Source organism: Carya illinoinensis, chromosome 12, assembly GCF_018687715.1.
Source record: "Carya illinoinensis cultivar Pawnee chromosome 12, C.illinoinensisPawnee_v1, whole genome shotgun sequence".
Taxonomy (NCBI): Eukaryota; Viridiplantae; Streptophyta; class Magnoliopsida; order Fagales; family Juglandaceae; genus Carya; species Carya illinoinensis.
In genome coordinates this window covers 13,134,935-13,204,934 of record NC_056763.1, presented here as the reverse complement: position 1 = coordinate 13,204,934, position 70,000 = coordinate 13,134,935, and the positions used below count along the sequence as shown (strand labels likewise).

The following is a 70,000-nucleotide window of genomic DNA, read 5'->3' as shown; positions in this document are numbered from 1 at the left end:
GTGATTGTGCCTGATTGGAGTCAACCTTTTAAAGTTATGTGCGATGCAAGTGACTTTGCAATTGGAGCAGTGTTGGGGCAAAGGCAAGACAAGCTGTTTAGAGCTATCTATTATTCAAGCCGGACATTGAATGAAGCTCAGTTGAATTATATGACAACTGAGAAGGAGATGCTTGCTGTGGTATTTGCTTGTGACAAATTTCGATCTTACCTCATTGGGACAAAGGTGATAGTGTTCACTGATCATGCAGCACTTCGCTATTTGTTTGGCAAGAAGGATGCTAAGCCAAGGCTAATTCGTTGGATCCTCCTTCTTCAAGAATTTGACTTGGAGATTCGAGACAAGAAGGGAAGTGAAAATTTAGTGGCTGACCATCTCTCTCGGTTAGAGCAAGAGGAAGAAAGACCAGATTCAGTGGTCCAAGAGGCATTCTCTGATGAGCAGTTGTTTGCATGTGAGATCAAGCTTCCGTGGTATGCTGATATTGTTAATTATCTAGCTTGTAAAGTTTTACCACCTGATCTTACTTACCATCAACGTAAGAAATTTTTGCATGATGTGAATCATTATCTTTGGGATGAGCCTTTGTTGTTCAAAAGATGCCCTGATCAAATCATTAGAAGATGTGTGCCAGAAGAAGAGATGCAAGACATCCTCCATCATTGCCATTCATCATCATATGGAGGACACTTTGGAGCCACCCGTACAGCAGCTAAGGTACTTCAAAGTGGGTTCTATTGGCCTTCTATTTTTCGTGATACTTACACTTTGGTGAAAACTTATGACCGGTGCCAACGTATGGGAAATATTTCAAGGTGTCATGAGTTACCATTGAAAGGTATCTTAGAAGTTGAGTTGTTTGATGTTTGGGGAATAGATTTTATGGGACCTTTTCCTCCTTCTTTTGGTTTTGCTTATATCTTATTAGCAGTTGACTATGTGTCAAAATGGGTGGAAGCAATTGCTACAATAACAAATGATGCAAAGGTAGTGCTCAAATTTCTGCACAAGAACATATTCACAAGATTTGGCACTCCACGAGCTATTATTAGTGATGAAGGGACTCACTTTTGCAACAAGTTGTTTGAGAATCTTCTGTCTAAATATGGTGTGAAGCACAAGATAGCACTTGCTTACCATCCTCAAACTAATGGTCAAGCTGAAATTTCAAATAGAGAGATTAAGAACATCCTTAAGAAGACGGTCAAAATCAATAGAAAGGATTGGGCGAAGAAGCTTGATGATGCTTTGTGGGCATACCGTACAGCCTTTAAAACACCTATCGGGATGTCTCCATACCGATTAGTGTTTGGAAAGGCATGTCATCTTCCTGTAGAGTTGGAGCATAAAGCTTATTGGGCTGTAAAAAAGTTTAATTTTGATTTGAAGGCAGCAGGTGAAAAGCGACTTCTTCAATTAAATGAGATGGAAGAGTTCCGGAATGATGCATATGAGAATGCAAAGATCTATAAAGAAAGGACGAAGAAGTGGCATGACAAACAGATTCTTAGGCGAGAGTTTGCTCCAGGGCAACAAGTTTTACTCTTCAATTCACGACTCAAACTCTTCCCGGGAAAGTTAAAATCAAGATGGACTGGTCCTTATACAATTCATGAGGTTTTCTCTTTTGGAGCAGTAGATTTGAAGGACAAGACAGGGAATATTTTCAGAGTTAATGGTCAAAGATTGAAGCACTACTATGGAGAGCAAATGGAGAGGAACTATGCATTTATTCCTCTTGGAGATCCTAATTGATGATCATTGAAAAGTCTGACTGTAGACTTTAAAACAAGCGCTTATGGGAGGCAACCCATAGATCTATCTTTCTTTCTTTCATTTATTTTATTATCTTTATTTATTTAAGTTTTAATAAATTGGTTTTTGATGCAGGTTTATTTAGCAATAATAAAGAGCTGAAAAATTCTAATCTACGGAAGATTCATGATGCAAACAGGGAAGTTCCCTTTATTTCTTCAATCCTTTTTACTTTTGCATAACAATGAGGACATTGTTTAGTTTAAGTTTAGGGGTGTAAACTCCTATAATCATTTGATCCTCTTGTTTTCTAAGTCTTGGGTTGTTGATGGGTTGTTTGATTCTCTTACCAAGCATGCATTGGAGTAAGATTGAATTCTCTATGACTCTGAAATTTGTGATTGAAGATGGCTTTGACTAAAATTTTCAAAAATTTCTTTTATGTCAAGTGAAGTTTTGTGGGTACTTTGGTTTAAATCTTTGACCTTGAACACAATTGAGCACATAGTCCTTTTTCTCTTATTCCATTTTGCTTATGAAGAGAAGAAGTTGAATTAATTGAAAGAGGGAGGTTCGATTTTGCTTTGCTCTAGAATCCGTTGATGGGTCCTTGAGGCGAAATCCTAGTTGAGACCAAATATCAGAGAAATGATCTAGGCATTTCTTTGGCATAACCAAAAAGCTTTCCCAGCCGTCCTAAATGTCATGCCATCATTACATGGTGTGTTTCCATAATCAACCCCCTTGAGCCTTCATGAGCCTTTATTTATTCTTTGAACTACATAAACCATACCAGCTCTAAGCCTGAAAAACAATGAATCTACCTTTGATAGTTTGAGAAAATACTTTGGTGGAGAGTTACATTTAAAAGAGAAAAATTGGTTTCATGATGAACCGTATTATCTTTGCTTTGATTGAGAAAAAAAAAAAAGAAGAAGAAGAAAAAGAAGAAGAAAGGAAGTGACTGAAAAAAAAAAAAAAAAGAAGAAGAAGAAGTAGAAGAAGAAGAAGAAAAGAGAAAGAAAAAGAAAAAGAAGTCGCTAAGCGGAGTGTGAATTACCTCAGATTTTGTTAAGGGAAGTGTTGGTATTACATCAGTGATTACAGCAATAATAATGCCACAAGTATGAGCATATTGCCAAGAAAGAGCTATGATTTGAATCATGTGAGTTTCTCTTTTAATGTTCTTTTCACTAAGTATTTTCCCAGTTTGATTTAATTTCCCATATCCAGTTCTTTCTTAACCCTCACCCTGTGACCTATCATTACAACCTTATTAAAGACCTTTTGATCTCTGATTTTGGTGTTGACTACATTAGTGGAGAGGATTTCTGAAAATTGGACTTATGGGATTAAGTTTTAAGAGAATTCTTTTGATTTTGGTTGTTCTACTTTTATCTGAGTTTGCAGGTGGTTTGAGGTTAAATTGACTATATCACACACACACTCAAGGTCTTAACTTTAGGTTGAAGTAAACGCTTAACTCTTGCTTGACAAATTGCAAAATTTTTGATTGATTTTCCTGCCATCTTTGATGTTAAAAGAGTAAGATACTAGAGATGAAATCTAAATTCATAAAAGCTTGGTGAGTGATGATACTTCTCTTTCGGGTCGAGTCAATATTGCCTAAACTATCATTTGTTTTTCTTTTTGTTTGAGGACAAACAAAGTTGTAAGTTTGGGGGTATTTGATGACTTGCAAAAATTTCATATTGAAGATTTTACAAGTTCGCTCGAGCGGAGGTTTTTGGCCGCTCGAGCAAATTCAAGCAGATTCAAACGCTCAACTGCCGCTCGACAGGGAGCTCGAGCGGGTTGCTGAAAAACAAAGATCGCTCGAGCGGAGACATTGGCCGCTCGAGATAAATCAGGCAGAGTCGAACGCTCGATGCGCGCTCGACACCCCGCTCGAGCGAACATCGTATTTTGACAGATTTTAGGTTTTCCACCGTGAGACCATATAAAAGCAATTTTTCACTCTAGAGCCGGGACTTTTGACTGGAGAACACTTCTTGGGAGAGAAAAACATATCTAGAGGGATTCAAATCACCTGTTTTTGGAGAGGAAATTCCAATTATTGCACGTACGTTGGATCATACACGAGCACAGATGGGAGAAAAGCGTTGAATCGTTCCCTTGAGCTTTTGACGACGAGTTGCGGCTGCGAGGAGGATTTTTCAGTGTTTATTTTCTTCCCATCTTCTCAGAACAATTATGGTGAATTCGTTTATGTTGAATTCCATTTCTAGCATGAGCTAAATTTTCTTCATTCTAGGAAAACGATGTAACCTATTTCCGAACTATGCTTAATTGTCTATGCTAATTTAATGCAATTCTCTCTTTGTTTATCTGATTTATTCTGAATTTATTGCTTCTAATTAACTGGCCATTGATTAGATAATAAGTAATCTTGTTATTTGCTATCGAAAGAGGGAATCATAGGGTAGATCTTGGATATTTCAGCATAGGTAAGTATAGAGATCGAAAGACTTGTATGAACCTATGTAGTAATTAAATCATTGGTCTTATTGCGTTCTTGATTATTGAATTTGCATATTTTTGTGTGAATTGATAACCAAGAGTCAATTCCAATTGACTATTGAAAGAGGCTTTTAGATGAATTAGAGATTTGCTAATAGACAAAAGATATTTAAATTAAATTAGCTGGATGAGAAAAGCATAGTGAAGAAGTAGGTGAAATCGATTTCCTAGAAGTTTTCTTCCCATTAATTTGATCTTCGAACGTCAGTGTTATTTCCTTTGCATATTTTTTCTTTGAGTTGATCTAGTTTAAATTGCAACTACAAAAATCTTAGTGATTCCCCTAGATAAAATCAAGTTTAGTATAATTTTGGTATTTGGCAAACGTAAGGTACTAATCCCTGAGGACGATACTCTTCTTATTACTTTACTATAAAACTACGATACTGTGCACTTGTAGTTTTGCACCGGTCACTTGCTAAACTTTTTGATCCTACGCTATGAACAACCATCTGCTTCTTATGACACTCCTTATGAGAATTATAATTAAAATAACTAGTTGGTTGACTTTATAAATCTATAATAGAAATGCGCACATTGTTACCATATATTCTGGATCAAACCAAAGAATTTTTTTAATACATCCAATTTGTCATTAGGAACTCTGTGACGCCCCGAAATCCCCATACAAGAACACGGAAAAATTGAGACGTCCAGATGATGACATCACGGGTCATCATCCTATCGACGTGTGCCAAGTGTGTGTATAAGCGACGAATGTGCACGAGAAATACGCGGCGAAAAGCAAGTCAATAACTAAGTACCAGAATTTTTTTTCTTGTTTAATACAAAGCTATTCAAAACATACATAAATAAATATTACAAGACACAAATATAAATTAAAATAAATACAAAGCATAAACTTCAGCATCCCGGCAGAGCCGCATCCTCGGGCTCAGCCTCTTCATCCTCGATCTCTGCACCAAAATCTACGGTACCAAAAATGGTGCCGCAGTTAAGTAAACTCATACTCGCTCCAAAGAGAAGTCTTGAGCTAACGGATCTCCCCATGCCACCTTAACCAAAGGTATCATCTTGGACCTCAACTGTTGCTCCTTCCAATCCATGATCTGCGACGGAACAACCTCATAAGTGAGATCCGGTTGCAACTGAATACTCTCTGGGTTGACGAAGCGTGGCTCTTGTAGTCCAAAGCTCTTCTTCAAGGACGATACGTGGAAGACATCATAAATATCCCCAAAATACTCTGGCAAAGCAACTCTATAGGCGACGGGCCCTACCTTCTCCAGAATCTAAAAATGGCCAACATACCTCGGATCCAGTTTCCTCTTCTTACCAAAACGCTTAACACCTCTCATGGGAGAGACTTTGAGATAAACCCAATCACCTTCTTCAAAAGATAACTCTCTCCTCCTGGTATCAGCGTAGCTTTTCTGGTGACTCTGAGCTGCCGCCATTTTATCCCTGATGATCCGAACTTGGCTTTGCATCTCTTGAATTATTTCGGGTCCAATTATCCTACTCTCCCCGACTTCATCCCAACATAAGGGCGATCTGCACTTCCTCCCGTAAAGAGCTTCATAGGGAGCCATCTGAATGGTCGCATGGAAGCTGTTATTATATGCAAACTCTATGAGCGGCAAATGGTTTTCCCAACTCCCTTGAAATTCCATGACACACGCTCGCAATATGTCTTCAAGGGTCTGATTGGTGCGCTCTGATTGGCCGTCTGTCTGTGGGTGATATGCAGTACTGAACTTCAACTTAGTACCCAAAGCTGCCTACAAACTCTTCTAGAACTGCGATGTGAACCTTGGGTCTCGATCCGACACTATACTCTTTGGTGTGCCGTGCAGCCGCATTATTTCCTTCACATACAAGCGGGTCAACTTACCCAAGGAATCGGTGTTATTAACAGGCAAGAAATGAGCACTTTTCGTTAACCGGTCAACAATCACCCAAACAGAATTCTTCCCACTAGGCGTTCTCGGCAAACCCACTACAAAGTCCACCGTGATGTCATCCCATTTTCACTCAGGAATAGGGAGGGTTGGAGCATACCAGCGGGTCTTTGATGCTCGGCCTTCACTTGACGGCATGTGTGGCATTTCTCAACATATAAGGCAATATCCCTCTTCATTCCATCCCACCAATAATTTTTCTTCAAGTCCCGGTACATCTTCGTACTGCCGGGATGAACTGAGTAAGGGGCCGCATGAGCTTCTGCCATGATCCGCTCCTTGAATTCTAAATCTTTGGGGACCACTCTGCGATCTCAAAACCGAAGTATTCCATCTTTATCCATGCTATAATGCAACGACCCTCGAGATTTTCTGACCCTTTTTCTGATTTTCAGCAGCTTCGGATCCTTCCTTTGAAGAGTCTTCAATTCTTCAAAATCAGTTACTCGAATATCAAGAACTGAAGATAAAATCTCTTCTTGCTGTGAACTTTCAATAAGGAGCCTTCTTATCCCACAAAGCAAAGAATCCAATTCCAACGGCTCGGCTTCATCTTCCAAGTGCGATTTTCGGCTCAAAGCATCAGCAACTATATTAGCCTTCCCTGGATGGTACTTGATCTCACACTGGTAGTCACTGATTAGCTCTAGCCATCGCCTCTGCCTCATGTTCAGATTTTTCTGGGAAAACAAGTGCTTCAGGCTCTTGTGATCGGTGTATACCTCACATGCTTCCCCATACAAAAAGTGCCGCCAGATCTTGAGAGCAAAAACAATCGCAGCCAATTCCAAATCGTGCGTCGGATAATTCTTCTCATGGTCCTTTAGCTGACGAGATACATAGGCAACAACCCGTCCGTCCTGCATAAGGACACAACCCAAACCGAACTTAGACGCATCACTGAAGACTACGAATGGCTTATGCGGTTCTGGAAGCGCTAACACTAGTGCCGTCGTCAACCTGTTCTTCAATTCTTGGAAGCTTCTCTCACACTTATCTGACCAAACAAATTCTGCATTCTTCCGAGTCAAAGCTGTGAGAGGTCTGGATAGGCGAGCAAATCCCTCCACAAATATTCGGTAATATCCGGCAAGCCCTAAGAAACTCTGGATCTCGCGCGCTGTAGTCGGACGCGGCCATGATAAAATGGCTTCCACCTTACTAGGATCAACGGCCACTCCGTCTCGGGAAATCACATGTCCAAGAAATCTGAATTCCTCCAACCAGAATTCACACTTGCTGAGCTTGGCGTACAACTAGTGTTCTCTCAATTTCCCAAGTACCAGACAAAGGTGATACACATGCTCTTCAACATCTCAGGAATAAATCAGAATATCATCAATAAACACTGCCACAAAGGAATCCATATAAGGTCGAAATACTCGATTCATTAAATCCATGAAAGCAGCAGGGGCATTAGCTAACCCAAACGGCATCACCTTAAATTCATAATGCCCATACCTCAACCTGAAAGCAGTTTTAGGCACATCCTTGTCTCTGATCCTCAGCTGGTAGTATCCCGACCTCAAATCAATCTTCGAGAACACGGCTGCTCCTTGAAGCTGATCAAATAAATCGTCGATCCGCGGGAGAGGATATTTATTTTTGATGGTCACCTTATTTAATTCCTGATAATCGATGCACATACGGAGGGTTCCATCTTTCTTTTTAACAAACAAAACTGGCGCACCCCACGGCGACGTACGAGGTTGAATAAATCCCTTATCTACCAGCTCTTGCAACTGAGTCTTCAACTCTTTTAATTCAGCCGGTGCCATGCGATAAGGAGCTTTATGTACAGGAGCCGCTCCAGGTTCCAAGTCTATAACAAACTCCATTTCCCGAACAGGAGGTAGTCCAGGCAAGTCATCCACAAACACATCGGGAAATTCTTCCACAACTGGAATGTCTACCAAAGACTTCTTCTCAGACGGCGTAGACACCATCTGAACTAAGAATGCATCCGCTTCCCATGCAATCTCTCTTCTTGCTTGAATTACCGATATAATTACCGGCTTTTCTTTTAACTTACTCCCTGCAAATTCTAGACAATCACCATCTGGAAGCTGAAAGGTAATTACCCGACTTCTGCAATTAATACTCGCAGAATATCAGTATAGCCAATCCATCCCGAGGATGATATCAAAACCCAACAGCTTAAACACCACCAAATCAGCATCCAAGAACCTTCCATCAAAATTTAACGGGCATCCCAACGCAACCTTGGAGCACCATACCATTTCACCATCGGGTAAAGCCACTACCAATGACTTTGGCAAAGGTTCTGTGACCAAATTACACATCCACGCAAACGTGAAAGATACAAATGACTGTGAAGCACCGGAATCAAACAAAGTGCAAGCATAAAACTCATACAAACGGACTCTTCCTGAACCAAACACATAACCAATAAAATCCAAAATAACAAAGGAGAAACCAAATACACCAAAATTAAGTCCAACATAAAATTAAATTAAATTAATTCATACCTGTAATTACTCCAGCATCATGGGTCGCTGGTGCCTCATCATCCACATCTCCGGGTGTGACAGCATAAACCCGGGCTTGCACTGCTTGCCTTGGATTTGTTCTTCCACCGCGTCTACCTCCACGGCTTCCTTGAGCTGGTCTTGGACATTCTTGGGCAAAGTGACCCTGTTGGCCACAATTATAACATCGAGCTCCACCAGAAGGGCACTCACCCACATGGGCTCTATTACAAACTCCGCAAATAGGCACACGTCCTCCCATGCGAACACCTGAGGATGCTTGCGGTCGAGTTCCGGTCCGCTGAACAAATTTCTGAGGAGAACCCGAGCTGCTTCCTTCACCAGAAAAGCTCCGCCTCTTATGCCCTGGAGGGGAGCCTATACTCAGATTATTCTCTCGCTCCACAAGGGTGGCCACATCCACTAAGTCCTGAAAAGTGGATATCCGGTGGCTGACCACCATACGGCGTATATCAGGGCGTAGTCCCTCCTGAACATGCTCAGCTCGCATCTCCTCTGTGGCGATAAGTTGGGGAGCAAATCGCCCAAGTTCTATAAACTTTCGGGCGTACTGTTCCACTGACATGCCTCCTTGGACCAAATTTGAGAATTCTCTTGCCTTTTGCTTCCTTACCGATGGGGGAAAGAAGCGGTTGTTAAATTCTTTCTTGAAGCGCTGCCAGGTTACAGCGGCGAATGATCCCAACTCTGCTTCTAGCATCACCCTCTTGGTATCCCACCAATCAAAAGCGGTGCCTTGCAACAGATAGCTGGCGTAGATTACTTGTTGCGCCTCGGTGCAACCACACACCTCAAAAGTTCCTTCCAGGTCTTTGATCCACTTTTCAGCTTGAAGCGGATCCTCTTCTCCAGTGAAGTGTGGGGTCTTATGCGCCAGAAAGCGCTCATAGATGCATCCGGCTTGCACCATGCTGCTAGATCCTCCTGGGTAAAGCCAAGGCCCTCCCTGATATGGCCAAGGACCTCCTGATTGCGGCCAAGGTCCTTCTTGTTGAGGCCAAGGCCCTGTCTGCTATGGCCTAAAATTTTGCTGCATAAATTTCGTCATTTGCCGTATTGCTTGGGCTATGGAGTCATCTCTTGATGTATTGTCCCGTGGCTCCTGAGTAGATTTCCTTGGTCTTACCATTTTTCCTGCCACCACAACCTTTGACCCCCTTTAAGAAAACAAAAACAAATAAGACCAACAACAAACAAAAACAAAACCAAAGACCAACACCACATCACAAGAAACAAAAGAAACCAGCTTGCAAAAACATAACTAAATAAATAAACAAACACAAGCAAACTAGCTCAAACAAATAAAACAAATAAAACAAATAAACAAAACAAATAACAACTTTACTTAACATAATACACAACCTTAAAAACATTCTGGTACTACCTATGGGACATGTAGTTTTACCCAGAGCCAAACCGCTCTGATACTACCTGTGACGCCCCCAAATCCACATACAAGAACACGGGAAAATTGAGACGTCCGGATGATGACATCACGGGTCATCATCCTATCGACGTGTGCCAAGTGTGTGTATAAGCGACGAATGTGCACGAGAAATACGCAGCGAAAAGCAAGTCAATAACTAAGTACCAGAATTCTTTTTTCTTGTTTAATACAAAGCTATTCAAAACATACATAAATAAATATTACAAGACACAAACATAAATTAAAATAAATACAAAGCATAAACTTCAGCATCCTGGCGGAGCCGCATCCTCGGGCTCAGCCCCTCCTCCTCATCTTTGATCTCTGCACTAAAATCTACGGTACCAAAAATGGTGCCGCAGGTAAGTAAACTCTAAACACTACTAGACAAAAACATATAAAACTCAAACAATATGCATGAAATAAAAACCAATGCACATGCACCATAAAACATAATTCTTTTCCACGCACGCCAAAAAACCCATTTGGCCCACAAAACATATCCTTAAAACCAAGCCTTACCATTATCCCAGATAATGGTCCAAACCACCATTTTCCCAGAAAATGGATCAAAAGCCTCGAAAACCAAACATCGCCATTTTCTCAGAAAATGGCGCACATCCGAAGACCATAAAAACAATCCAGTTATGCATGCACTGTGATCTCCCCTAGGGATCACCTGCACACCCTGGCTCTGTGCCACACCGCAGGTAACGACTACGCATGTGACACCTAAACGAGCGATGCCCAAACTCGCGCCCCGTGCGTACCTGGCCAGGCCATCCTCTAGTCCCCACCACTCTAGGGACCACAGAGTCGTCACGACAGCGTTACCGTATCGTGCAATCCGGTCGTCGCCCTGCGATAACCCAGGGGATGTCACTCAGTATTATCCATTCCCGAGTGAGCAGAGGAGCTCCACCGAGATAATAACCCATCTCGGCTTGGGCTCGTGAGACACCCACCCAAAAACCATTTACGCCAATAAAACGGGATTTTCTCGATTAAAACAAAATGCACATAAACACAATATGCAACTCACACCTCATGGCTCAAATAGTCAAGTGAACACAAACAAGCAAAACCAAGCACTCCATCCTCGATCCATCCGACCCCCGAACTCCTCGGACTCAGTTCGGAATCAGCCAATCAACAACAATTATTTATTGAAAGAGCAAAATATATTTAAATCTAAAATTAGGGTTTGGAAAATACTTATAGCGCTATATGGTATTTTTAGAAAACACGCGGCGTTGCAAATGGCGGAAGGAAAGCAACGTAACAGTGAAAATTCACTGTGGCCGTGGGTTGTAAAATACGCACTTTTCAACGGGGACAAACCAAGGCTTGGGATTGATAGGGAAGGGTCTAAGGATGTTTATGAAGCTAATGGAAGTGAAGTTTGGCCGTTGGTGGCGGCGAAAACGGCAGAGGAAGGCCGGATTTCCCAAAATGGAAAGCTAGCTTGTGGGAGCTGTTCTGGTGGCTGTTAGAGGCTGAAAATGGGTGGGTTAGGATGACAAGGAGCCGGTGATGAAGTGGTGAAGAGATGGTGGCCGGAGGTGGAGCGACGGCAGCGGATCGAAGCAAAATCTGTGAGGCTTGCTAGGCGTTTTCTGGCCAAACGGCGGCTCCGTTGGCAGTGAAAATTGGTGGGGTGGTTCACCGGAGGGAGGGGAAGATTTTGGTAGGGGTGGTGTGCCACACGGTGGCCGGCGGCGGCGGGTTTGGGCTGAAGAGATTTTCAGCGTGGGAGAGGAGAGAGAGAGAGAGACGAACGGGGGGGGTTACGTGCAGGAAGGGGAGGGGAAAAAGGAAGGGAAAAAGAAAAAAGAAAAAAAGAAAAAAGAAAGAAAAGAGAAAAAGAGAAAAAGGAAAAAGGGAAAAGAAAAGATGTAGAAAAGAAATGAGGTCCAATCCTCACTCCGAAAAGCAAAACAAATCTGCCGAAAACGAGATTAAAAAACCGTAAAATGACTAATTAAATAAAACGCAACATGAAATAAATAAAAATCAATTAAAATACATTAATTTAAAATAAATAAACTAATATATTAATTAAATTAAAAACAACCCTTCAGTGAAAATACACGTAAAAGTAGGTCATCACAAACTCTAAACTTGCCCTACAGTCAAAATAAATTTACATAGGTGAGTAAGTAGCTTTCTAACAAAATTTTCAAAATATACCTATTTAATTAATAATAATGTTTTAATATAAAACATCATACCTTTATAAGACCCCACGTTTCCTCCTTTATGGTTTTAGGCACCGACCTCCAATCTTTGTAAATTATTAGAACCAACTTATTACTTCTCGCTATCAGACCACCAAACCTTACTACCTTTGAGTCTTGCTTTTTGATGGGCTGACCAAGATTATTGAGCTCCATTTCAATTCGCTTCCTGTCTAGAAGATGCCAAATGTCATGAATAGAGTGCAGTAGTCTCTTTACTCAATCTCCATTACTATCTGCAAAAATGGATTTAGTTACATCGTTAGTATTTTGTAAATCTGCATTCATAGTGAAATAAATAATAAGTAAGAAAAACAAAAACATACCGACGACGATGAGAAAGTGATCTCCAATGTCAAAACACGAGTCGACATTTTCTGCTTTCAAACTAGGTGCTATTGGTATAGATGTGCATGGCTCAGTCTCTTTGCTCATCTCCATATGTGTGGATAGTTGGCCTCCCATTCGGCTCGATGTAGAAGGTTGGGTCCCTTGCTGTGAAGATAATGATAGTTGGAAAGGACAATCTATAGAAGGTGATGACTCCACAATCCTATCAACGGAAAGGGGTGGCCCATCGACAGAGGGTAATGAATGGGTTACCCTATCAGATTGTGGCTCACTATGGACAACTTGTAGTCTTGTAGATTGTCTCCGCAACTGTGGTATCGTAGTCTTTGCCTTCTTTTTTGGACCCATTGTACCTATACAAAAACAAATTTACATATATGCAAATCAATAGAAATAATAATATTTGGAGCATGATATGAGATAGATTTATGTGATAAGAGATATCATGTTAAATAATCTAAATATATATTTCTTACTCAACACTATTGAGGAGTTTCGACCGTCACTCCATCTATGTCATTTCGCGTCCACACAACATCGTCAATACCATGTTCAATAGCTTCATGGTTGGAATTGTTAATACAATATTCGTTGACTAAGTATTCATCCTCATCGTCGTCAGTCACTTCCTCTTCACCAGTGTCATACACGTCTCTTGGTTTTGTCTTAACAACCACAATCCAATTTGGGCATCTTTCATCTGTCATAGAAAATACTTGAGATATTTGGGAAGATAAAACAAACGGATCATTAGTTATTCGACTACCAGTGTGTACTAAATGAGAAAAATTTACAAGAGTAAAGCCAAACTCATCCACCTTGAAACCTCTTCCCCGAGCAACGTCTGCCCAATCATATTTGAATAACACATATCAGGATCCATCATAATACATAACATCAATTATACATGTTAATTGGCCATACTAAGCAGGGCCATCTTGATCAATACACACACTAACACCACAATTCTGAGTTTTCTTCCCGTTTTCATGATTCCTAGTGCGAAATTTTGTGCCATTAATGACAATTCGCTTAAATTCTTTGGCAACTTGCATGGGACCTTTAGAATGCATTATGACTTTCTAGCCCAATTCACTTCTTCCATTGTCATCCATTTTCATTACCTAAAAGATTAGATTATTAGCATTTATTAAAATGATGAAAACTAGCTACAGAGGCATAATAAATACTATGATACAATATTGAATGATTCCCATCAACTGTATTCCTCATTATTTCCAAGTGCATCCTATATATGTTCATGACATAAAAAATGTTTGTTATAATTATACAAATATAAATGAAATGTAATTTGATTCGTACGTATTAAGCATTGCAACTCACATGTAGAATGGAGTGAAATTGTCAGAGTTGAAGAGAATATAGCGATGTGCTTGGGTCCACAACATAAAATTGAGGTGAACATCAACAACTTTTCTTTTAGAATCATCCGGGTTTCTAGATGGTCTATTGAAAACCGTTCGAGTGGATTCTAAATAATGAGAACAAAATGTCAATAATTCCTCCAACAAATATCTTTCAGCAATGGAACCTTCTGGTGCAGCTTTGTTATGCACATGAAACTTAAGTCGGTGTAGGTACCTACCACATAAATCATTAGATGACTTTTACTATTTTAAAAAAAATATGTTCTTACTTTAATAGATAACACAAATATAGTTTATTCCACTCCCGAGTGACCAGAGAAGCTCCACTGAGATAATACCCCATCCCGGCTTGGGGTCGTGATACATACGCACCCGAAAATCCACTTACGCCAATAAAACAGGCTTTTCTCAATTAAATAAAAATGCATGTGCATGTACCATGTAAATGCGATATCAATGCACAAAAATAAACAACCATCCATAAATCAATAAAACAAGCAACTCCGTCCTCCATCCATTCGACCCCCGAACTCCTCGGACTCAGTCCGGAATCAGCCAACCAACAGATAAATAATTATTGAATGAGCAAAATATATTTAAATCTGAAAGTAGGGTTTGGAAAATACTTACAGCGCTATATGGTATTTTTTTAAAGCTCGTGGCGTTGCAAACGACGAAGGAAAATCAACGTAACAGTGTAATTTACATTGTGGCCGTGGGTTGTAAAATACCCACTTTTTGAATGGGGACAAACCAAGGCTCGGGATTGATAGGGAATGGCCTTGAGATATTTATGAAGCTAAGGGAAATGAGTTTTGGCCGTGGGTGGTGGTGGAAATGGCGGTCGAAGGCCAAAAAGGGACTGAACGGAGTTGAGCTCGTGGGAGCTACTCCGGCAATGGACCGAGGCCAGAAATGGGTGGTTTAGGTCGGCAAGAGGTAGGGGAAGAAGCTGTGAAGAGATGATGGCCAGAGGTGGTGCGACGGTGCAGGAAACGGTGAAAAATTGTATGGCTTGAAGGAGCTCGTGGCAGCTAACGGTGGCTCGGATAGAGGTGAAACTTGGTGGGGATGTTCACCGGTGAGAGGGGAAGAAAACTGGGTGGGTGGTGTAGGCCACCAGGGGTGAGTTCGGTCCGGTCCGGGGAGGTTTTGTGGACCGGACCGGACCTATTCGGTCCAGGGTTTTCCAACCCTGGACCGGACCGAACTCCATCAGGACCGGTCCGGTCCGGTCCTATTCGGTCCGGTCCGGTCCGGTCGGTCCATTCGGTCCAAGGTTGACTTTTTTTTTTTTTTTTTTTAATCTAATGACATTTTTTTAATATTTATGTAATTATATTGTAATATATTTAATATATATACATATAGTATTATATATATATTAGTAATATGCTAATACTATTAGTCTATTAGTAATAATACTATAACTAATAAATATATGTAATAATAACTATACTATAACTAATAACTATATGTAATAATAGTAATAGTGATAACTATATATTTATATAATATGCTAATATTTAATGACATTTTTTTTAATATTTATGTAATTATATTGTAATATATTTAATATATATACATATAGTATACTATTATATATATTAGTAATATGCTAATACTATTATATAAATAATATATATAAATAATATTTATTTATTTTTATTTCTATTCGGTCCGGTCCGGTCTGGTCCGGGGTGAAAAACTCCCGGACCGGGACTGGACCGAATCTTTTCGGTCCCTTAAAAATGGGACCGGACCGGACCGGACCCAATTCGGTCCGGTCCGGTCCGGTCCGGTCCAAACAGTGCCGGTCCGGACCGGCCGATGCTCACCCCTATAGGCCACGTCGTCGGCGAGCGGCGGTTCTGGGCTGCGAAAGCAACTGGCGACAGGGGCAAAAACAGAGCAGGTGCAGCGACTTCCGGCGGCTCTTGAAGGCTAACGGCTGGTCCGATGGCTCTGAAAATTGGTGGGGATGATCTCTAGTAGAAGGGAAAGAGAATGGTTGTGGCAGTGCACTAAACGGTGGCCGGACGGCGGAGAACTGGGCGGTCAAAGTGGCGGCGACGGGAAGGAGAAAAGAGAGAAGAGCTGCGCATGGGGAGAGGGGGAAAACGGGAAGAAAAAGAAGAAAAAAAAAAGAAGAAAAGAAAGAAAAGAAGAAAAGAAAAGGAAAAAGGGAAAAAATAAAAAGAAAAGAAAAGAAATGAGGTCCAATCCTCACCTCTGGAGTCCAACAACTGATCCAACGAAAATAAGTTTAAAAGCAATAAAACAAAGAAAATATTTTAAACACAACGTAAAGCTAAAATATAATAATTAATTAGTAAAAACAAACTATTTAATTTTAAATCCAAAGACAAGCTAAAATAAATTAAACAACAATTTAAATTCAACAGCAATTAAAATCTAATTAAAATCTGATAATTTAACATAAAAGAACTATTATATTAATTAAATTAAAATATTCATTTAGTGAAAATACACGTAAAAACGGGGTGTCACATCCTCCCTCCTTAAAATAAATTTCGTCCTCGAAATTTGTGAGATCAAATATTAGCACGACTATTTCCTTCAATTGCATACAAAATTAAATCTCAAGATAGGCCATGCTATTCAAACCTCCAATCCATCAAAACTATGGCACTACCCTCCTGACTTCTACTGCTTATTACCTTACGTACCTGTTTAGGCTAATCACCGTTGATTCCCAAACTTCCACTTTCAAGATTTTATCATCCACTACACATGGCGACTCAACAATCTCTCTTCAAGTTAAATAAAATGTATATAATTCTCCCAACTAGACACTCAAACTCCAAAGGAAAGTATAGCCTCAAAATTTAAATTCCTGTGTGACCTCAAGTCACAATTAATTCTTGAAGATAGTCTCAACAATAAATGCCAACCATCACTCCAATTGGTAACCCACTTCAACTGTACACTCCGATCAACTCACTAAGAACTCGAAGTTAAAATCTATTGAATTTAATACTATCACATGTAATCCACTTCAGTACTCACCAAAGCCACTTCTCTCAAGCCAAAAAGAGACTAGGATTTGTACTCTCCGAAATCCATATACCCTCACCACCACTATAAATGGATCTCATGTACCCTTAGCTAAGATCAATAATCATTCTAACGTATAAGTGATCCATCACTTCCATTTCCAACATCCGTACCTTATCCTCAAAATAAACAAAATTTCATTTCCCAAAACCTGCATCATCTATTATCCTCAACTCGGTATGAATCAATCCTAAAACTTGTCACTATAACCTCGAGCTATAACAATTATTGCCAACCCACACTCCATTGAGTAACACGCTTCGACTGAATGCTCCAATCGATTCACCACTATCACGTGTCAATCTCATACGTCCTTAGCCAAAACCAATAGTCATTCCAACGTACAAGTAATCCATTACTACTATTTCCATCATCTGGACTTATATCCGCAAATCAACATGAATCATTCCTATATCTGGTTAACTTATACCCTTAACATCAGCAAATAGTTATCGCTTAAAGCTTTGTACTGAAAATGACCTTAAACCTGCTAATAATCCGTTCCCAAAAGCTCTAGAACATAGGTCTCAACTTCAATCGAATTCAATACCAACAATTAAACTATTGCTTCCAAAACCTCAATGGATCTATTTCTTCCGAACCGACAAAAATCATTTCCTAAAATCGATTACTACAACCTCGAGTTAACAATAGTTATTTTCTGAACTAAGTCAATATCTACAATCCTCAAAGAAGTATATGAGCTAAATCATTACCTTCCATTCTCAAAGAAATGTACCCCAGAAAAATTTCATATTATTAACTAAACTCTGATCAACCCCATTTTAATGGTTGCAAACTAATCACTCTCCAGAGTGGATCAAGCTAGCACCCCAAGTCTGTAAAATTAAGAACTCAACTCTTATTATAAATTGGTCCTTCAACTCTGCAATTCTAAAACCTTAAATCAAATAAGAATAATTTCTAGAATTTCTAAGATCAATGAGCTTACACCCCATAATAGAACAATCGGCTCCCAAAGCTTTTAAAATCTAATACATTAACAGATAATAAATCATTTTCTGAAATCCTCGAGATTAATGGCTTTAATCCAAAACATTCACCTTAAAACTTGTAAATTTTAAAACCCCAATTGCCACCAAATTGTTCATCTGAATCAGCGAAATTTAAAACTTGAAATTTAATTATTTCCCCCAAAGCTTGTCGAACTTAAAACCTTAATTACCAAAATCTTATTTCCTAAAATCTATAAGGCCTCAAACCTTAGACAAAATTATCTTAAACCAGTCCTTAAAGTTCGTTGAACCTACACTCTCCTATTCTATAGCCTCATTACATAAATTCTACAAAACCTAAGACCTCAACCATCTTAAGCGACTTAAAGCTAACTCCCCTCCTTAGTTGCAACTTACATTCCTACTCCCAAGAAATTGCCTAATCCATGTCGTTCCCTTCTAGCCACAATATTATAAAAGTAACCCACCTCTATAAAATTCAACCCTACTTCACTAAGTATTTTTTTCCTATCAATGACATTCTCGATAGTACCGTCCTCCTGCCATAGCACAATCCTCAACACCACTTTTTTTTTTTTTTTTTTTTTTTTTTTTTTTTTTAACTCTGGACAAAACAAAACAAAACAACTTAAAAAAAAATAAATAAAACAAATAAACAACATACTTGCAATTCAAATAAAATAAAATCAAACCAAACCAAATCAAATGGAATAAAATAAAATAAATTCAAATAAAATAAAATCGAATCAAGTTAAAGAAAAACAATTCAACTTAAATAAATTAAAATAATTTTAACACCAACTTTTAAAACTTTCTGGTACTCTACCTATGGGACATATGGTTTTACCCAGAGCCGAACTGCTCTGATACCACCTGTGACGCCCCCAAATCCCCACGCACGGACACGGGAAAATCGAGACGTCCGGATGATGACAACCCGGGTCACCACCCTAAGACGAGTGCCAAGTGTGTGTAAGAGCAACAAATGTGCAAAAGGAAATGCAGCGGATAACGAAAGTCATATAACTAAGTACCAGAATTTTTCTTAATATAATACAAGCTGTTTAAAACATACATAAATAAAATATTACATAACACAAATATAGTTTTAAAAACAGCTACAAAGCACAACTTCAACTCAAAACTCCGGCGGAGCCGCATCCTCGGGCTCAGCCTCCTCCTCCTCCTCAAACCCTGCACCAAAATCTACGGAACCAAGAAATGGCACCGTAAGTAAGTAAAATCCAAACACCACCAGATAAAAACATATAAAACTCAAACAATATGCATGAAGTATGCCCAATGCACATGTCTCATAAACCACATCTCAAAACCCATAAAAACATATTTTTTTCCACACGCCAAAAATCTCATTTGGCCCAAAAACATATCCATTCCAAATATCACGCCAAAAGTCACATTTGGCCCATATCCATCTCAACCCATTATCCAATTAATCTGTATGCACCATGACCTCCCCTAGGGGTCATCCACACACCCTGGCTCCAGTGCCACACCGCAGGTTACGACCACGCATGTGACACCTAACGAGCGATGCCCAGTTCCGCGCCCCGCGCGTTCGTAGTCAAGCATCCTCTAGCCCTCGCCGGCGAAGCGCCACGGAGTCGGTGCGTAGAGCAATATTCGGTTCCGCGCCCGACGCGTTCGTAGCTAAGCATCCCCTAGCCCCCGCTCCCGTCGTCGCCCAGCGACAACTCAGGGGACGTCACTCAGTTTATTCCGCTCCCGAGTGACCAGAGGAGCTCCATTGAGATAATACCCCATCCCTGCTTGGGGTCGTGATACACACGCACTGGAAAATCCACTTATGCCAATAAAACAGGCTTTTCTCAATTAAATAAAAGTGCATGTGCATGCACAATGTAAATGCGATATCAATGCACAAAAATAAACAACCATCCATAAATCAATAAAACAAGCAACTCCGTCCTCCATCCATCCGACCCCCGAACTCCTCGGACTCAGTCCGGAATCAGCCAACCAACAAATAAATAATTATTGAATGAGCAAAATATATTTAAATCTGAAAGTAGGGTTTGGAAAATACTTACAGCGCTATATGGTATTTTTTGAAAGCTTGCAGCGTTGCAAATGGCGGAGGAAAAGTAATGTAACAGTGTAATTTACACTGTGGCCGTGGGTTGTAAAATACCCACTTTTGAACGGGGACAAACCAAGGCTCGGGATTGATAGGGAATGGCCTTGAGATATTTATGAAGCTAAGAGAAATGAGTTTTGGCCGTGGGTGGTGGTGGAAATGGCGGTCGAAGGCCAAAAAGGGGCTGAACGGAGTTGAGCTCGTGGGAGCTGCTCCGGCAATGGATCGAGGCCAGAAATGGGTGGTTTAGGTCGGCAAGAGGTAGTGGAAGAAGCTGTGAAGAGATGGTGGCCAGAGGTGGTGCGACGGCACCGGAAATGGTGAAAAACCGTATGGCTTGGAGGAGCTCGTGGCGGCTAACGGTGGCTCGGATGGAGGTGAAACTTGGTGGGGATGTTCAGCGGTGAGAGGGGAAGAAAACTGGGTGGGTGGTGTAGGCCACGCCGCCGGTGAGCGGCGGTTCTGGGCTGCGAAAGCAACCAGCGACAGGGGCAAAAACAGAGCAGGTGCAGCGACTCTGGCGGCTCTCGAAGGCTAACGGCTGGTCTGATGACTCTGAAAATTGGTGGGAATGATTTTTGGTGGAAGGGGAACAGAATGGTGGTGGCGGTGCACTAAACGGTGTCCGGACGGCGGAGAACTGGGCTGTCAAAGTGGCGGCGACGGGAAGGAGAAAAGAGAGAAGAGTTGCGCACGGGGAGAGGGGGAAAACGGGAAGAAAAAGAAGAAGAAAAAAAGAAGAAAAGAAAGAAAAGAAGAAAAGAAAAGGAAAAAGGGAAAAAATAAAAGGAAAGAAAAGAAATGAGGTCCAATCCTCACCTCTGGAGTCCAACAACTGATCCAACAAAAATAAGTTTGCTCTATTTGATCAAAGAAAAAGAAGAAGAAGAAAGGAAGTGATTGAAAAAAAAAAAAAAAAAAAAGAAAAGAAAAGAAAAAGAAGTCGTCAAGCGGAAAGTGAATTACCTCAAATTTTGTTAAGGGAAGTGTTGGTATTACATCAGTGATTACAGCAATAATAATGCCACAAGTATGAGCATATTGCAAAGAAAGAGCTATGATTTGAATCATGTGAGTTTCTCTTTTAATGTTATTTTCACTAAGTATTTTCCCACTTTGATTTAATTTCCCATATCCAGTTCTTTCTTAACCCTCACCCTGTGGCCTATCATTACAACCTTAATAAAGACCTTTTGATCTTTGATTTTGGTGTTGACTACATTAGTGGAGAGGATTTCTGAAAATTGGACTTATGGGGTTAAGTTTTAAGAGAATTCTTCTGATTTTGGTTGTTCTACTTTTATCTGAGTTTGCAGGTGGTTTGAGGTTAAATTGATTATATCACACACACACTCAAGGTCTTAGCTTTAGGTTGAAGTAAACGCCTAACTCTTGCTTGACAAATTGCAAAATTTTTGATTGATTTTCTTGCTATCTTCGATGTTAAAAGAGTAAGATACTAGAGATGAAATCTAAATTCATAAAAGCTTGGTGAGTGATGATACTTCTATTTGGGGTCGAGTTGATATTGCCTAAACTATCATTTGTTTTTCTTTTTGTTTGAGGACAAACAAAGTTGTAAGTTTGGGGGTATTTGATGGCTTGCAAAATTTCATATTGCAGATTTTACAAGTTCGCTCGAGCGGAGGCTTTTGGCCGCTCGAGCGAATTCAGGCAGATTCAAACGCTCGACTGCCGCTCGACAGGGAGCTCGAGCGGGTTGCTGAAAAACGAAGATCGCTCGAGCAGAGACATTGGCTGCTCGAGCGAAATCAGGCAGAGTCGAACGCTCGATGTGCGCTCGATAGGACGCTCGAGCGAAATCAGGCAGAGTCGAACACTCGACGCGCGCTCGACACCCCGCTCGAGCGAACATCGTATTCTGACAGATTTTAGGTTTTCCACCGTGGGACCATATAAAAGCCATTTTTCACTCTAGAGCCGCGAGTTTTGACTGGAGAACACTTCTTGGGAGAGAAAAACATAGCTAGAGGGATTCAAATCATTTGTTTTGGAGACGGAATTCCAATTTATTGCATGTACGTTGGATTCATACACGAGCACGGACGGGAGAAAAGCGTTGAATCGTTCCCTTGAGCTTTTGACGACGAGTTGAGGCTTCAAGGAGGATTTTTCAGTGTTTATTTTCTTCTTCCCATCTTCTCAGAACAATTATGGTGAATTCGTTTATGTTGAATTCCATTTCTAGCATGAGCTAAATTTTCTTTATTCTAGGAAAACGATATAACCTATTTCCAAACTATGCTTGTTTGTCCATGCTAATTTAATGCAATTCTCTCTTTCTTTATCTGATTTATTCTGAGTTTAATGCTTCTAATTAACTGGCCATTGATTAGATGATTATTAATCTTGTGATTTGCTATCGAAAGAGGGAATCATAGGGTAGATCTTGGATATTTCAGCATAGGTAAGTATAGAGATCGAAAGACTTGTATGAACCTGTGTAGTAATTAAATCATTGGTCTTATTGCGTTCTTGATTATTTAATTTGCATACTCTTGTGTGAATTGATAAACTAGAATCACTTCCAATTGACTATCGAAAGAGGCTTTTCGATGAATTAGAGATTTGCTAATAGACAAAAGAGGTTTAAGTTAAATTAGCTGGATGAGAAAAGCATAGTGAAGAATTATGGTGAAATCGATTTCCTAGAAGTTTTCTTCCCTATTGAATTTGATCTTTGAAAGTCAGTTTTATTTTCTTTGCTTATTTCTCTTTGAGTTGATCTAAGTTTATTTGCAACTACAAAAACCTTAGCGATTCCTCTAGATAAAATTGAGATTAGTATAATTTTGGTATTTGGCAAGAGTAAGGTACCAATCCCTGAGGACGATACTCTACTTATTACTTTACTATAAAACTACGATACTGTGCACTTGCAGTTTTGCACCGGTCAAGTTTTTGGCGCCGTTGCCGGGGATTAGTTTATTCTTATTCTTTTTGTCAATATCGATACAAAGTAATCTTGGTTTTAATTTAGAATTTTGTTTTAATTTGTTCTACAGGTGTGTTTTTGACATTGGATGCGCCGTGCTAGATCTCGTGATATTATTCCTGTTGATCCGGAGATTGAAAGAACTCTTAGATCACTAAGAAGAAATAAGATACTAGCCATGGCTGAAGAAGATCGTGAGGTACTACCACGCACCTTGAAGGACTATGTACGGCCAGTTGTGAATGGAAATTACTCGAGCATAATGCGCCAACCAATAAATGCCAACAACTTTGAGCTCAAACCAGCTTTGATTAGCATGGTGCAGTAGGCTCAATTCAGTGGATCGCCACTTGATGATCCCAATATTCACTTGGCTATGTTCTTGGAGATTTGTGACACTGTGAAGATCAATGGTGTTACTGAAGACACCATTAGACTGAGATTGTTTCCTTTCTCTTTGAGGGACAAGGCTAGAGGTTGGCTACAATCTCTACAACCGGGAAGCATTGTTAGTTGGCAGGACATGGCTGAGAGGTTTCTTGCTAAATTCTTTCCTCCTGCAAAAACAGCCCAACTCAGGAGTGAGATTGGCCAGTTCAAGCAAAATGATTTTGAGTCACTCTATGAAGCTTGGGAAAGGTATAAGGACTTGGTTCGACGTTACCCACAACATGGATTGCCAGATTGGTTGCAAGTTCAGATGTTCTACAATGGGTTAAATGGGCAAACTTGAACTATAGTTGATGCTGCTACTGGTGGAACTTTGATGTCGAAGACAGCTGAAGGTGCTACTGCACTTTTGGAGGAAATGGCCTCAAACAACTATCAATGGCCAACTGAGAGGACTTTGGCTAAGAAGGTTGCTGGAATTCATGACTTGGAGCCGATAGCAGCTCTTTCCGCTCAAGTAGCTACTCTATCTCATCAGATTTCAGCCTTGACAACACAAAGGATACCACAAAGTACAGAATATGTTGCATCCACAAGCATGATAGTTCAAAGCAATGAGGCGAGTCAAGAACAAGTTCAATATGTCAACAATCGGAACTACAATTATCGTGGTAATCCTATGCCAAATTACTATCATCCAGGGCTTAGAAATCATGAGAATCTTTCATATGGAAATACCAAGAATGTGTTGCAACCTCAACATCCTCCCGGATTTGATAGCCAACCAAGCGAGAAGAAGATGTCACTTGAGGATGCCATGGTTTCCTTTATTCAAGAGACTAATGCAAGGTTTAAAAAGACTGATTCAAGCTTGGACAACATTGAGACTCATTGTAGCAATATGGGAGCCACTATGAAGAATCTTGAAGTGCAAATTGGGCAACTAGCCACTACCATCAATGCCCAACAAAGAGGAGCTTTTCCTAGCAACACTGAAGTGAATCCAAAGGAACAATGCAAGGCCATCACACTTAGGAGTGGAAAAGAAATTGAGAGGGCACCATTAAAGGAGAGCAAGTCCACTCCTACCGCTGCGAACAATGGCCAAAGCAAAGATCAAGTGGAAGAAGAGGAGATTGTCAATGATACACTAGAGGAGACCGACTTGCCTCCTACAATTTCATTTCCTGACAATCCTCCTATTCTTGCTCCTCCACTTTCTTACCCTCAGCGTTTTCAAAAGCAAAAACTAGATAAGCAATTTTCTAAGTTTTTGGATATTTTTAAGAAAATTCACATTAATATTCCTTTTGCAGATGCCTTGGAACAAATGCCAAACTATGTCAAATTCCTGAAAGACATCATTTCCAAGAAGAGAAGGTTGGAGGAGTTTGAAACAGTGAAGCTTTCTGAAGAATGCAGTGCCATTCTTCAAAAGAAATTGCCTCAAAAATTGAAAGATCCGGGGAGTTTCACTTTGCCTTGCACTATTGGAGATTCATTTTTTGATAGAGTCTTATGTGATCTTGGTGCTAGCATTAATCTTATGCCATTTTCTGTTTGCAGGAAATTGGGACTTGGAGAGATGAAGCATACAACAATTTCCTTGCAACTAGCGGATCGGTCCATCAAGTATCCACGTGGAATCATAGAAGATGTATTGGTAAAGGTGGATAAGTTCATTTTCCCTGCTGATTTTGTGGTGTTGGACATGGAAGAAGATGAAGATGTCCCACTAATTCTTGGGCGACCATTCTTGGCCACGGGAAGAGCTTTAATTGATGTTCAAAAGGGTGAATTGACATTGCGGGTTAATAAGGAAGAAGTTATGTTCAACATCTACCAAGCCATGAAATTTCCAGAAGATCCAAGTACTTGCTTTCGGGTAGATGTCATTAAGCAATGTGTAGAAGAGGCCTTTCAAGAAGATATGCCATCCGACCACCTAGAGCGCTGTATCACCTCTTCATCTCATGCTCTTGATTTTAAAAATTCTGCTGTTTGTGAATCTGACTTGCCTTTTGTTAGTGAAGAATTTCTCCACTATGTTTTTGCTTTGGGAGCATTGCAGCAGGTTACATCACTTAGTAATGAAGTGGGGAAGCTAGAGCCGGTGGTACCAAAGAGTGAATCTGGAGTTGATAAAGAAAAGATGCAGAAAAATACTCCAGAGTTGAAGCAATTACCTGAGCATCTTCACTACGCATTCTTGGGTGATAGTGATACCTTTCCAGTGATTGTTGCTACATCACTCACACCCGAAGAAGAGGAAAAGTTGTTGCGTGTATTGAGGGAGCATAGAACAGCCTTGGGATGGACTATTTCTGACATAAAAGGAATAAGTCCCTCCATATGCATGCACAAGATTTTAATGGAGGAGCTTTACAAGCCAACAATTGAGCACCAAAGAAGATTAAATCCAGCAATGAAGGAAGTAGTGAGAGCTGAAATTTTGAAACTCCTTAATGCTGGAATTATATATGCTATTTCAGACAGTTCATGGGTAAGTCCAGTGCAAGTTGTACCAAAGAAAGGTGGAATGACGGTAGTGAAAAATGAAAATAATGAGTTCATTCCTACAAGAACGGTCACGGGATGGCGTGTATGCATGGATTACCGCAAGTTGAATAAAGCAACAAGGAATGATCATTTTCCACTTCCATTCATTGATCAGATGTTGGATCGATTGGCTGGGTACTCCTACTATTGTTTTTTGGATGGTTATTCGGGGTATAACCAGATTGCTATAGCTCCTGAAGATCAAGAGAAGACTGCATTCACATGCCCATATGGGACGTTTGCTTTTAGGAGGATGCCCTTTGGATTGTGCAACGCCCCTGCGACATTTCAACGTTGCATGATGGCTATCTTTTTTGACATGGTGGAAGATATAATGGAAGTATTTATGGATGACTTTTCAGTTTTTGGTACATCTTTTGATCATTGTTTGCATAACTTAGCTCTTGTTTTGCAGAGATGTGAAGATAAGAATCTGGTCCTGAACTGGGAGAAATGTCATTTCATGGTTCAAGAAGGGATAGTGCTGGGCCATAGAGTGTCATCCAAAGGAATTGAGGTGGATCGAGCCAAAATTGCAACCATAGAGAAACTACCACCTCCAAAGAATGTGAAGGGAATAAGAAGTTTTCTGGGACATGCGGGATTTTATAGAAGATTTATCAAGGATTTTTCTAAACTCTCTAAACCTCTATGTAATCTTCTTGAGAAAAATTCTGCATTTGACTTTGATGTTGTTTGTTTGCAGGCCTTTAATGCACTCAAGGAGAAGCTAATTTCAGCACCAATTATGATTGTGCCTGATTGGAGTCAACCTTTTGAAGTTATGTGCGATGCAAGTGACTTTGCAATTGGAACAGTGTTGGGGCAAAGGCGAGACAAGCTGTTTAGAGCCATCTATTATGCAAGCCGGACATTGAATGAAGCTCAGTTAAATTATACAACAACTGAGAAGGAGATGCTTGCTGTGGTGTTTGCTTGTGACAAATTTCGGTCCTACCTCATTGGGACAAAGGTGATAGTGTTCACTGATCATGCAGCACTTCGCTATTTGTTTGGCAAGAATGATGCTAAGCCTAGGCTAATTCGTTGGATCCTCCTTCTTCAAGAATTTGATTTGGAGATTCGAGACAAGAAGGGAAGTGAAAATTTAGTGGCTGACCATCTCTCTCGGTTAGAGCAAGAGGAAGAAAGACTAGATTCAGTGGTCCAAGAGGCATTCCCTGATGAGCAGTTGTTTGCATGTGAGATCAAGCTTCCGTGGTATGCTGATATTGTTAATTATCTAGCTTGTAAAGTTTTACCACCTGATCTTGCTTACCATCAACGTAAGAAATTTTTGCATGATGTGAATCACTATCTTTGGGATGAGCCTTTGTTGTTCAAAAGATGCCCTGATCAAATCATTAGAAGATGTGTGCCGGAAGAAGAGATGCAAGACATCCTCCATCATTGCCATTCCTCATCATATGGAGGACACTTTGGAGCCACCCGTACAGCAGCTAAGGTACTTCAAAGTGGGTTCTTTTGGCCTTCCATTTTTCGTGATAGTTACACTTTGGTGAAAACTTGTGACCGGTGCCAACGTATGGGAAATATTTCAAGGCGTCATGAGTTACCATTGAAAGGTATCTTAGAAGTTGAGTTGTTTGATGTTTGGGGAATAGATTTTATGGGGCCTTTTCCTCCTTCTTTTGGTTTTGCTTATATCTTGCTAGCAGTTGACTATGTGTCAAAATGGGTGGAAGCAATTGCTACAACAACAAATGATGCAAAGGTAGTGCTCAAATTTCTGCACAAGAACATATTCACAAGATTTGGCACTCCACGAGCTATTATTAGTGATGAAGGGACTCACTTTGCAACAAGTTATTTGAGAATCTTCTGTCTAAATATGGTGTGAAGCACAAGATAGCACTTGCTTACCATCCTCAAACTAATGGTCAAGCTGAAATTTCAAATAGAGAGATCAAGAACATCCTTGAGAAGACGGTCAAAATCAATAGAAAGGATTGGGCGAAGAAGCTTGATGATGCTTTGTGGGCATACCGTACAGCCTTTAAAACACCTATCGGGATGTCTCCATACCGATTAGTGTTTGGAAAGGCATGTCATCTTCCTGTAGAGTTGGAGCATAGAGCTTATTGGGCTGTGAAAAAGTTTAACTTTGATTTGAAGGCAGCAGGTGAAAAGCGACTTCTTCAATTGAATGAGATGGAAGAGTTCCGGAATGATGCATATGAAAATGCAAAGATCTATAAAGAAAGGACGAAGAAGTGGCATGACAAACAGATTCTTAGGCGAGAGTTTGCTCCAGGACAACAAGTTTTACTCTTCAATTCACGACTCAAACTTTTCCCAGGAAAGTTAAAATCAAGATGGACGGGTCCTTATACAATTCATGAAACTTTCTCTTTTGGAGCAGTAGATTTGAAGGACAAGGCAGGGAATATTTTCAGAGTTAATGGTCAAAGATTGAAGCACTACTATGGAGAGCAAATGGAGAGGAACTATGCATATATTCCTCTTGGAGATCCTAAGTGATGAGGATTGAAAAGTCTGGCTGTAGACTTTAAAACAAGCGCTTATGGGAGGCAGCCCATAGATCTATCTTTCACTCTTTCATTTATTTTATTATCTTTGTTTATTTAAGTATTAATAAATTGGTTTTTGATGCAGGTTTATTTAGCAAGAATAAAGAGCTGGAAAATTTTAAAACCTCGGAAGGTTCACCATGAAACCAGGGAAGTTCCTTTATTTCTTCAATCCTTTTTACTTTTGCATCACAATGAGGACATTGTTTAGTTTAAGTTTGGGGGTGTAAACTCCTATAATTATTTGATCCTCTTGTTTTCTAAGTCTTGGGTTGTTGATGGGTTGTTTGAGTCTCTTACCAAGCATGCATTGGAGTAAGATTGAATTCTCTATGACTCTGAAATTTGTGATTGAAGATGGTTTTGAGAAAAATTTTCAAAAATTTCTTTTATGTCAAGTGAAGTTTTGTGGGTACTTTGGTTTAAATCTTTGACCTTGAACACAATTGAGCACATAGTCGTTTTTCTCTTATTCCATTTTGCTTATGAAGAGAAGAAGTTGAATTAATTGAAAGAGGGAGGTTCGATTTTGCTTTGCTCTAGAATCCGTTGATGGGTCCTTGGGGCGAAATCCTAGTTGAGACCAAATATTAGAGAAATGATCTAGACATTTCTTTGGCATAACCAAAAAGCTTTCCCAGCCGTCCTAAATGTCATGCCATCATTACATGGTGTGTTTCGATAGTCAACCCCCTTGAGCCTTCATGAGCCTTTATTGATTCTTTAAACTACATAAACCATGCCCGCTCTAAGCCTGAAAAATAATGAATCTACCGTTGATAGTTTGAGAAAATACTTTGGTGGAGAGTTACATTTAAAAGAGAAAATTGGTTTCATGATGAAACGTATTATGTTTGCTCTATTTGATCAAAGAAAAAGAAGAAGAAGAAAGGAAGTGATTGAAAAAAAAAAAAAAAAAAAAAAAAAGAAAAGAAAAAGAAGTCGTCAAGCGGAAAGTGAATTACCTCAAATTTTGTTAAGGGAAGTGTTGGTATTACATCAGTGATTACAGCAATAATAATGCCACAAGTATGAGCATATTGCAAAGAAAGAGCTATGATTTGAATCATGTGAGTTTCTCTTTTAATGTTCTTTTCACTAAGTATTTTCCCACTTTGATTTAATTTCCCATATCCAGTTCTTTCTTAACCCTCACCCTGTGGCCTATCATTACAACCTTAATAAAGACCTTTTGATCTTTGATTTTGGTGTTGACTACATTAGTGGAGAGGATTTCTGAAAATTGGACTTATGGGGTTAAGTTTTAAGAGAATTCTTCTGATTTTGGTTGTTCTACTTTTATCTGAGTTTGCAGGTGGTTTGAGGTTAAATTGATTATATCACACACACACTCAAGGTCTTAGCTTTAGGTTGAAGTAAACGCCTAACTCTTGCTTGACAAATTGCAAAATTTTTGATTGATTTTCTTGCTATCTTCGATGTTAAAAGAGTAAGATACTAGAGATGAAATCTAAATTCATAAAAGCTTGGTGAGTGATGATACTTCTATTTGGGGTCGAGTTGATATTGCCTAAACTATCATTTGTTTTTCTTTTTGTTTGAGGACAAACAAAGTTGTAAGTTTGGGGGTATTTGATGGCTTGCAAAATTTCATATTGCAGATTTTACAAGTTCGCTCGAGCGGAGGCTTTTGGCCGCTCGAGCGAATTCAGATAGATTCAAACGCTCGACTGCCGCTCGACAGGGAGCTCGAGCGGGTTGCTGAAAAACGAAGATCGCTCGAGCAGAGACATTGGCCGCTCGAGCGAAATCAGGCAGAGTCGAACGCTCGATGTGCGCTCGATAGGACGCTCGAGCGAAATCAGGCAGAGTCGAACGCTCGACGCGCGCTCGACACCCCGCTCGAGCGAACATCGTATTCTGACAGATTTTATGTTTTCCGTCGTGGGACCATATAAAAGCCATTTTTCACTCTAGAGCCGCGAGTTTTGACTGGAGAACACTTCTTGGGAGAGAAAAACATAGCTAGAGGGATTCAAATCATTTGTTTTGGAGACGGAATTCCAACTTATTGCATGTACGTTGGATTCATACACGAGCACGGACGGGAGAAAAGCGTTGAATCATTCCCTTGAGCTTTTGACGACGAGTTGAGGCTGCAAGGAGGATTTTTCAGTGTTTATTTTCTTCTTCCCATCTTCTCAGAACAATTATGGTGAATTCGTTTATGTTGAATTCCATTTCTAGCATGAGCTAAATTTTCTTTATTCTAGGAAAACGATGTAACCTATTTCCAAACTATGCTTGTTTGTCCATGCTAATTTAATGCAATTCTCTCTTTCTTTATCTGATTTATTCTGAGTTTAATGCTTCTAATTAACTGGCCATTGATTAGATGATTATTAATCTTGTGATTTGCTATCGAAAGAGGGAATCATAGGGTAGATCTTGGATATTTCAGCATAGGTAAGTATAGAGATCGAAAGACTTGTATGAACCTGTGTAGTAATTAAATCATTGGTCTTATTGCGTTCTTGATTATTTAATTTGCATACTCTTGTGTGAATTGATAAACTAGAATCACTTCCAATTGACTATCGAAAGAGGCTTTTCGATGAATTAGAGATTTGCTAATAGACAAAAGAGGTTTAAGTTAAATTAGCTGGATGAGAAAAGCATAGTGAAGAATTATGGTGAAATCGATTTCCTAGAAGTTTTCTTCCCTATTGAATTTGATCTTTGAAAGTCAGTTTTATTTTCTTTGCTTATTTCTCTTTGAGTTGATCTAAGTTTATTTGCAACTACAAAAACCTTAGCGATTCCTCTAGATAAAATTGAGATTAGTATAATTTTGGTATTTGGCAAGAGTAAGGTACCAACCCTGAGGACGATTCTCTACTTATTACTTTACTATAAAACTACGATACTGTGCACTTGCAGTTCTGCACCGGTCAAACAGCAATTAAAATTCAATTAAAAGCCGATAATTTAAAATACAAGAACTATTATATTAATTAAATTAAAATATTCCTTCAGTGAAAATACACGTAAAAACGGGGTGTGACAAATTGTAAGGTACCAACATAACCAACCAGGTACTATAGGGAATGCTCATGTTACCAAAAGGATTAAAGCCGTCTGTAGATAGACCAAGCCTAACATTACGAGGGTCAGAGGCAAAATCATCATGTTGTGAATCATACGTCTTCCAAGTCATGCCATCTACTAGATGCTTTAGTACCCCATCGTTATTGCAATCTATAGCATGTCATTTTATTTGTGAAGAAGTATTTGATGACATAAAAAAACCTTTGCAACCTTGCCTTTAAAGGAAACCACCGTAATATTTTCACTGGACTTCTTTTACCTTTTCTAGACCTATCATCCATAGACTCTTTTTGCTTCCATTTTGACACTCCGCATACCACGCATATTTCTAGATTCTTGTTGTCCTTCCAAAATAATATACAACCATTGGGACATACTAAGATCTTCTCGTATCCAAGACCTAACTCATTCATGTACTTCTTCGCCTTGTACGTATTTTTAGGTAATGATGCTCCTGGTGGGAGCAACTCATTCACAAATTCAAGCAGTTCTATGAATATGCTATTACTCAATCCACCCAAACACTTCATATTCCATAGACATACGATAAGTATGTTTTGTGCACCCTTCATATAATGGCTCATCAGCATCTTTCAACATATTGTAAAACTTATTAACTCTTTCGCTAGAACCTTGTCGATTTTCATTTTGCACTCTAGCTTCTCCAGCATCCACACCTATTTCAGGCCCACCCTCAACTATTTCAGGATCAAACATAAAGAAAATATCATATAACATGGTTGTCATCCCACTAGAGCCTTGATTTATTTGCTCATTATTATTTTGGGCATCAGTAGCATGGGAAGATGCCTCCCCTATTCTCTCCCCATGAGCATGCCAAATGGTGTAACCTTGAGAAATTCCATAGCTAATCAAATGATCATATACTATGTTGGGCATGAACATCTTACGTAATCCACATTTTCTACATGGGCAACCAATTGGCGAATCTGTAGCACAATTCTCACATGCAAACCTCAAAAACTCATTGACACCATCGACATTCTCTTTTGTATGTCGAGTTTTCTTCATCCAAATTTTTTCCATAGCTCAATTATATTTTAAATATGAAAACAAAATAGAATGAGTATGCAAGATCATCAATAACTTAAAACATAGTATAGAAAATAATTTTGAACTTTGAAAAGTGAAGCAAAACAAAGCATAAATTTGCATATAAATACCATAAGCATAAATTTGCAAAATGAACAATAAGTTTGCTTAAATATTGTTGGATTTATGTGTCAACTCCAAATTGAAAATCATGATATCATAACTCTATATTATTTTCATCCCCTCAAAATAATATAGAGTTATTTTATTTTTAGTCATTCCCTTGTAGAGGCCATCATTCTTATTATCTACAGATCGTTTTGTTCTTGTGTTATATGGCAAGGAATTCATCAGTGTGCTAGAGTCCTAGTGGAGTAGACAAAGAAAGAGCCATAAAAGAAAGAGCCAGGAGTTTTTGAACCGCGAGTTTTAGATTTTGAAGAGTTCTTCTATTGTGTTTCCACTTTGGGTCCAAATTGTTGGAGTCTTCCATCTCATATTGAAAGAATGGAATTAAAAAGGAAAGAAGAAAGGCTTAAAATAGAAAGAAAGTTAGAAGAGGAGAGTTAGTTCTTTTGTTATTGTACTATTGATGTATTATAAATAGGACTTAAGTCTGATGTAAAATTCATTCATTACAATTCAGTAGTTTTACCAAGATCCTTTTGCCTTCTCACAATGTACCAATCCATAAATTTACCAATCCAGAAATTTACCATCACACAATGTACACTCCATAAATAACTCCATAAATTTAGTCTTTTTTTTCCTTTAAATTTGAAAAAAAAAATTAGATTATAGTAATGAAGCCTCAAACTTAAAACTGATAAAGATAAATAAAAGAGTACTAATACATCCACAAAGCAATAATACAAAAACAATCATACAAATTGATGTGGTTTTATCAGATCTATTCGAAAACCAAACAATAAAAGAATGCATTACAATTTGATGAACTACATTAAGCTATGTCAGTTTGTATGATTACTTTTGTGTAATTTCTTTATTACTATAATATTTCTCTAAATAAAATGGGACTAAAGTTTAAAATCTGGGAATTGATAAATTTCATTTAATAATTACTGTTATTAATGCAATAGGGAGAAAAAAGAATAATAATGATACACAAGTGCTGTGGGAGAGGAAGGCTATGTGGGAAGAAATGAAAAAAGAATAAAGAATAAAGAAGAAGAACAGAGTTTGGTAAAAGTAACAGTTGGCAGCCTCACACCAACCTATAATGCCACTTTGCTAGGCCTTCCACCTAGGATTCAAAAGTTAGGTTTACATTTTAATAAATTTATACTTAGGAAAAATTTAAGAATCTCTTTATTTTCTATAAGTAGAGCTTAGTGGACTTTATTATAAGGATTTATTTCCTATCACCAGTTAGTGGCTTAATTTAGTTTTGGACAAATAAATGGTTCTGGTAAATTTGAGTGAATTACATTTCATATATTAAGGTTTAGTGATCAAGTTGCTTCAAGGTACTTTGCTTCTGCATTAATCTAACTACATTTTATTATTTAAAACTAGGAGTTAAGAGTTTCTTTAAGGTCTAGTGGTCAAGTTCTATATATTTGTTGTCGAAGATCTTAAGCAATTTCTTGATCATTCGATTTACAAGTGTTAGCCTTGTGCTCTAACACAATTTGATTAGCAATATAGTGCGGTGTTGAAAAGTTTGTGTTGATAGTAAGTTTATATCATTAATAATATAGTATTACTATATCACTATAATTAATAGTATCATAAGTGATATAGTATAAGTATGGTGATTTATATAATAATTTATATATAGACTTAAAATATATTACTAATAGTATTAGAGTACGTATTAGTATAAGACCATAAAGTAGAAATTGTAACTAATATAAATTATATACTAATGTATATTATATTTAAAGTATATGATCAAATAAATATTCATGTTTGAGATGATAATGATTTTATTATATATATTTTTTATATTAACATAAAATTATAATAACATTATCTTTTCTATAGTATATATAATAAAATATTATTATATATAATATAATTATATCTAATATAAAAATATTATATTAACATTTCAATTAGAGGGAGGATTGGAATATTTGGATCAAAGAGTAATAAGCAAGCATAATATTAGTAAACAAATTAGAAAGAAAGAGGCGTACAAACATAATATTAGTCAACAAATTAGAAAGAAAGTGGTGGAACCAACAATTTCTTTGAAGAGGGGCTGATTTCTTTAACCGTATGACACATTTATGTAAAATAAATAGAAATTAATAAGTTTATTATTTTTCTTATTAATTTTAATTTAATTTTGATGAGACCACATCCTTGAAAATATATATTATATAGAAATTATACAAAAATTATATTAATATATTATAATAGAAATTAACATAATTTTAATTATGTTAAAATTATGTTCATTTTAATTTAATCTTGATGAGACCACATCCTTAAAAAGTATATGAGAATCATAAATATTTTGGGAGGGCCATTTTCTACATTTATAAAATTATGTTAAATAAAATCTTAAAATCATAGGACTATTTCTTTTACATAATTTTGGCATGGTGCCCCCCCCCCCCCCCCCCCCCCCCCCCCCCCCCCCCCCTTAACCTCAAAGTGGTTTCGCCACTGCACATATACAATTTCCCTCAAACAATAGCATATAAAAACTAATGAAACTTAAGTTGCCGCCTCTACGCTGCCTCAAATTTTCGTGTAATTTAGATTTCCCTCTCACTGCTTGCAACGCTGCAAATAGAATTTTCATTCCATTTAAATTCCCCTCTCACTGCTTTCACAATATTCACAAATTTTCATCATTCCAACGCCTTTTATTTGCCAAGAATGGTTGGCCAAGAATGGTGCCAATGGTGCCGATTTGGTCTATACTAATAACTCAACATTGCCTCAGGTCCTGAGAGGTTTGATCCATTTGGATTTAGCTAGCTTTCCTTCCTAAAGATGTCGATGAGTTTTTGTTTTTGGTTGTCGTTTTTTGGTTATCATGGTTTTTCATTATGTTTCATAGGCCTGTCTTGGTTGCCACGGTTTTCCTCCGCCGTAAGTGAGGGTGTTACTAATAAACTGGGGAGGGCGTCACTATTGGATATATGATTGCCCACTCTTTCCAAAAAAAAAAAAGGTTTTGGGATTGCATATTTGAAGGATAATTTATAATGAGCTTGGAGTTTTTAGTTTCGCAGGCTTGGTGTACTAGTTTGAATTATCTTGGAGACTAATTAGGCTGTAACCATTAAAATGGGGTTGATTATAGTTGAATGATGGATATAGGAATTTTCAAGGAGAATATTTCTTTGGGAATTGGAGGTATTGATTTAGATTGTGTAATTCTCTGAGGATCAAAGATCTGGATCGAATTCAAGAAAATAATTTTTATAGCTCGAGGTTACAGTGGCAGGTTTTAGGATTGATCGATACTGAGTTTGAGGATAATAGATGTGGTACCCCGTTTTTACGTGTATTTTCAATGAAGGAGTATTTTAATTTAATTAAAATATTACTTCCTTTATTTTAAATTATCGTATTTTAATTGGATTTATTTAGTTGTGATATTTGTTTTGTAGAGCTTTCTTAATATTAATTATCATTTTGAATTTAAATTGCTGTATAATTTATTTTAGTTTGGTTTTGGATTTAAAATTATGTTGTTAGTTTTTACTAGTTATTTATTATATTTTAGCTTGATGTGGCGTTTAAATTATTTTATTTGTTTTATAACTTTTAGGTTATTTTCGTTGGATTAGTTTCTGGACTCCAGAGGTGAGGATTGGACCTCATTTCTTTTTCTCATCTTTTCTTTTTCTCTTTTTCTTTTTCTTTTTTCTTTTTCTTTCTTTTTCTCCACCGGTTTCCCCCATGCACGCGACACTCTCTCTCTCCTTCATTTCCGTCTGTTTTCTTCCACCGCCGCTCTCCTACGACATGGGCAACACCACCCATCCAGAAATATTCCCCTCCGGCCGGCGCAGCTCCCCACCAAATTTCACCTCCATCCGAGCCACTGTTAGCTGCTCGAGCTCCTCCAAGCCACACCGTTTTTGGGCCATTTCGCCGCCGTCATTCCACCTCCAACCACCACCTCTTCACCACATCATCTACCTCTTGCCATCCTAAACCACCTAGACTTTTGGAAATTATATTACTTGTTTTTATATTATGTAATTTGGATTTGAAAAGTACAGGCCTTTGTCCCGTTTTTGGACTTGGAAGAATTGGCTTTGATAGGTGTTGAAGTAGATTATGTACGATAGTATTTAATTCAATAGATTTTGACTTGGAGTTATTGGTGAGTCGATTAAAGTGTTCAGTCGAAGCGTGTTGCTCAACGGAATGTTGGTTGGCAATGATTGTAGTGATTATCTTTAGGAATTAATTGTGACTTGAGGTCACATAGGAATTTAAATTTTGAGACTTTCCTTTGGAGATTGAGTGTCCAGTTGGGAGAATTATAGAAATTATTATTTAACTTGAAGAGAGATTGTTGGGTCGCCACGTGTGGTGGTTAACAAAGTCTTGGAAGTTGAAACTTATGCATCAACGGTGGGTAGCATAATCATATGTATGAGGTAATAAAGCATTAGGATCCATGAGTGTTGTTCAATAGTTTTGATGGATTGAAGATTTAAACAGCATGGCCTGTCTTGAGGTTTATTTGTGATGTGCGATTGAAGGAATTAAAGTTTTAATACTAGAGTTTTTGAGGGTACAAGTAGGTGGGTGAGTTACCAAGAGCGTTTCAATTATGTCTAGGTGAAGTCAATGGTAGTTTATAGTGAGTTTAGTTATTGCAAGATTAGATGTTATTCAAAATATAGGTAATGATCTTGAAGTGTGGGATATCGGATAGAAGTTATAGGCGCTCTCGTTGGTTGGCCGGGAAGGACTTGGGCCTTTGGATATGTTCGAAGAGACAGGAGTATTTTAGGATGATGTTATATGTTTCCAATTTGGGGCCTGGAGGTTGATTAGTATTGATTTCTGTCATCAATCAATGGATGCATTTTTGCAGAATGTTGATTTTGATTAAGGTAGCAAGAACGAAATGAGGAGTGAGTAATAATTCATGGCTTTTGGAGATTTATTATTTTCTATTGAAGTGTGGCAAATGATTTTTCTTGTTTTCAGGTGTTGAGTTAGCTTGTACTGTTAATTTATGAGGACATAGTCTTTTTTATATTTTGGTGAGTTATCAGAGTGCGCACGGAAGCATGATTTTTTTTTAGATAATTAGGTATGCAAATTTTGTGCTGATTGTGAGGAATTAGTAGTGATTCAAAATTTTAATGGAAGATTAATCATTAGTTGTGCAATTTATGCTTATTGATGGTTTACTTCGGAAGTGACTAATAGGTTACCAACTTGCAGAATATAATAGAGGTTTGGAAGTTTTCTTTTAGCATGAGAGTCGATTGAGATTAACACAGTTTATGGCGCAAAGATAATAACCATTGGAGTTTACTGGGTGTTGTATTAAGTTTTGGTGGAATTGGAGCTTTCAGATTACATAGTTGCCTTAGGAGTAGTAGAAGTGATGGTCATTGGGAGACTAGTGTGGGTATGATGGAATTGCCTATAGGAGTAGACAAGAGAGAGAAATATCATTAATTGTTTGGGTGTTAATGATGGTATATTTCTCCCAAATGTGTTATGAGGTTGTTTCTTCACAGATTATGGATTGGTAAGAGCAACAGTTGAGATCCAAGACGATACCTCTGGTAAAGGTGGCATGGGGAGATCCGTTAGTTCAAGATTTCTCTTGGGAGAGAGAAGCAGGCATGAGAGAGTAGTATCCCTATTTGTTTGAGTAAATGATGGTATGTTTCTTAAACTTGGTATCAGTGGAATCTTGTGACTTGCTTTAAAGTTAGTATTTGATCTTGCAAATTTTGAGGACGAAATTTATTTTAAGGGGGGAGGATGTGGTACCCCATTTTTACGTGTATTTTCACTGAAGGAGTATTTTAATTTAATTAAAATATTAGTTCTTTTATTTTAAATTACCGTATTTTAATTAGATTTATTTAGTTGTGATATTTGTTTTGTAGAGCTTTCTTAATATTAATTATCGTTTTGAATTTAAATTGCTGTGTAATTTATTTTAGTTTATTTTTAGATTTAAAATTATGTTGTTAGTTTTTACTTGTTATTTATTATATTTTAGCTTGATGTGGTGTTTAAATTATTTTATTCATTTTATAGCTTTTAAAATTGTTTTCGTCGGATCAGTTTCTGGACTCCAGAGGTGAGGACTGGACCTCATTTCTTTTCCCCATCGTTTTTTATTCTCTTTTTCTTTTTCTCTTTTCTTTTTCTTTTTCTTTCTTTTTCTCCCCCGGTTTCCCCCATGCACGCGTCACTCTCTCTCTCTTCCATTTCCATCCGTTTTCTTCCACAGCCCAGCACCGCCGCTTGTCGGTGACGTGGTCAACACCATCCACCCAGAAATCTTCCCCTCCGGTCGGCGCACCTCCCCACCAAATTTCACCTCCGTCCGAGCCACCGTTAGCTGCCACAAGCTCCTCCAAGCCGCACAGTTTTTGGGCCATTTCGCCGCCGTCGTTCCACCTCTGGCCACCACCTCTTCACCACATCATCACCTACCTTTTGCTATCCTAAACCACCTATTTCCAGCTCCGATCCGTTGCCGGAGCAGCCCCCACAAGCTCATCTTTGTTTTTGTCGTTTTTCACTTCCACAACCATTTTCTCCGCCACCCACTAGCCAACTCTCACTTCCACTAGCTTCATAAATAACTCCAGGCCATTTCCTATCAATCCCAAGTCTTGGTTTGTCCCCATTCAAAAGTGGGTATTTTACAACCCACGGCCACAATGTATTTTACACTGTTACGCTGCTTTTTCTCCGCCGTTTGCAGCCTCTTGATCCTTCAAAAATTATTATATAGCATTATAAGTATTTCTCAAACTCTATTTTAGATTTAAATATATTATTGCTTTTACAATAAATTCATTGATTGGTTGGTTATTCCGGATTGAGTCCGAGGAGTCGGGGGTCGGATGGATTGAGGACGGGGTTGCTTGTTTATTGTTGATGTTGAGTTTTGTTGGATAAATTGTATCTTGAGGTGTGCATTGCATGGTGCATTCATGTGCATGTATTAAATTGAGAAAAACTAGTTTTACCTTTGTAAATAGATTTTCGGGTGCATGTGTATCACGACCCTAAACCGAGATGGGGCATTATCTTGGTGGAGCTCCTCTGGTCACTCGGGAGCGTAATATACTGAGTGATATCCCCTGGGTTGTCCCTGGGTGACAACAGGAGCAGGCGGGATGGTAACGCTCTCGTACCGACTCCGTGGCCCTTTGTTGGCGAGGGCTAGAGGATGCTTGGCTACATATGCGTGGGGTGTGGAACTGGGCATCGCTCGTTACAAAGCCACACGCATGGTCATTACTCGTGGTGTGACGATAGGAGCCAGGGTGTGCGGATGAACCCTAGGGGAGGTCATGGTGCAATTAGATAATTGGATATTGTTTTGAAATTGGATTTGGGCCAAATGAGATTTTTGGCGTGAGTTGGAAAGAAATTGTTTTTGGGCCAAATTAGACTTTTGGCGTGAGTTGAAAAGTAATATGTTTTTGGGGCCAAATGGGATTTTTGGCGGGCGTGGAAAAATGTGGATTTATGGGACGTGTATTTGGCATCTTTTCATGCATATTGTTGAGTTTAATATATTTTATCTTGTGGCCTTTGGATTATTACTTACCTACGGCACCATTTTGGTACCGTAGATTTTGATGCAGATGTTGAGGAGGAGGAGGAGGCTGAGCCTGAGGAGGCGGCTCTGCCAGAGTTTTGATTTGGAGTTGTTTATGTCAAAAAATATCTCTACTAGTTTTTATGCCTTGTATTATGGTGTTGAAACAATATTTAAGACTTGTAATATTTTATTATGTGTGGTTTAAATGGGTTTGTATTAAACAAAAAATTCTGGTACTTAGTTATAAGACTTTTATTATCCGCTGCATGTTTTTATTATATACTTGTTACATGTACACACACTTGGCACTTGGCGATGGGATGTGTGACCCGTGTTGTCATCATCCCGACGTTTCGATTTCCATGTGTCCATACGTGGGAATTGGGGGCGTCACAATAGATGGTGTGGATTTAGGATTTCAAGGATACAGATCTAGATGATGAATTTGATAAGAATGAATCACTTGTAAGTTGGAGAAGTATTGGCTTTGACTATGGACGCGTAATAGTTGTGTGTATGGATTTGGAGAGTACAGGTCCTTGTTTCATTTTGGCTTGGAAGAAGTGGTTTGGTAGGTGTTAATTTATGAGGACATAGTCTTTTTGCATTTTGGTGAGTCATCAGAGTGTGCGCGAAAGCGTGATTTTTAGAGGTAATTAGGAATTGAAATTTTGTGCTGATTTTGAGGATTAGTGGTGATTCGGAGTTTTAGTAAGAAATTAATCATTTGGTTGTACAAATTATGCTTATTGATAGTTTACTTTGGAAGTGACTATTAGGTTACCAAGGTGTAGTATACAATGAAGGTTTTGAGGTTATAGCATAGGAGTCGTTTAAGGTTAGCTCTGTTCCTTGTATAAAGTTATTAATCGTTGGGATTCTTGGGTGTTGTATTAAGGTTCTTGTGGAAGTGAAGATTTTGGGTTACATGACCATCATAGGAGTACTAGACGTGATGTGCCATTGGGAGACTAGTGCGAGTATAATGGGATCGCCTATAGGAGCAAACTTGACAGAAAATACCCATGTCTATTTAGGTGTTGATGGTTGTATGATTTTCCTAAGCGTGCTCAGTGCTGTATCTTGTATCTTGCTGAGTGTTGATGTTTGACCTCACAAATTTCGAGGATGAAATTTATTTTTAAGGGGGAAGGATGTGATATCCCCTTTTTACATGTATTTTTAAAAATTATTATAATTAGTAGTTTTCTTGTTTTAAATTAAATGTGATTTTTGCGGTATTATTTTATGATTTTTAGGTCGTGAAATTATTTTAACGTGCTTTCTTGCTATTTATTATTGTTTTGTATTTAAATTACTTTTTAATTTAAATTAGTTTATTTATGGGTTTTAAAATTATTTTGTTTTATAATTTTATTATTATTATTTTTATTTAATCATTGCGTTTGAATTATTTTATTTAACTTGTTATTTTGAAAATAATTTTCGTACGACCAGTTTAGTGACCCAAGTTGTGAGGGTTGGACCTCATTTCTTTCCTTCCCTTTTTCTTTTTCTCTTATTTTTCTTTTCTCTTTTTCTTGTTTTTTTCTTTTCTTTCTATTCTTTCTTCTTCTTTTCCTCCCCTGTTTTGCCCCCAGCCCCGTGCAACCCTCTCTCTCTCCCTCTCCCTACATCCGTTTTCTTCCCCTCGCCCAGCACTGCCGCTTGAGCCGTCGTGCTTCTCACCACCCCCACCATTCGATCCCCCACCGACCAGCACACCTACCCACCAATTTTCAGGCCCTCTAGCGCCACCGTTGCTTCACCTCTGGCCACCATTTCTTCACCACTTCATCACCGACCTCTTGCCGACCTAACCCACCCATTTCCAGCTCTGATCCATCGCCAGAGCAACTACCACGAGCTAAAATTGGTTTGGGTCATTTTTGTCTTCCACCGCCATTTTTGCCGCCACCCACAGCCAACCACCACTTCCACTAGCTTCACTAACACCTCTAAGCCATTCCCTATCAATTCAAAGCCTTGATCTGTCCCCATTCAAAAGTGGTATTTTGTGACCCACGGCCACAGTGCATTTTGCACTATTACGTTACTTTGCCGCCGCTTTTTGCACCTCCGTAATTCTTCAAAAAATATATTATACCGCTGTAAGTATTTTTCAAACTTCCTCTAAGATTTAAATATATTTTTGCTTTAACAATACATTATGATTTGGTTGGATGTGCCGAACTGAGGCCAAGGAGTCGGGGGTTGGATGGATTTGAGGATTGAGTTATTTATGTTTGGATGATGTTGAGTTTATTGGATGATTTGTCTTGTCACTTGCATTGCATGGTGCATGCATGTACATGTGTTGAAAAAGGAAAACTGGGTTTTCGTGTAATTGCATGCATTTTCATGTGCATATTTGGAAACTAGGTTTTTATAAGAGAAGGATGTTAATTGTGTTTGAAATGACCTGATTGAACGGTTTGTTAGAGAGTCACTGTAGGGATGGTGGTAAGTAGAGACAGTGGTAGCTTGCGATTCCCGCATACAGTGCACGCGTATTGATGGTGGTAAGTAGGGATGGTGGTAGAGCCCCGCCGATGATTCCTACCTATAGACGGAGTTGTAGGGACGGTGGTAAGTAGGGATGGTTGTAGAGTCTCACCTATGATTCCCGCCTACAATGCTCTGATAGTTGGTTATTGTGCCATTTTATGGGGAAATGGCGGTTGTTTTTAATGTGGGCCTTTATCCGGGATAATGGCGAGGTAATGTTTTGAAGGAAATATTATGGGACAAAAATGGGATTTTTGGCATGTGTTGGAAAATGATTATTTTTTGAAAATGTTTATTTTCGGATCTCATGCATATGACATCATGTTCATGCATATTGTTGTTGCTTAATATATTTTTATCTTGTAGGCTATTTGGATTATTACTTACCTGCAGTACCATCTTTGGTATTATAGACTTTGATGCAAATGACGAGGAGGTTGAGCCCGAGTAGGCGGCTCCGCCGAATGACTGGTTGGAGTTTTGCTTTTATTATTTGGAAATTATTTGCTTGCCTTTAAATTATGTATTTTGATTTTATGATGTTTATGAAAATTTGTAATATTTTGATACAATTGTATTTAAGTGAGTTTGTCTTTTAAACAAATTCCGCTGCGTTGTTTTGTTATACACGTGTTGCATGTATACACACTTGGCACTTACCAATGGAATGCATGACTCGTGTTGTCATCATCTCAATGCCTCGATTTCTACGTGTCTGTGCGTGGGAGTTGGGGGCATCACAGGAATAGTATCCAACGTTGGGAAGAATCATTTTCTTCATTAACATAATGCAAAGTGGTAAGATTGTGTTAATGAGTTATGTAGCATTTGTTTTGAAATAGTAATATTAATTTTGTAAAAGTTAAGTTTGGAAACTATTTTTCGAAGATCATAGAAAACAACTAGTAAAGAAAATCTCAAATAAAGATTTACCATTAGAGAAAAAGAAAGAAATCCGTAGAAAATAGAAAGAAAGATATGCTGAAAAGATGCATCTGGAAGCAATTCCATCGAGTTAAAAGATTCAACTTCATTTGGTGGTGATCAAATGACTACATCAATTGCTGAACCTGCAAATGATGATGTCCAACATATAAACATCATTCAGGACTTTACTGTTCTACAAAAAGTGTCAAAGAGACAACGAATTTTCCGCATTGATGTTGACATCATTGAATCGGCTTCGTCTCATGAAGTATGTGTTCCTCCTAGTGTTAATGCCTGTGTGGTTGATTCAGAGGCAACTTCATCATCAAACAATTTGACGGATTGTTCTGATTGTATGAGTGATTTTATGGATTTCCTGACACGTAAATTGGGAAATACATGCATAGATGAAAGAACCGTCTCTAATCAACTTTTGATTTAATAGGTTTTCCTAAAATTATTTTTTCATCTTTCTTATTCAAGCAGCCTTATATTCTTTTTCATTGAAATTTGGGAGGATCCTATTCAAATAGGCTTCATGTGTTGTTCGAGAGGAGTCAAGCTTTGAAACAATTATACCACCTCGTAGGGGTAAGAAACAAGTATAGTTATATTATTCATTCTTCTTATTCCATTGTCAACTCTTCTTACTCTTCCATTAGTGTCCTTAACCAGATCATTCAAAGAATTATATGAGTTTATGCCAATTGTCTTGTGTTCATTTCTGAACTCAATAGGTGATGGGCATCACCGCTCTGTTGGACTTAGACAATTATTGCAAGTCGTACCATTTGAAGCATATTCTTTGCCATATGTGCCTCATTGCATATATTGTAAAGCAAAGCGATTCTATCATGAAACAAATGGATTTTGCTGTGTTGATGGGAGAATTTCTTTGGCCATAAATGATGCTCCTAATCAGCTTTATGATCTTTCTACATTCGACATAGATAAAGCCAAGCATTTTAAGACCTATGTTTGGACTTATAATAACAAGTTCATATTTACATCTTTTGGAGTTAAATTCGATAGAGATCTTTGTAGACGAAATAGAGGAATTTATAACTTCCGAACTCAGGACAAATCTATCACTATATCAATGATTTAGTCCCTTTAAATGGTCGTCCTTCTTATCTTCAATTGTATTTCTATGATACGGAGCATTAATTAGAAGATTACATTTCTGATTTAGATAGAATGAATCCATCAATTATAGCTCAACTCATTGACATTCTTTGCATCAATTCATATTCTGTGTTTTTTCAGTCTCTTGGTGATTTGCAAAATTTGGAAAATCAAGTAATCCATATAAGATTGGATGCTGGCCTAGATTAACATGCATGCAATGCTCTGACATCTTCACAAGTTGCAGCAATATGGATTGAAAATGAAGATGTAGATCAGCTGGGAGGACAAGACATTTTTATCTTTAGTCATTCTGGTGGAAGTCATATAGTTCAGTCTTATTTTGGCTGCTATAATCCATTTTAGTATCTGTTGTTATTTCCTTTTTACAATACTGGTTGGCATCAAGGCATTGAAAGGGTCAATAGAGGAAGCACATTAATATGTAATGAAATAACCCAATCAATAGATCCTCACTAATGAATATTAGCAGAAGAATTACTTATAAGGGAACAGCGAGGTTAGAGTGTAGTCTTAATCTTTCCATTTTGTACTTAGTATGCAGACATCCAATTTTGTAATATTTTATTCCCTTTCAACTTTTCTAGCATTAAACAAAAAAAGGTTTTTCTTTGATGGTCCTTCTCTCTCTCTCTCTCTCTCTCTCTCTCTCTCTCTCTCTCTCTCTCTCTCTCTCTCTCTCTCTCTCTCTCTCTCTCCTGAGTCAGAGTAAGGTATAGTCCTCCTGTCCTTACAGGGTGGTGTCGTCTCCCTCGGCGGGAGTTTGTCCTTTCACAGGTTTATCCTTGGCGAGAGTTCGTCCTCTCACAGAATTTTTTCTGCTTCCCCCCGCTTGATAGCCACAATGGAGGAAGAAGATCTTGCAAAGAGATGGGAAAGACTTAACCTGTCTTCGACAGAAAGTGAAGTTCTAAAAATCTCTACTGTTAGGTCAGACGAAGGCAACTTACGTAGAAAACACTGTATTGTAGGGGGAGTGATGACAGAAAGAGGTTTAAGTAACGAAGCATTCAGAGTTACAATGTCTCAAGTTTGGAGATTGGAGGGTTGGGTAAAATTTAAAGAGCTAGGGGACTTCCAGTTCCTCATCGAATTCCAATTTCTTGGAGACAAAGAAAAAGTCTTAGGAGGTCGCCCCTGGTTTTTTGATCGAAACTTGGTGTCCTTCCTAGAGGTTGATGAAAATGTATCTCTAAGTGCAATCCATTTCCAATTTGAACCATTCTGGGTACAGTTGCACGGTTTGCCATGGGGAGCAATGATAGAGGAGGTAGGCAGAAATGTGGGCTCATCGGTGGGTCATGTTATAAGGGTGGATGCTGATTCGGATGGTGCTGCTTGGGGCAAGAGTATGAGGATAAGAGTGGCAGTAGACCTACACAAACCACTTTTACGTGGCAAATGGGTGGAAGTGAATAACATGAAACACTGGGTTTCCATTAAGTACGAGAGACTTCAGGCCTACTGTTTTCATTGTGGCATCATTGCTCATAAAGGAAAAAACTGCAATCAACAGAGGGTACATTCTTCTGTGGATGGAACTAAAACTTTGCAATTTGGCCCCTGGCTCAGGGCTCAACCGATGAACTCAAAGATTTTTGACAGTCGACCATATGGGGGCAACCCTGGCTCTCAGAACCAACAGAACAGGCAGAAACATGAGACTACTAAGGATAATGAATGTGAACCAAATGCTGATGATAAGGAGGGAGAAGAGGTATCCAGGACCTCATCTGACCCTCAATCTAAAGAGGGAATAGCTAAAACTAAAACTGAGTCTACCCAAAATACTGTATCACTTATAGATCCTATGACTGAGGCTTATACTCCAATCCACCGGCCCATTAAGCTACCAATCTCAGCCGAAAAGGAAGAGATTACCTCTAACCAGATGCATCATTATGACCTCTGCAAATCTCCATCAGACTTGGGAAGGGAGATGTCCCAAGCCAATGTCAACAAAGAATTGGTATTGCCCAGTATTGTGGGGGTGGTGACTAGGCAAAAAGGGACAACATGGAAAAGGAAGGCCAGGGAGGTTACACTACCTAATCCTAGGGACACGGTCTCTAAAGGCAGAGGAAGCAAGAAAAGAGGTATGACCTCTCAACTAGACTTATCAAAACCTGCGAAAAAAGCTAAAGATACTAATGACAAGTATGAAAACAGTTCCAATCATAAGATGGTGGAGGCTGCTGGGTAGCCCCACCCACAGCCATGATAGGCCTTAGCTGGAACTGTAGGGGGCTTGGGAACCCCCGTACAGTTCGAGAGCTAGACCTCCTTGTGAGGACAAAGTGCCCCCATTTTATTTTCCTTATGGAGACCAAGTGTGGTAGGAAAAGGGCTGAGGTAGTAAGGAACATGTTGCATTTTGAGAACAGCTTTGTGGTTGACAATAGAGGGCCTAGTGGCGGGTTAGCTTTTCTGTGAAAGGACACATTAGATCTAACACTAGAAAACTACTCACAAAACCATATCTCTATGGTACTCAGATTAGCAGAGGAATGTCAACAGATCCTTCTCACTGGCTTTTATGGCTTCCTTGAATCAGCTAGAAAGGGGGATAGTTGGAACCTGATGAAACTGATTAAACCTGCAGAGAACATACCGTGGCTGTGCTTTGGAGATTTCAATGAAATCTTGCATAATCATGAAAAGGTTGGAGGAGCTAACAGACCTTACTCTCAGATGGAAGCCTTTAGAATATCCATGGAATGGTGTGGCCTGAGCGAACTAGGCTTTGTAGGACCCAAATTCACTTGGTGCAATAATAGAATGGGAACACATTTCACTAAAGAAAGACTGGATCGAGCATTGGGAAACATGCTATGGACTAGTATGTTTAATGAAAACAGTTTCAATGTTCTTGCTGCCCAACCATCTGACCACTGCCCTTTATTGATATCTGCAAACAAAAGAGGAAGAAGGGAGCTGTATTTAGTTCCTACAAGAGAGAAAATTTTCAGATTTGAGGCAAGATGGAATCTTCATGAAGCATGCAATAGCATTATTAAATCCTGCTGGTCCCATCAGGATTCTCAACAAGTTTATAATATCAACTCAGTCCTGAGGAAGCTCAACAGATGTAAGGCCTCCCTAAAAGACTGGAGCTCAACCTTATGGAAACATAAGAGGGATATCCAAGCTCAATTGAACAGGCTCCTGGAAATGCAAGACTCTAACACTGGTTCAAGAACAACTGAAGTTAAGGCTCTTCAGAAGGAGATTGATAAAGCCCTTGAAGAAGAAAATCTGAAATGGAAGCAAAGAGCTAAACAGATGTGGCTTAAAGACGGGGATAGGAACTCAAATTACTTCCACAAGTGCGCTAATCAGAGGAGGAAAAACAATAGCATTCAGAAGCTTGTAAGAAATGATGGCCTTACCACAACTGACATAGGTGAGATTTCTTCTATGTTTACCACTTATTTCCAGGAGCTCTTTTCTTCAGCATCTCCAAACAGCATTGATGTCTGTTTGAACCAAGTACATCACCGAGTTAATAGTGAGATGAACTCCAACCTGACCAAACAGTTCACAGCTGAGGAGGTAAAGTCTGCCCTCTTCCAAATGAACCCCATGGGTGCCCCTGGCCCAGATGGTTTTCCTGCATTATTTTACCAATCTCACTGGGATGTTGTAGGAGAAGAGGTCACTAAAGCAGTGTTGGATATCCTAAATGGGAATGGGGAAATTTCACACATAAATGAAACCTATATTGTTTTAATCCCGAAAGTTAAAAACCCTCAAACAGTTATGGACTTCAAACCAATATCTCTTTGCAATGTCATTTACAAAGTGGTCTCTAAAACTCTTTCTAATAGACTGAAGTTGATCCTTCCTTCGATCATTGCTCCCACTCAAAGTGCTTTTATTCAGGGGAGGATGATTCAGGATAATGTTATTGTGGCTTTTGAAACTTTGCACTCCATGTCCATCAAAGGCAAAGGGCAACAAGGTTACATGGCCATAAAATTAGACCTGAGCAAGGCCTTCGATAGGGTGGAATGGGAGTTTTTGGCAAAGGTCATGGCTAAAATGGGTTTCAACAGAAGATGGATATTTCTGACAATGCAGTGTGTAACTACAGTCTCCTACTCCACACTTATTAATGGGAAACCTCAAGGCAATTTCTCTCCATCAAGAGGGATTCGACAAGGGGACCCCCTTTCTCCCTACCTTTTCATTCTGGTAGCTGAGGTCCTTAGCAGCCTTCTGAACCATGCTGAAACCACCAAGCTCATCCAGGGCTTTCCTATCTGCAGGGGGAGGCTTAGCATTAACCACCTTTTGTTTGCTGATGATAGCCTTCTATTCTGTCGAGCTAATGCAAGAGAATGAGCTTCAATCCAGGTTATTCTAAATCTCTATGAGGAGGCCTCAGGTCAGAAGCTCAACAAGTCTAAAACCTCGATCTATTTCAGTCCTAATACAAGACCAGCAACTAGGGAGTACATCTTGAGTCTTGCTCAAACAAGAGCCTCCTCTTGTTATGAAAGGTATCTGGGTCTCCCAAATCTCATAGGCAGATCTAAATATGCTGCTTTCAAGGGCATACTAGATAGAGTCAGGGGAAAAGTCAGTAACTGGAAAAACAAATTTCTATCCCAGGCAGGGAAGGATATTCTCCTCAAGGCAGTGGTTCAAGCCCTCCCTACCTACTGCATGGGAGTTTTTAAACTCCCCAAATCCCTTCTAGGTGAGATCAACAAAGTTATGAACCAGTTCTGGTGGGGTCATCTCCAAAATGAAAAAAAGGTGCATTGGGTGTCTTGGGGACAGATGGGTAGATCGAAAACTAGAGGAGGTTTGGGTTATAGAGACCTTGAGAGCTTTAATTTGGCTCTACTGGCCAAGCAGGGGTGGAGACTTCTTCAATATCCTGACTCTATAGCTGCTCAAGTCCTCAAGCTGAAATACTTCCCAGATGTGGATTTCTTTCAAGCCAAGTTGGGCTCTAGACCATCTTTCATATGGAGAAGCATTCAGGCTGCAAGAGGTTTGGTTGAAAAAGGGTCACTATGGCGCATAGGTAATGGTCTAGGAACCAAAATCTGGAAAGATAGATGGTTGCCCCAACCTTCTAGTTACAAAATCCAAAGCCCTGTCCATCTGTTTCCTGAGAATGAAGTGGTGGCAAGACTCATTAATAATGAGACAAAACAATGGGATAGAGGTCTAACCACAGCTCTTTTTGGGCCTGATACAGCTTCTTTAATTCAAAGAATTCCTATCAGTTTTTCTGGTGCCAACGACAGACTCATTTGGTTGGGCACCAAAGATGGATCTTTCTCAGTCAAGTCTGCCTATCATTTGCAGAAAGAGTCCATGGAACAACTTAAGGGTCAATCCTCTAGAGGAATACAGAACAAGGAAGTTTGGACAGGATGCTGGAAGCTGCAGATCCCTAATGCAACTAAGGTTTTCATCTGGAGGGCCTGCCTGGAATCTCTTCCAACCATGCTCAACCTATCTAAGAGGAAGATAGTAGATTCCCCTATATGCCCCATCTGTTGCAGGGAACAGGAATCCACAACTCATGCACTGTGGGAATGTAGTTCTGCTATGGATGTATGGAGTCAAGGCCATATAGTGTTTCAAAAAAGTTCTTTAAGAAAAGCCAATTTCAAAGAGCTTTTCGAGAGCCTATATAGTCAGTGTGATCAAAGCTTAATGGAACAGTTTTCTGTGGTAGCCAGGAGCATTTGGTCTAGAAGAAACAAGATGATCTTCGAGGGGTCCTTTGTGCATCCAAGTCTGTTAGTAAATCAGGCTTCACAATCATTGACTGATTATAGGACTGCCCAAGAGAACTGGAAGACAAAGGCTCAGATCCACTCTCAAGCATCCGTGTGGTCTCCCCCTCCATCAGGTGTCACGAAAATTAACTGGGATGCTGCTGTGGATGGTCCTAACAATAGAATTGGTATTGGTCTGGTGGCTCGAGACCAAGTGGGTAATGTTATGATCAGCAAAAAGCTCTCCATTTCTTGCTTTCCTGAACCTCTGCTGGCTGAAGCTATAGGTGCTTTTCATGCGGTTTCCCTGGCCAAGGAGATGGGTCTCACTTCTGTTATCTTTGAAGGGGATTCCTTACAGGTTGTTAATGGTCTCAATCTCCCTTCAGACAGGGGCGATAGTGTGGGCATGTTTTTATCTGACACTAAGAGTATTCTCTCTAGTTTTAGTCTTTGGTTTGTGGTTTTTGTTGGGAGGAGTGGTAATCACTGTGCTCATGTACTAGCCAAAGAATCTCTAATGTTAGCTGTGAACTCGATTGAACTGGTCTATGGTACACCATGTAATCGTGGCCCCTTTTAATGGGTTTTATATGAAAGTATGACGTTTCTCTCAAAAAAAAAAAAAGCATTAAACAAAAAAAGAAATGATCCAATTGTTTTGTGCCGTGAATATTATTGCTACAAATTGTAAATTAGAGAAAATGTCATATCAATTTTGTTGCTATCAAGTCGTCTATTGCAACAATTTGTTGTTGATATGTATGTTAAGATTGAGACTTCAAGATTAGATTATTTCTGTAGCAAACAACAACATATTCAATCTGAGTTATATCAAGGTATTGTTGATACCATTACGCTTGGGGAAACTAATGCTTCTAATATTGGAAAATGGATTATTCTGCCTCCATCGTTTATTGGGGATCCAAGAGACATGCAAAAATGATGCTTGGACCATGTGGAGTGTTGAATCCAAAAAATGGTTGTTGCAAAAGCCATTATCCAAAAAGTTTTGCATCCGGTACGACTGTTGGAAATGATTGCTTCCCAATATATAGGCATTCTGACAATGGAATAACTGTTAAAGTGAGATGTCATAATTTAGATAACCTTTGGATCATTCCATATAATCCATATTTGCTTGAAACATTTGATTGCCACATTAATGTCGATATTTTTTCTACGATAAAAGCAGTCAAATATCTTTATAAGTACATTAACAATGGCATGATCGTGTTGTTTTCAATTTGGTTTCTGAACAAAACAATCAACAAATTGAAGAAATCCAACAATTTCAATCGGCCCGATAGATTGCTCCACCTGAAGCTATGTGGATAATATATGACTTCATTGTTAATGAAATGTACCTAGCAATATATAGCTTACATTTATATTTGAGGATTAACACCATGTGACTTTTTGAGCAAATGAAGACTTAATCAATGTTCTCAACTCTGATCGGTCTATCAAATTGATATTAACAGAATTCTTTGCATTAAACCGAGTGGATGAGAATGTTAAGACATTGTTGTACAAAGAATTTCCAGAATTCTATGTTTGGAGCTAACAATACAAAGAGTGGACTCGTCGAGAAAAGAAAATTGTTATAGGCCGAATTGTTGCAACAAACCCATTTGAAGGTAAGAGGCATTATCTACAGATATTGCTAAATCATGTAAGAGGACTTTTGTCGTTTGAAGATCTTAGGACAGTTGATGGTGTTGTGGCTCCAACATTTCATGAGACGGCAACTATGCATGGTTTACTATAGAGAAACAGTAGCTTAGAAGATTGTTTACACGAAACATCTCTATATCAAATGATGTCTACTTTGAGACTGTTATTTGCAACTATATTGGTTTATTGTAATCCAACCAATCCGAGAGAGATTTGGGAATATTTTGAGCAAAATATGTCAGTTGATTTTAGGTCAACTGAAGATTCTATATTGAATGTAAGACTGCAAGTTTTGCGCTCAATCTCTTTTACGCTTGAATCAATGGAAAAAGACATAAATTCGTTTCATCTTCTTGATGACTACATTTGTTTTGACAAAGGCCAATTCGAATCTAGGGAAATCGATGATGAATTGGCTGTTGAAATTCCAGAAGAAGCTATTGCTGCATCATAAGCCCTTAATAGTGAACAACGATATGTCTATAATTTAGTTTTGGGAAAGGTTTTTTAAAACAAAACTGCTACATTCTTTAGTGATGGCCCTGGTGGGACAGGGAAGACATTTCTATACAAGGCACTTCTCACAAAAGTAAGATTAAGAAAATTAGTAGCACTTTCAACTGCTTCATCTCATGTTGCTGCATCTATCCTTCCTAGAGGTGGATCGGCACACTCGTGCTTTAATATTCCACTGGATATTGATGAACAGAGCATGTGTTGTGTCAGTAAACAAAGTGCCCTGGCAAAGCTACTACGTGTAGCAAGGTTAATTATATGGGATGAGGCCCTTATGTCAAGAAAACAACACATCAAAGCATTAACATTCGGTGGAAAAATTGTACTTTTTTATGAAGACTTTCACCAGGTTTTACCTGTGGTTTGTAAAGGAATAAGGCAAGAACAGGTTGACACCAGTTTGGTTTCTTCCTATTTGTGGCCTACATTGATCAAGCATCATTTGATTGAAAATATGCGAGCAAGATTGGATTCAGTTTTTTCAGAATATGTGTTAGAATTAGGTAATGGAATGCCACCAATTACACTTGATGAAACTATAAAAATTCCTGATGACATGCTTGTCTTCCATGATATTCATGAATATTCAATAAATATTTCAGCAATGATGAATCGGGTCATATTAACAGATCATTTAATAGATGTTGTCTTTTATGATATTCATGAATATTCAATAAATATTTCAGCAATGATGACTCGGGTCATATTAACACCAAACAACAATTATGATGATGGAATAAATGTATTACTAATTCATAGGTTTCCTTCTGAGCTTAGGCGATATTATAGCTTTGATAAAGCAATAGATGCATCGGAACAATCAGTTATGGAGAATTTTTTAAATACTCTAACCCCAAATGGACTTCCTCCTCATGAATTGTTACTGTAGATAAACTGTCCCATCATGCTACTTAGAAACATTAATTCTTTAGAAGGACTATGCAACAGAGCACATCTAATTTGTCGGGCTTTTGATTTAAATATCATTAATGCAAAAATCATAGTTGGGCATCATGGTGGAAAAAAAATCTTTATTCCAAGATTCCATTCTTACCAAATGTTGATGAAAATAGTGGTGGCTTCTCATTCAAACGAACTCAGTTCCCTATCAGATTAAGCTTTGCAATGACTCTAAATAAGTCAGAAGGGTAAACATTAGATTTTGTTGGGATATATTTACCTCAACTTGTTTTCTCACATGATCAATTATATTTTGCTTTATCAAGGGCTAAGACTGCATCTACAATAAAGATTTTAATACGGCCAATGTCAATTGAACGATCAGAAAAAAACTGCACAAAAAATATTGTGAATACGGAATTTTTAAGATTACCATGTTCAGATTAATGTTATAGGGGTAATGAATCAATTGAATAATTTGAGTTTAACTACTTAAACAAAATTGCGCATTTAATAGAATTCTCTTTTATGTATGTTTAGTATTGTGTTCTTTAATTTATTGTGTTTTTTAATGCTCTTTGCAATATTTTGTAATTTAGTATTGTGTTTACCATACTTACACATTTAATATCTTTATATGTGAACAGCTTTAAAAATGCAGACGGTTTATACATCGATAAAAGATATCACTCCAAGTACAAGGAATTGGAAAATCAAAATAATCGTGGAAGACAAGTCACCCAAACAAACAGGTCAATGCTCACCAGTGAAGTACCAAAGCCTAACATTAATTGATACAGAGGTATAGTATTTATTTCTATTGTTTTTTATTTTTTTAGTATACTAAAAACCGGTAAATGATTTTGTTATTTTTGCATCCTATCTATTAAGCTTTGTTTTTTATTATTTTTTTACTAATGATTTGTTGGGTATTTTGATGTTGGATTTTTTTAATATTTTTATATCATATAAATGTTGTTGATGTTCTGTTCATTTAGTTATCTTCCTATAACACATTTAAAAAAATATTAATTTTTTAAAATCCAAAAATAATTTAAAATCAAACAATATTATTATACTCAATTATTCATTACATTTTTTTTTGTAAATTATTCGTTACAATTTTTTATACTATACAGGGAAATCGATTGCTAGCTATGATGTTTGATAATGATATTGACTCACGAGATGATACTTTGCATATTTTCTGATCATATTATATCAGCAATGCATATGTGAAGCCATTGGATCTGAAGTATAAAATTGAAACAAATGAATATTAAGGGATCTTAAATTCTAGAATGATAATTGAGGAAGTTCCAAACGATGAAGAACAATTGGAGCCACTAAAGTGCCAACTGATTCCATTCAATGAATTAGACTCTTACAAATACTCAATTGCATAAATAGGTAATTTTCTCTTTATTTTAGAATCTTTAATTCTCAATATATTAAAAATTTAAATCTTATTTGTCAGATGTTTTAGCTATTGCAATCTATATCAAGCCTTGTAGAGAGATAACTTCAGCGCATGGACCAACAACCATTCAAGAACTAGTATATGTTATTGATCAAGGGTAAAAATATTTTTTGGGTACTTCACTCTTTTAAAATTATGTTTCAGTTTTTATTTCTTGCATATTCTGTTAATTCTTTTTTTATTCCAATTTTGTAGCTTAAACCCCATATGTTTAACTTTATGGAGTCGATTTATGCAAGATGAATGCAAAAAAATCTCAAAAATAATTGGGACAAAGCTGGTTATACTTGTAACAAGCATAAGAGTATAATGATATCTTTAATAATTAACAATCTTATATTTTCTTTTATATTGTATATGCTTGCATTAATCATGATCTCTATTTCCAATGAAAGATTATCTCTTTCGTCACGTCCAAAAAGTAAATTTATGATTAATCATGTTCTTCTTGAAGCAACTTCATTGCAAGAGTGGTAATCGTCACATATAAGTCATTATTCGTTTCATGCCACTTGAATATTGAAATTTCCATATTTTTATTTCTTATGTTACATTTGTTTTGATGAATTTTAAGGGTGGTGATTAATGATTCATTACTTGAGTGAATTATTGCAAAATGCTCGACATACCCGTTTGCATCTCTATCTTTTGTTGGTATTCGATCGGGAAATAATAAAAAATTATGATGTTGCTGAGTTGATCAAAAGTTTGCAACCCATGGTGGTAAAATTTAAATATTTATACAATCAATTAATCTAACAAATTATTTTTAATGTAATGTAGAGAGCAAAATTTTGGATAAAGGTGAAGATAATTGATTGAGCTGAAATATTGCATATTTTTATACATTTAGAACTAATATATTTTATTTATTTTATTATATTATTATTGGTTTTATATACAAAAATGTTAAGATGAATAAATCCGAGTTGTGATTTAAATTAATTAATAGCATGGTTTATGCTTAATTTTATAACTTGTGATTTAATTAGACTATATTTTTTTTCCATATACATAACACACCTTTGATATTTTACTCTTCATTTTTATTTTCTTCTCTGATTTCTATTTTTATTTTTTTTTTATAAATAGATGAAGCATGTGGATTGAAAAGATATAAAAACAAATAAAAAGGAAAGAGTGAATTGATGCTGTGCGTTTTGAGCTTTTGCACGCCACATGAAAGGGATTAAAAAGGACTTTTGGCATTACATGGGGAGTTCAAGACCTCGATGGCACCACTTTTTATGGGAACGGAAATTTTCAGCCGCAAGATACATTTTTCTTTTGGGAGATTCAATTCATGCCGCACGGCAACACACATTTTGGTATTAGACTTTGACTGAGTGCCGTATATAATTTCATTTGCGCATTAATGCATTTAGCACCGTAGGGAACTTGGGAGATAAGAGAATTCATTCTTCTGTTTTCAGAGGAATTGCAATGTATTGAAAAGCTTCTTGAGGGGTCTAATTGCTGCTACAGTCCAACCTCCACCACTACTTTCAATCTCCATCTCCATTTATTTGGCTTGTTCTTTTCATTCCCTACATTTTATTTAATTTTAATTTGAAGTTTATGGTGTATTGTTGATATTTTTGGATTAAAAGTTTGGGCATTTTATTTGCTATTTATTTTATTTTATATTGGTTATTTTTCTTGTTTCTTTAAGCTTCCATTAAATATGTATTACAATTACATTTTAGATTGATTGAAGGTTAATTAGGATTTAAATAATTTCAGTTTATTATTTAATTTTCAAATTAATTAAAATTGTTTAGCGTAGTTGAGTCCTTAAATGTTAATTTCAATTTGTTAGTCTTTTACATTCTATTTCGACGCTAAAAAAAATTCAAAAGTGTGAATCTAGTCTATGACTAGTGCTCTTTTTATTTCCGTTGCACTCTTCCATTCATTATACATACCACCACTTTTGTTTGTGAAACTTTTCACTATTTTATACGAATTTAGATTTAAACAACTTTTCCCTACGAAACGATTTAAGAATTTTATTCCTAATTATTACACGACATCTTCCTGCATTTGGAATAGTCTTTGTGCTACTCATTTTTTAGTGAGTCAATAATTGTGGTTAACTTGTGCCAAATATTTTTTTACATGTCATGTATTGGCTGTAATAAAGGAAATGGACATGATTACAATGATAGCTTCCTTTATTACCATTGCAAACACCAAAACACTTTCCAACAACGGTATGCATCTTTCAAATTTTTTATTTGATAATTTATGTTATAGATTTAATGTATAGTTTTTATTGATTCTAACTTAAAATAATATTTCCAGCAAATTTATAATTTTCGAGCATATGTTGAACTCAACAATGGTATATGGAGACTATCTGCTGTTATGTTTGGTAAAGTTGTGGAAGAAACATTCGGTTGTTTGGCAGTTGAGCTTATGAATCGATCATACTAGTGATGTATGTCTTCTTATTTTTCATTACTTTATTGTTGCGAGTAAAAAAGTCTATCTTAGAATTTTTGACATATTTACTACATTATCTATAAGTATATTGAGGTTTATATTAAAAAAAAAAAACTATTAAAAGCAAATTATAACAAAAATCATTTAAATTGATTTTTATATACTTGTCTGTTGTGCCAATTTTATTTTTATTTATAACATGTATAACAATTTAATTAAAAACATTGCATTCGAAGATTTGTGTTAATTTACAAGACATCAATTTTCAGTTCTTTAAGTTTTTATTAATCATGCAAGGCTATTAAAAATTTCTTTTGTAGGAACATTTGTCATATACAGAAAATCTTGTAGCACAAGCTTCACAGAAAGAGTGGATGATTGAAATTTTGGTAGACCTCAATCCACTCAAGCAACAGTAACACAACAATTTCAATGTCATCTCTATTGATGTTATCCAAGATGACACAAAATGATGGATTATATTTTGAACTAATGTTTCTGTTGGACTTATATTAAGCTTATCGTAGTCAACTTTTCTAAAACTATCGATGTTATAAATATGTGTTGGATTATGTTATATTTTGAACTAATGTTTTTGTTGGGCTTGTATTAAACTTATTGTAGATAATTTGCTAAAATTATCGTTGTTATAAATATGTGTTGGACTATGTTATATTTTCAACAAATGTTTTTATCTTCTAATATATGCAAGTATGTAATTATTATACTCTATTTAAATTATCCTCAAATATTTGCTAAAATTCACATTCTTTTCCCTGTGCCTTAAATTATTGATTGAAATCAACTTTTTTTATGAAATATATATTATTTTTTTAAAATAATTACAACTAGACAAACGTGCTTTGCACGTTACTTTTGTCCTAGTATATATATATATCTAATTTTTAAAGCAAGGGAACGTAATTTCCATACACGGGCTGGCCATCCATTCATGCATTAGTCGCCGTTAAGCTTAAAATAATTTGAAAGGCGATCATGGCAATTAATATTAGAAAATTTAGAAATTGGGACATATCTCTCAATCTTCTTCCCTCTTTATCCTATATACTATGTCAATTTAATTTATTACTCAGCACTGGTAAAATTTAAGTTCTAAAATATAAACACATCGACTTTTTTAGACCATGGAATAGTGCTAATAAATTTGTAGATGCAAGAGTGCTGGTGCATAAGCTCTGAAACGGAACCATGCTTCTTCTATTATCGATGATCCGGAGCAAAATTAATGTTATCACCAGGCGGGTCAACGAGCTTAAGTAAGCGCCTTAAACTCCTTCGGATATCACTGCAATTATTTGCAATCTCTTCTACGATAGATAAGAATAGATTAGTTAATACCCAAGAAATCAACTTGATAGTTTTAGTTACTATCCAATGTTTCAGATCACCATCAAAGATGGTATGCTTTTTTAGAAAAGAAGGTGATTTACACCAATCATGCATACCCTTTCTTTTTTGTGAGAACATGCATGCATGTAGCAGTGTTTAACTTGAGGAAAATAGGGTATTATACTATTATCATTCTCTGTAGGTACACTTCAAATTCCTTATTTAGGACATGATCATCACAGAGTTCTCATTAAAAATTATATGCTTTTTCTAAAAGGAAAATAAAAATCGAAATATGCAAAACAGGATAGCATGCTAAAATTACATACCGCGGTGATCATCAACAACTCCTGTGATTTCCAGGAAATTAGCAAATTTGTTGTTGTTGGGTATTTCTCGGGTAGAAACATCCCCTGCAAGGATCATAAATACAATCAAGTAAAATAAAATGGTGATAGTGGAGAGCAGCTTGCAGTCAACCATTTTAGGAATATTAGGGAAATTAAATGTACCAGCTTCTCCCTTAAATAGCGCTTAAATACTTGAGGTTTAGGAAGTCAAGTTTGGAATTGGTCTTGGAAGCCAAATGCAAGAGAACTTTGAACTGTGTCTAAGAATTCTTGGTTGGAATCCGTGTGATGAACGGACGAGTTCTATGTAGGAAATTGTGGTGGAAATTACCATGCATTTAATAGATCAGATCGATAAGAATCCAGTTGTTGTCCAATATTGAAAACATTTGCGTCCCTTAACCTCCACCTTAAGTCAACAACGATAATCAGATGATCACTCAACCGATAAATTTATTGTGCATAAAGTCGAGAGGAGCCTTATACTACAAGAAAAACAGGCAATTGCGACCAATTTATAGCAACGAAAAGAGTATTAGCAACCAATTTTGGTTGCTAATACTCTTTTCGTTGCTATAAATTGGTCGCAATTGCCTGTTTTTCTTGTAGTTAATTAATTAGCTTAGCTTGATTTAATCTTGTTGTATTTCCGCCGGAATAACTCATGGGGACGGGCAAACTCTATAGAAAAAGAGCTTTTCTATTAAAAAAGTAACAAAAAGAGTGGTGTGACATCCCATATTTTGGTGTATTTTTATTGAATGTTAATTGATTTAAAATATTAATTCTTTTGTTTTAAATTTATCGGATTTCTTGCTCGATTTATTTTATAATTTTTAAGTCATGAAAATTAATTTGATGTGCTTTCTTGTTATTAATTATTGTTTTGTATTTAAATTTCTTTTTAATTTAAATTAGTTTATTATTGAATTTTATTGTTTTATTTTACTAAATCACTACGTTTAAATTTTATTATTTAAATTTGCCGTTTTGAAATCTTTTTCATTAAATCCGTTTTGAAATACAAATTGAAAAGACTACACCTTGTTTCTTTCCCTTACTTTTTTTCTTTTCCACTTTTTATTTTTTTATTTTTTCTTTCTTCTTTCTTTTTCTTTTTCTCCTCCTATTTCTTCCCCAGCCCGCGCGCGAGCCTTCTCTCCCCTTCCTCGTCATTTTCTTCGAGCCTCCATAGCGATGTCGTACGCCGGCCGTAAGCCTCACCGCCTAGCCCATCTTCTCCCCAACTTGCCAAAGACCACCCCTCCCTATTTTCAGCCTCTCTCGCGCTACCAAACTCCTCCACGCACGGCTGCAAGCTGTGGCCCAAAATCCTCCCCATGCCGCCATCGCGCCACCATCGGCCACCATTTCTTTGCCACATCATCACAGGCATTCCAACAACCGAAACCACCCATCCCCAACTCCGATCCGCTACCGGTGAAGCTCAACAATCATATTTTTCAATTTAGGCTTTTTGGCCTTCAACCACCGCCTATGCTATCATCCACGGCCTACGACCATTTCCATAATTACATACCGCGATGATCATCAACAACTCTTGTGATTTCTGTTAAATTAGCAAATTTGTTGTTGTTGGGTATTTCTCGGGTAGAAACATCCTTTGCAAGGAACATAAATACAATCAAGTAAAATACAATGGTGATAATGGAAACCTTGCAGTTAACCATTTTAGGAATATTAGGGAAATTAAATGTACCTTCTCCTTTAAATAGCGCTTAAATAATTGAGGTTTAAGAAGTCAAGCTTTGAATTGATCTTGGAAGTCAAATGCAAGAACTTTGAACTCTATTTAAGAATTCTTGGTTGGAATCTGTGTGATAAACGGATGAATTCTGTGTAGGAAATTGTGGTGGAAATTACCATGCATTAAATAGATCAAATCAATAAGAATCCAGTTGTTGTCCAATATTGAAAACATTTACATCCCTTGACATCCACCTTAAGTCAACAATGATAATCAAATGATCACTCAACTGATAAATTTCTTGTGCATAAAGTTGAGAGGAGCCTTAGCTTGACTTGATTTAATCTTGTTGTATATTGACCGGAATAACTCAAGGGGTCGGGCAAACTCTATGGAAAAAATACGCCAACTTCTTAGACCACCACATGGGGACCATATCTTCAAAAGATGCCTTTTAAACCCCCAATTAACATTCTTAGTTAACTTAAACAAATAATACCAACTTACCCATAAAAATTCCAATTTTCCAAACCCTTAGGACAGATGCAAGTCAAGTATCCATTGCGTCTGCTTAATTTACTTCCTTTATGAGTTTCCATTTCTGAGAACTTGAGCTCCATTCTCTCCTCATATAATCTCTGATTCTCCATCTCAGCAAACAAGCCTGCTTCCATTTCTGCACACTTCACATTGTAGATTTCCATTTCACTCTTGTACTTATCAACTTGGTGCAAATTTTGGAGACAAATGGGGAGCACGGTAATTAGGCCTACAACTCGACCCGTCCATAGAGGTTTTGTGGTAAACCTAACCTAACCCTTGGACATAGACGTGCCAACCTGACCCGATTAATGCAGGTTGAATCAGACCCTCCCTTTTTTTTACCAAGTTTAAGAAAAATAGAAATGTGTTAAAGGCATGTGGGATTGAAGATTGAACAGTCTATGGCCTTCACCTAACCCATCTGTGTTTACCCATCAGCAATCAATATCACTATGGATGATCAATGCCTATTTTTGTAAGCTTAATCTAGCTTGTCTACCTAACATCATATCCGGATAGAGAATGGTGAAAAAGGATAGCCATTGAAGATGTTTCATTGATATTAGAGACCATTTACCTTGGATTTCTTAGTACAAGATGAGTCTCCGTTGTGAGATGGGCATAATGACTACAAACCAAGTTGGTGTCTTTCTGTTATTGTTCTTTTTTTATTTCCTATTTACTTTCTTTGTTTTGCCATGTGGCCAATTTAATCACACAAGGACAATCCATAAGATGGCCAAACTATGAAATTAGAGGGTGAGAACTTCGAACTGGGATTCTTCATCCCGAAAATTCATCTTTAGGATATGTTGGAATATGGTATTCCATTCTAGAATGATTTGTGATATTGGTTGCAAATAGAGAAATTTCACACTAGATCTAAGGAAGAATATGATGGTGCAGAATGTGCTTTGGACCTTGTTCTAGTTCATCTCAAGGTTCTTCTTATTCGGCCTGTGAAATGTATCGTCTGATGAAGAACCGTAGTCTACCAGAGACATCTCTGATAGAGCTACTTTGAGAACGACTAACAAAGGGTAACACAGGCGACAACGATGGAGGCAACAGGAAACGAAGATGATGAAGATGACTAATGGAGGCGCGACGAAGAGAGTGGGTAAGGCTAGTGGCTAGGGTTTGATATGCTACAAACTTAGGTTTAAACATGATATGAGTTGCTTGGGTTGGAACCAATGTTTAACTGGTTCAATCTGAAAGTCAGTCCAAACCAGTTTTATCGAGCGGGTCGTTCGGGCGGACCGGGTTCACAATTTTTCTGCACAGGCCTAATAGTAATGGTCTAGGAATAATTCACTTTCCCAATCATCTTATGTACCCCGACCTTGACGTGGAAATTTATTTCACACATTTTTTTAGTCCTAATTGTTTTGATTCAGAGTGTTTTGTATGTTTCTTAGCTCGTTTATTTAGAATTTTAGGTGTCTTTTACATTTATTTAATTCTTAAAAATGTTAAATATTTTAACATGAACATTAATAAATGAATCTTCGATTTCATATGATCTATAATAATAAATAGTAATAAATAAATGCGTACCTTTCTCCATTAGTTTGATTAAGAATTAGATCTTACTATCAGAGAAGGATCACCCTAGCAACTTTGCCTCACAAGTGTCTCACGATGGCAAAAGGCACTCTAATGTTGTAGGTGAGAACCCTTTAACCCCTCAGTGCTATTTATAGATTTCTGACCATCAAGAAATCTAAGAGTTTGTATCTGACTATAATTAGAGATATAGAGTTTTAATCTTATCTCTTAGGATTTTTCTTATCCCGTTATCACTCATCTTTTATCTGATAAGTTTGATCTATTTCAAACTCTATTAAGATGGGTGTGTGGGACATAGAGTTTAAATAAAACTCTTACATTCTCCCACTTGGCCCATATGCCCATAAAATAATATTTTTCGTTCATGGGTTTATTACAGGAAATTAACCATACTGCGCAAATTGATTTCCTGAAACTTTCACAGCTCAAAGTACATTACATGAGTTCTGTAATATCAATGTTAAATCAACTACTGATGCGAGTCATGGCGGTCCTTTGTTATATAATCAACAAATTCCCTTCCATGTACCACAACACCAGCAACCAATTTTACATGATCTTTAATTGAGATAATTAAGGCTAATACCGTAATGCCTTGGGTTCCAATTCATTTCTGTTGCAGACATTATCTTGTCATCATTCTTCCAGACCATTCAATGTACAAATAAGTGGAAAGACAAGAAAACAAAAACTAATCAACCATAATAGATATCATTAAGTGTCCAAAATAAAATAAAACATCTACGAGCTCAGTAACATGTTTACATCATAAGACCCATTCTGTCAACATGCTCTTTAAACTGCTTCGCTACTAGACCCTTTGTTATTGGGTCTGCTATCATAAGCATAGTACTAATATGTTCTATGGACACTGTTTGTTTCTGTACTTTCTCCTTGACACTTAGTTATTTGAGCTCCATGTGTTTAGCACCTTTCGAATACCCATCATTTTTGGAGAAAAATACTGCAGAGGAATTATCACAATAAATTCTCAGCAGCCTGTCTATAGATTCGACGACTCCAAGCCCTGAGATAAAGTTCCTCAGCCATAAACCATGCACTGTGGCCTCAAAGCATGACACAAACTCGGCCTCCATTGTTGATGAAGCAGTGATTGTTTGTTTCATACTTTCCCATGAGATCGCTCCACCGGCTAGTAAGAAAACATATCTAGAAGTAGATTTCCTACTATCAAAACAACCGGCAAAATCAAAGTCAGAGTATCTAGTTACTTCTAAGTTTTCAGTTCTCCTAAAGGTAAGCTGGTAATCCTTAGTTCCTTGCAGATATCGCAATACCCTCTTTGCTGCTTTCCAATGAGACATCCCTGGGTTACTCTGGTAACACCCAAGCATGCCAACTGCAACACTAATGTCTGGTCTCGTGCAAATCTGTGCATATATCAAGCTCCCCACAACCGAAGCATAGGGGATTTTTGTCATCTCTTTAGGGTCCCACTCAGTTTTAGGACATTGTGATAGGCTAAACTTATCACCTTTTGATATCGGAGTATCAAGTGATGAGCAACTTTTCATGCCAAATCTCTCAAGAACTCTTTCTATGTAACTTTTTTGAGACAACCCCAACAATCCTTGTTTTCGATCCCGGAGGATTTCAATTCTGATCACAAAGGACGCCTCACCCATATCTTTCATTTCAAAGTTCTTAGATAGAAAACCCTTGGTTTCATAAAGTAAGCCAAGATCACTACTACCTGACCGGTGCAAAACTGCAAGTGGATCGTAGTTTTATAATAAAGTGATAAGAAGAGTATCGTCCTCAGGGATTGGTACCTTACTTTTGCCAAATACCAAAATTATACTAATCTCGATTTTATCTAGATGAATTATTAAGATTTTTGTAGTTGCAAATTAAACTAAGATCAACTCAAAGAGAAATACGCAAAGAAAATAAAACTGACGTTCGAAGATCAAATTAATGGGAAAAAAAACTTCTAGGAAATCGATTTCACCTAATTCTTCATTATGCTTTTCTCATCCAGCTAATTTAATTTAATTCTTTTTGTTCATTAGCAAATCTCTAATTCATCCAGCAGCCTCTTTCGATAATCAATTGGAAATTATTCTTGTTCATCAATTCACACAAGAATATGCAAATTAATAAAGCAAGAAAGCAATAAGACCAATGATTTAATTACTACATAGGTTCATACAAGTCTTTCGATCTCTATACTTTCCTATGATGAAATATTCAAGATCTACCCTATGATTCCCTCTTTCGATAGCAAATTACAAGATTAAATATTATCTAATCAATGGCTAGTTAATTAGAAGCAATAAACTCAAAATAAATCATATAAACAAAGAGAGAATTGCCTTAAATTAGCATAGACAATCAAGCATAGTTCGGAGCTAAGTTACATCGTTTTCCTAGAATAAATAAAATTTAGCTCATGCTAGAAATGGAATTCAATATAAACAAATTCACCATAATTGTTCTGAGAATATTGGAAGAAAATAAAAGCTGAAAAATTCTCCTCACAGCCGCAACTCGTCTTCAAAAACTTAAGGAAATGTTTCAATGCTTTTCTCCTGTCTATGCTCGTGTATGATTCCAAAATAGATGATTTGAATCCTTCTAGCTGTGTTTTTCTGTCCCAAAAAATGTTCTCCAGTCCAAAAATAAGGCCATAGAGTGAAAAATTACTTTTATATGGTGTGACGGCGAAAGACCCTAGATCTGTCAAAATACGATGTTCACTCGAGCGGGGTGTCGAGCGCATATCGAGCGTTCGACTCTGCCAGATTTCGCTCGAGCGTCCTACCGAGCGCACATCGAGCATTTGACTCTGCCTGAATTGCCTCGAGCGGCCTAAAGCCTCCGCTCGAGCGATCTTGTAAAATCTGCAATACGAAATTTGCAAGTCATCAAATACCCCCAAACTTACAACTTTGTTTGTCTTCAAACAAAAAGAAAAGCAAATGATAGTTTAGGTAATATCAACTCGACCCCAAAGAGAAGTATCATCACTCACCAAGCTTTTATGAATTTAGATTTCATCACTAGTATCTTACTCTTTTAACATCAAAGATAGCAAGAAAATCAATCAAAAATTTTGCAATTTACCAAGCAAGAGTTAGGCGTTTACTTTAACCTAAAGCTAAGACCTTGAGTGTGTATGTGTGATATAGTCAATTTAACCTCAAACCACCTGCAAACTCAGATAAAAGTAGAACAACCAAAATCAGAAGAATTCTCTTAAAACTTAACCCCATAAGTCCAATTTTTAGAAATCCTCTCCACTAATTTAGTCAACACCAAAATCAAAGATCAAAAGGTCTTTCATAAGGTTGTAATGATAGGCCACAGGGTGAGGGTTAAGAAAGAACTGGATATGGAAAATCAAAGCAAACTGGAAAAATACTTAGTGTAATGATACCCACATGATTCAAATCATAGCTCTTTCTTGGCAATATGCTCATACTTGTTGCATTATTGTTGCTGTAATCATTGAAGCAATACCAACAATTCCTTTAACAAAATCTAAGGTACTACATACTCCGCTTAGTGACTTCTTTTTCTTTTGTATTTTTTTTTCTCTTTTGTTTTGTTTTTTTTTTTCTTCTTTGATCAAACAGAGCAAACGTAATACAGTTTATCATGAAACAAATTTTCTCTTTTAAATGTAACTCTCCACCAAAGTATTTTCACAAACTATCAAAGGTAGATTCATTATTTTTCAGGCTTAGAGCGGGCATGGTTTATGTAGTTCAAAGAATAAATAAAGGCTTATGAAGGCTCAAAGGGGTTGACTATGGAAACACACCATGTGATGATGGCATGATATTTAGGACGGCTGGGAAAGCTTCTTGGTTATGCTGAAGAAATGCCTAGATCATTTCTCTAATATTTGGTCTCAACTAGGATTTCACCTTCAGGACCCATCAACGGATTCTAGAGCAAAGCAAAATCGAACTTCCCTCTTTCAATTAATTCAACTTCTTCTCTTCATAAGCAAAATGGAATAAGAGAAAAATGACTATGTGCTCAATTATGTTCAAGGTCAAAGATTTAAACCAAAGTACCCACAAAACTCCACTTGACATAAAAGAAATTTTTGAAAATTTTTCTCAAAACCATCTTCAATCACAAATTTTAGAGTCATAGAGAATTAAATCTTACTCCAATGCATGCTTGGTAAGAGAATCAGACAACCCATCAACAACCCAAAACTTAGAAAACAAGAAGATCAAATAACTATAGGAGTTTACACCCCCAAACTTAAACTAAACAATGTCCTCATTGTAATGCAAAAGTAAAAAGGATTGAAGAAATAAAAGGAACTTCCCTGGTTTCATGATGAATCTTCCATAGTTTAAAATTTTTCAGCTCTTTATTCATGCTAAATAAACCTGCATCAAAAACTAAATTATTAAAGCTAAATAAATAAAGATAATAAAATAAATAAAAGAATGAAAGATAGATCTATGGGTTGCCTCCCATAAGCGCTTGTTTTAAAGTCTACAGTCAGACTTTTCAATTTTCATCAATTAGGATCTCCAAGAGGAATAAATGCATAGTTCCTCTCAACTTGTTCTCCATAATAGTGCTTCAATCTCTGACCATTAACTCTGAAAATATTCCCTGACTTGTCCTTCAAATCTACTACTCCAAAAGAGAAAACTTCATGAATTGTATAAGGACCTGTCCATCTTGATTTTAACTTTCCTGGGAAGAGTTTGAGTCATGAATTGAAGAGTAAAACTTGTTGTCCTGGTGCAAACTCTTGCCTAAGAATCTGTTTGTCATGCCACTTCTTCGTCCTTTCTTTATAGATCTTTGCATTTTCATATGCATCATTTCGGAACTCTTCCATCTCATTCAATTGAAGAAGTCGCTTTTCACCTGCTGCTTTCAAATCAAAGTTAAACTTTTTTACAGCCTAATAAGCTCTATGCTCCAACTTCACAGGAAGATGACATGCCTTTCCAAACACTAATCGGTATGAAGACATCCCGATAAGTGTATTAAAGGCTGTACGGTATGCCCACAAAGCATCATCAAGCTTCTTCGCCCAATCCTTTCTATTGGTTTTGACCGTCTTTTCAAGAATATTCTTGATTTCTCTATTTGAAATTTCAGCTTGGCCATTAGTTTGAGGATGGTAAGCAAGTGCTATCTTGTGTTTTACACGATATTTAGAAAGAAGATTATCAAACAGCTTGTTGCAAAAGTGAGTCTCTTCATCACTAATAATAGCTCATGAAGTGCCAAATCTTGTGAATATATTCTTGTGCAGAAATTTGAGCACTACCTTTGCATCATTTGTTGTTGTAGCAATTACTTCCACCCATTTTGACACATAGTCAACCGCTAATAAGATATAAGCAAAACCAAAAGAAGGAGGAAAATGCCCCATAAAATCTATTCCCCAAACATCAAACAACTCAACTTCTAAAATACCTTTCAGTGGTGACTCATGACGCCTTGAAATATTCCCCATACGTTGGCACCAGTCATAAGTTTTCACCAAAGTGTAACTATCACAAAAAATAGAAGGCCAAAAGAATCCACTTTGAAGTACCTTAGCTGCTGTACGGGTGGCTCCAAAGTGTCCTCCATATGATGAGGAATGGCAATGATGGAGGATATCTTGCATCTCTTCTTCCGGCACACATCTTCGAATGATTTGATCTGGGCATCTTTTGAACAACAAAAGCTCATCCCAAAGATAATAATTCACATCATTCAAAAACTTCTTGCATTGATGGTAAGTAAGATCAGGTGGTAAAACTTTACAAGCTAGGTAGTTAACAATATCAGCGTACCACGAAAGCTTGATTTCACATGCAAACAACTGCTCATCAGGGAATGCCTCTTGGACCACTGAATCTGGTCTTTCTTCCTCTTGCTCTAACCGAGAGAGATGGTCAACCACTAAATTTTCACTTCCTTTCTTATCTTGAATCTCCAAATCAAATTCTTGAAGAAGGAGGATCCAACGAATTAGCCTCGGCTTAGCATCCTTCTTGCCAAACAAATAGCGAAGTGCTTCATGATCAGTGAACACTATCACCTTTGTACCAATGAGGTAAGACCGAATTTTATCACAAGCAAACACCACAGCAAGCATCTCCTTATCAGTTGTTGTATAATTTAACTGAGCTTCATTCAATGTCCGGCTTGCATAATAGATGGCTCTAAACAGCTTGTCTCGCCTTTGCCCCAACACTGCTCCAATTGCAAAGTCACTTGCATCGCATATAACTTCAAATGGTTGACTCCAATCAGGCACAATCACAATTGGTGCTAAAATTAGTTTCTTCTTGAGTGCATTAAAGGCCCGCAAACAAACAACATCAAAGTCAAATGCAGAATTTTTCTCAAGAAGATTACATAAAGTTTTAGAGAGTTTAGAAAAATCCTTGATAAATCTTCTATAAAATCCCGCATGTCCCAGAAAACTTCTGATTCCCTTCACATTCTTTGGAGGTGGTAGTTTCTGTATGGTTGCAATTTTGGCTCGATCCACCTCAATTC

The 70,000-nt window shown here is 37.6% G+C and overlaps 2 protein-coding genes and 1 non-coding gene across 3 annotated transcripts; 1 reads left to right on the top strand and 2 right to left on the bottom strand.

The window, feature by feature from the left end:
- Positions 1–23,831: 23,831 nt before the first annotated feature.
- On the bottom strand, positions 23,832–23,938 carry LOC122290558. The gene has a single exon (XR_006236421.1). It is a non-coding gene; the product is annotated as a small nucleolar RNA R71 (small nucleolar RNA).
- A 23,763-nt stretch (positions 23,939–47,701) lies between these two features.
- Positions 47,702–54,040, top strand: LOC122289261. The gene is made up of 3 exons (XM_043096243.1): positions 47,702–49,420; positions 49,574–51,512; positions 53,190–54,040. The coding sequence occupies exons 1-3, from the start codon at positions 47,702–47,704 to the stop codon at positions 54,038–54,040; spliced, it is 4,509 nt and encodes a 1,502-aa protein (XP_042952177.1).
- A 10,364-nt stretch (positions 54,041–64,404) lies between these two features.
- LOC122289260 (secreted RxLR effector protein 161-like) lies at positions 64,405–65,145 on the bottom strand. Its single transcript, XM_043096241.1, has one exon. It carries the CDS (start codon positions 65,143–65,145, stop codon positions 64,405–64,407), a length of 741 nt encoding a protein of 246 aa, XP_042952175.1.
- Between the last annotated feature and the right edge of the window lie 4,855 nt (positions 65,146–70,000).

Excerpts from the sequence above, each read along its gene's own strand:
- LOC122289261 (XM_043096243.1), top strand. The coding sequence starts at position 47,702 with ATGGTACTCAGATTAGCAGAGGAATGTCAACAGATCCTTCTCACTGGC. Across the intron at positions 49,421-49,573 it reads TTTTCATTCTGGTAGCTGAG|GTTATTCTAAATCTCTATGA; the intron begins GTCCTTAGCAGC and ends GCTTCAATCCAG. Across the intron at positions 51,513-53,189 it reads CTCGATTGAACTGGTCTATG|GGAAGACATTTCTATACAAG; the intron begins GTACACCATGTA and ends CTGGTGGGACAG.
- LOC122289260 (XM_043096241.1), bottom strand. The coding sequence starts at position 65,145 with ATGGGTGAGGCGTCCTTTGTGATCAGAATTGAAATCCTCCGGGATCGA.